The following is a 72089-nucleotide window of genomic DNA, read 5'->3' as shown; positions in this document are numbered from 1 at the left end:
TAGTAACAGTCTCTGGGGACACAAGTGGGTCCTTGTCGACTGGCACGGTTGTCTGTAATAATAAGGGAAGTCTTGGAGGGAGCCTCGGTTGGTCAGTCTCTGAGTAATGACCCCAGTGTTCTTTCCCCTGTTGTTGAGCCTGGGGGAGAGAACTGGTCAAGGTCAGTGTTTTCTAAGACCAGGACCAGCAAAGGTGAGACAGGAAGAGAGAAATGAGCATCCAGGCCATAATTCTACAATATCCTCTCAGTAGCCCTATTCTCAATTAAACCAAATGCAGTGTTTCTTTACTGCAGGATTTCTCCATGTCTTTATTATGCTTTTGTTTATTGTGAATCTCCAGGAAAGGAGTATATTATGCAATATCCTCTAATCTTTTATGACTACTGTGACAGAATATAAAACTGTTACAATGCTCCCAGTTTCCCTCGCTGAAGGAAGAATATACATCTCTACACTGATGAACTCAAGTGTGGCCATATGGCTGGGCTTGGCCAGTGAAATGTGAGTGAAAGTGATATATCACTGCCTGTAGTCACACCGTGGCAGAAGCTTTAGAGCCAGTTCAGGGTTCCTCTGGTGTCTTCCCCCTACCGTGACAGTCATCAATATTCCAGAAGCAGTCTGCTCCTCATCCTGGGTCCTGGAGCAAAGATGGCATAGAACAAATCTTTAACCGTTCCATATGGACATGTAGTATGAGCGAGAAACAATAAGCCCTTGCAGCTTAAGCCCCAAAGTTCTGTAGTCATTTGTTATCACAATGTAACTAGTCTAGCGATTCTCAAAGCGTGGTCCTCACCTCCTGTGGATCCTCAGACTCTTTCAGGGTATCCATGAAGTCAAAACTATTTTCATAATAATACTAAGACATTGTTTGCCTTTTCACCATGCTGACATTTACATTAATGGTGGAAAAGTAACAGCGGGTAAAATTCCTCGTCCTCAACACAATTGAAAACAGTAACACCAAATTGTACTAGCAATCATTGTATTCTTCACCTCACGCACTTGTAGTTCTTAAAAATGCAAGTGTCACTTCATCACTTAATGGAACAGAAAAAAAGGACTAGTTTTACTAAATCTCGCCCTTGAGTACACATCTTCTTACTATTCTTTATGATGAAATGGAAAGTAGGCATAAAGCTCTCTCGCTCATACAAGTTTGTCTTGTGTCTGAAAAGAACTGTGTCTGAGTTGCAAGCTGAATTAGCCACTTTTTCATTTAAAAAAAAAGGTTTAATCTGAAAGGATGACCGACAGACAAACTATGGTTATTCAGACTTAGCTATTTGGAAAACATTTTCTTGCCACTGATACACTTCAGGTTTTTGAGCAAATATTAAAATTTTGTTAAACTAGGATCCACCACTATGAGCTTGACAGCTTCTAATACTTAAAGATTTTTTTCTGATGAGATCACTGGTGATGTTAATGAATGTAGTTCTTTGATATTGTGTAATGAAATATGTCACCATTTGGAAGATCTATATAACTCAAACAGCCAGTATTTTCCAAATGACCAATGCATGACATTACGAATATATTCACGGGTAAAAAGACACTCAAAGTACAAGACAGATCAACAGATTTTAATTTCAGATTTCACATTGTAACCAACCTCTTGAAAACTACCACTTGTTGAGTTTTGGTGTAGCATCAAAGAATATCCACAATTCTCTAAAAAGGCTACTTAAATACTCCTCCCTTCCCATCCACATATTTGTGAGAAGCCAGATTTTCTTCACAAATTTCAAGCTAAGGAGCATATCACAAGAGACTGCAGAAGCAGAGATGAGAATCCAGATGTCTTCATTAAGCCAGACACGAAAGAGATGTGCAGAAATGTAAAACACGACTCTTCTCACTAATACTTTTTGTTTTGAAAAATATATTTTTCAATATGATTTAACAGGTATTGGGTTTCTCATTTTAAGGGAATTAATAAATAATTGTGCTTAAAATTTCTCAGTTTTACTTTCAAATATGGAAAGTATCAATAGATATAACCTTCGGGAATAGACGCTCTTTGGGGCCTTCATAATTTTCAGAGTTTCAAGGGGTCCTGAGAAGAAATGTTTGAAAACTATTGCTATCCTGTCACAGCCAGGATCTAATGAGGAGACGGTAGCCACATGGAAACTTGAACTTCAGGGAAGTTTAATATAAAGAATTACTGGCTATAGAGAATTTTTCAACATAACGGGAGTACCTATACAGATGTGGAGAGAACTCTAAATAATGCCCCAGACCCATAGAAGGACAAAATCTCTGAACAGAGGGTCCCTCCCCAAGTCTGGGATTCAGAGGAAAATCTGGCTGCATTCCCCGTGGTCCACAGTCTCCAGGTTAAGGGGCAGGCACTGAGGTTGTCCAGGCAGTGCAAAGCCTGAGTGAGCTGTGTCTACACCGGGGGACTGTGTGACGTGGTCACCAGGTTGGGCCGGGACTGTGAGCTTCCTGAGGAACTGCGTGCTCTGAGCATGCAGCTGGGGCCGAGTGCTGTTGACAAGAGTGCCTCAGAAACAAGAAACAAACACAGCAGCCTGGAACCAGGAAGAGCATCCTCGTTTTCCTACAATGTCCCTCCAGCGCCCTCTACTGACAAAATTTAATATCATGTTTGCTTTGTTAGGAGCAAGTCGGCTCCAACTCCTGGCTGCCCTGTGAATGAGTGATGTCGACAATGTCTTGTCCTGAACAGCCCTGCTCAGCGCCTGTAGACTTATGTCTATGGTTTCCTTTATGGAGTCAATCCATCTCATGCTTGGTTGTCCTCTTTTCCTGTTCCTTTCTGTCCTTCCCAGCATTATTATCTTTTCCAAAGGATCCTGTCTTCTCATGATGTGCCCAAATTAGGACAGCCTCAGTGTTATCATTTTTTGCCTCCAGTGACAGTTCAGGCTGAATTTGCTCTAGGACCCACTTGTTCATCTTTCTGGCAGTTCAGGGTATCCATAGAGCTCTCCTCCAACACCACACTTCAAACGAATCCATTTCTTTCCTGTTCGCCTTCTCTACTGTCCAGCTTTCTCACCCAGACATAGTCATTGGAAATATGAGGGTGTGGATAATGTTGGTCTTGGTCTCTAATGACATTTCTTTACACTTGACGATCTTTCCTAATTCTTTCATTGCTGCCCTTCTGAGTCTCAGTCTTCTCTTGATTTCTTGGCTGGAGTCTCCGTTTAAATTAATGAGTGATGGAGCCAGCCCTATGGCTAAGTGGTTAAGTTCACGTTTTTGTGGCCCAGGGTTTCACCAGTTCGGATCCTGGGCACGGACATGGCACTGCTCGTTAGGCCACACTGAGGCAGTGTCCCACATCCCACAACTAGAAGGACCCATAACTAAAATAGACAACTATGTACTGGAGGGATTTGGGGAGAAAAAGGAAAAAAAGGCAAGAAGATTGGCAACAGTTGTTAGCTCAGGTGCCAATCTTTAAAAAATAAATTGATGACTGAACCAATGTAAACCAAATCTTTAAGAATTTCAGTGTCTTCATTGCCTATACTAAAGTTGAAGTGTCGTTCTTCTTTAGTCATGATTTTTGTCCTCTTGATGTTCAAATGCAGCCCTGCTTTGCTACAAAGGAGAAATGCTTCTCACTCCGTGATAGAGCTAGCCCTCAGGGTGAATTTGGAACTAACAGGTAATAAACTGATCGCTGGCACACTGACTAAAAGCATGCTAAAGAAACCTTTTTTTATTACATATATTTCTGCTTCCAAAAATAATGTTCTGGCGACCACAGTTAAGAAACACTCCTCTTTGTGCATCATGGAAGATTTGTTCGGAGTCTCCTATCCCCCTTATATGTATTCACTGTTGTTGAAACCCAAAAATTGCATGTCAACAACCACATCTGGGAAACACACTCTGCTTAGGAAGGCTGCCAAGGGCCAAGAACTGGGTGTGCATATGTGTGGGCTAAATTCTGTAGCAAGATTTTTTTAGTGCAGGAAGCAAAAAAGATTTGTTGAATCATTAATAAGGGCAATTTAGCAAAATATATCAACAAGTGCTTGCATTCAGTGACAATGTTATGACTATTTTCCTATTAGCCCAGATCTCTGGTTACATGAGCTCTGAAAATGCCCAAATTATGCAGCTCCTGAACTAGTGTTTCTGCAGCATAGAAATAAAATTTTGAAAAGGTAGAGCTACAGTACTGGCTGTTTTCCACATCTCACAGAAAATCGTCAAAGTCTGTCTTGTCTTTCCAGTACTAGCTCAAACATATAGTGTTCCCAGAAACACCTCAACCCCCCACCCCCTGCCCATCAAGTCAGAATGACTCTCTTCCTCCTGGTTCCTTTGTTTTTGCCTCTACTGAAGCACTTCCCCAGGCTAACTTGTATAGCTAGTTATGTCTGCATCTTTCTCTCCCACTAGACTGTGAGCTTCTCGAGGGGAGGGCGCCTGTCTCATTCATCTCTGTATCCCAGAGCCAGGCACGTGACTTGTTGTACTGGGCCCCCTGTCCGTACATGTTGACTCAAATTTGTTCACTTGGAGTGAAGGCAGAACAGGAGCTTGAAGTCTCCTGATTCTCACTCCCAGCTTGCAAAGGAGCTCAGCCAGAGACAGGCACTCAGTTGCAAGGCATTTTGAAAACATTGGTCTTCAGGAGGATTCTTTGAGATAGGCAAAGAGTACAGAATTTATTTGAGAAGTCTGGGATGCAGAAAGTTTGCAGGCTAATTCAAAACCCAGAAAAAGGAATTGGGCATCATTTTGTACAGTAAACCTGTTGCTGCTCATCTGGATTCATTGCCTCCCTTCCCCTCACCTCCCTCTTCCATAATGTAAGACAGGACTGTTTGTCTGGAAGAATCTTAAGATATTTTGCTGGTAGCAGGGAATACTCCCTACCCCATTTCAAACCTTCCTAAAGAGGCTCCAATGGTCAGGATCCACTAGACTATGAGGCGGTAACAAATAGCCCCTGATTTTCAGTGCCTTAATTCCATAATAGTTTGTTCCTCACTTTTGCAAAGTCCACTGCAGGTCTGGGCAACTCTCCAGGGCAACTGTGACCAATGCAGTAACTCGAGGATGCAGGTGACTCTCACCTGGTGCCTCTGACATCTCAAGACAAGATGAAAAAGAGAGAGTATGGAGAGCTCATGTCTGCACATCCTGTGCTTTGCCTCATAAGTGACACACACTGCATCAGCCACAGCTCTTTGACCCAAAATGGACGTCATCTCCACTAACGCGCAAGGAGTCTGGGAAGTGTAGTCCTCTGTGGACCCAGGAAGGAGAGGAAAACAGATATTGGTGAGCGCTGGTCACATCGACTTTCAAGGCTTTCAAAGGACTGTAAGTTAAAAATGTGCGAGTGCCCTTGCCATCAAGGCCATTCCCCTTGTAAAGCAACCCTGTGAACCTCTATATGAATCCACATGGGGAAGGCAGATTAGAAGAGGCAGCTCGCTTCTCCCACCTCTGCCTTCTGTCCTAAGAAGACTAAGCCGGAAAGGTCTCCTCAGCATCCCCTGAAGCAGAAACCTCACCCGCCCAGGGCAGAAGAGGAAGTGCAGACTCCCTCCCTTTCTCTTCCACAATCTTCTTTACCTGGGGGCATGTTGGTTTAACAGAGGTCTTCTAACTGGTTGGCTGGGGAAGAAATAAGGCAATTAGGCAAATAACTGGCCATTCCAGGACCTCCAGCCTTAAAGGTTTCCCTGACCAGGAAAGGAAGAAAGAGTAGAAAGACTTCAGCCCTCTTTCCAATTTCGATTACTAACTTTAATATTAAACCCCATTTTCATTATTAATATCGTATTTCAACACCTCCAACAAATATTCATTGAATACTCACAATATACTTGCCTAAAGAAAATGAGAACCGAAGTATTTTTTGAACAACTATCATTCCAAGTTTCAAATATATACTCTTTACAATAATAAATTATTTTATACTTGTCATAGCCTTTTGGGGTTGTCATGATTGTTCCCATTTTACAGCCAAATAAACTGAGGTTCAAAGAATTAAGTAGTTTTTCCAAGGTCACAGCTAGTAATCATGGGACAGTGGGGTTCTCAACCCACATCTGTTTGTCTCAAAATAAAAGAATCCCATATATTCACTCCAAATCAGTTAGAACTTAGAAGTTACTGGTTTACAGCCTGTTTTAGACTTTGTATTGAGTATAATCAAGAGATCATCCTTTCGTTGAAATAACTCTAGTTCTGTTTGAGTAAGTTGAAATTCTAAAGAATGCTAATCGTCTCTTTTGTATACTATTCATTACTCCATGAGGATCATTTCAACTGCATCAACTTCCCTCTCTCTCTAATAACTGAAGAGAATGCAGTTCTATAACATGATCCAGAGATGCTCTCCTACCCCAGAATTAAATCACTTAACAAAGTGCCCATCACAAAGGAAGCAGTTCGTAAAGATCAACTATTATTTTGTTTGGTGAAATTGTAGAGCGTTGGATCCTTACTTCATATAATGAGTGAAAATCTGAAAAAATAAAATGCTAACACTCTGATAGAAGTGTAAGGATCATAAACCTAATAGAACCGAGATGGAGACAGAGATCATTATAAATATGTCTAAAGTAACGAATCTTTAGCTTCAAACTGGTGCTCATGGGGCTTAACACAATCAATTGTGTGTTCAGTGATGGAAGAGCAAAAGTGAAACCGAATTTAGAAACATCCTGAAATGTTGGAAATGTATCGGGGAAAATTGCAACTACAAGGCAAGATGTAAACAGAGGTTTTATAATAGTTTTTAGCTCTTTGAGAACAAACCCTTCTTTATACTATATATGCCTAATGTTACATTTCCTTACATTTGATTTTATACACATTTTCAGCAGCTGTTATACAGAAAACTAGGATAATGCCAGTATACATTTTTTTACACAATGAGTCTGCTTTGCTCACTGTGTCCCCAGCATCCAGAGCAGTGGCTGGCACACAGTAGGCTCTCAGGAAGTATTTGCTGAACAGATAAATGACCAGATCTACCCAGGATAATATATGTGGCAATAAGGAAAAAGTATTTCAGAAGCTAAAGCTGAACTCTTCTGAGGGAGACATCTGCCTTTTAGGGGTCGTGCACTCAGGGGACTTTCGTTTCTGGCAGGATGGCAGACCAAGTACTTTGAACTACCCTTCAATGAAGAATTGCTGAAATACTAAATGAAATCTTTAAAAAGTATCTTTTCAAAGCATCGCTAAGTAAGCCGGTACAAATGTGAGGAAAGTGCAGAGGCGAAAACAAACCAAACAAAAGCAGGAGGTAACTGAGCTCTAACACTGGCCTTCACCCTGCAGTTTCCTGCTGGACCCTACAGACCTTGAAAGGTGCTGGGTGGTTGACGGGGCTGAGGGAAGAAGGAATGAGAGACAATACCCAGAGTCTGCTCAAGGCAGCCAATTCTTCTTCTTATTTTTACCCCTTTATAAGGTCGACTTCCAATTCTTACTGTTGGTTTTACGTACACGTGAAGCTGGTCCTCCAAGGGGCTCTAGCGCCCTTATGAAGGAGAACTGGAGATTAATCTGCAGTTTGGAAGGGCGTATCTGAGATGAGGAGGGAACAGAAATAGGAGGGTCTTAGTGAGAACCAGGCTCTCCGGCCCCTCTTTCCATTGGGAACGAAGCTCCTCTGCTTTCAGATGTTTTCTCCAGAACACTTTCAAATTCCCAGTTCACGTAAGGCTTCTTCCCGAGTTAGTCTTTTAGCTCAAGGACTGAACAGTAGAACAGTGCCTTCATTTTAAGGCAACAGCTAAACTTTCTTTACTGTATTAACATTTTCTTTTCTTCACTTAATCATAAATGTGGAAAACGGTTACCTGCTCAGCATTCTCTCTGCTTTACAGAAATTTGCTGCCTTTGATCTGAGTGTGAATAGCACTTTGCTTAGAGAAGCCACTGGAGTAGCAGAGAGTGGTCATGAGGACATCGCACATGGTCTGCCATGTGTTCAGGGCGTGTGTGAAAACTCAGCCCCAAGTTTGGAGATAGTTTGATGGCATTGGAGACGTCACATCTCTTTATAATTGCACTTGGTATTCTATTGGTGCCTCCCGGGGACAAGGGGTGCAATTAAAGTTTCAGCCAAAATAATCAACTTGCTGTGAACAATAGAGGAAGAAATTCGTATGCCAATGGGTTTCTGAGAGGGAAAACAAAGGAGAGGAAAGATATCTTCCAGAAGCACCAGAAAAAACAGCAGAGGACTCAGTTCAATTAGGTTCTACAGACAGCAGCTGAGCATCTCCCAAGGGTAGGGCACAGGACTAGGCTCGGGCATTAAAAAAAAGGACTAACTAACATCTGGATGCACATACTTCATTTTAGTGCTATAATCAGTGCTTCCAGCAATCCATTCCACGTGTTTGTAAATATTCTCAGTGAGATATAGCCTCCATACAGAAACGCTCATGAGTGTACAGATCAGTCAATTTGCATAAGGTGAGCACACCTAAGCAACCGCTACCTGGGTGGAGAAATAGGATATTACCACAATTCATTGCTGCTTTTGTTGTTCTTTTGTGCCTTCAAACAGCTGTTTTTGTAATCCTTCCAACTTGCATATTTTTGTCATTGGCAGGGTTAGTCTATTACCAGCTAGCTACTCCCTCCTCCTTAAGCAGAAGTTCATTACATAGTGCTAAATTCTTACAAAACCTTGTGAGGTGGCATTATCATCCTGATTTTCAATCTTAAGATACTGAGTTTTAGAGATATATACTTTGCTCAAGAACACCTGCTGGTAAGTGGTAGAGCTAAGGTCTAACTCCAGGGTTGACTGCAGAGCTCACGCACTTAACCATGATCCTGCATTGCTTTCCTGATAGACAGAGTCCTGTGTGTGAGGAGCTTGGAGTCTTTAAGAGATACTATAATATTACATGCAAATTTGGCACCAACTCTTTTACATATTATATATACATATGTATTATATATGGATGAATTATATAACGTGTATTATCTCATTTAACCATTACAATATATTATCTCACTTAAGCATTGTAACAATCCTACCAAATAGAAATTAGTCTTCATATATCACGGATGTTAAGTAACTTTCCTAAGCATGTAACCTGACTCCAGAGCATTAGCTCTTCCCGTTTCTCTTTTAGTCCCCTCCCGCACACCACCCAGGTAATCAATAGATGACTTCAGAATAAAAGGACAAATGATGTTAACCCTCACCTATGAGTTAAAGTTGACGGTAAAAGAGGACAGCACTATTGTTCTGAGATCCTTCCCAAACTCGCAGTGATGTTTAACCAGCTGTGTTTAAAGTCAGCCCCGGTGAGAAGACAAAAAATCCCTTGACTGAGTTGTCTCCTCATCCTTTATCACTGTCTAGGACGGGCTTGACCTATTTCTCTTGATGTAACCCTCTTCTTGCTGGTCCAATCGAAGTCAATCTTTAATCCAAGAAGGGAGGCATGAGGAGAAAGGAAACAGGCACGTTACTGAGGGCCAGCTACATGTGTGCAGGGAACTTGGCTAGAGCTTTTAATATAGTTCATCATGTCATCCTCACAATGAACCCGTGAGGGGGTGCTAGTGCCCAAGGGCACAGAGATAGAAATGGAAAGACTTGGGATTTGAACTCTGCTGTCCACACCACAGTCACATTCAATCGTAGGTCTTTCCCGCTCTTCTGGAATCTAAGAAGCTCAAAGGCAGTAACTGTCTTGTATTACCAGGGTACCACCCAGTGCCAGCACACAGGAGGACTCAACCAGGAAACAAGAAATAAATCTCTGAAGTCCAACACTTCACGTCACCTTCCTGACAGCTTTACGTATGTGAAACTCTGCCTTGTGTTTACTTCCCATCCTAAGATGACTCTTGATTAGTTTGTCCTCTTGATAAGTCCGTGTTCTCATAGAACTCAAAGTTCTCTTTCATGTTTTATCCTTCTGCCCCTTGGGAAAGGCCACGCATTTCCCTGCTCAGACAGCCAGTTTAGAGAAGCTGTACACAGGAGAGGAGAATAGCTTGTCCATTGAACTGTCAACCAGGAACACAAGTTATATTTGGAATTCACGGCACAGGGAAATGTCCAGCCTGCTTACAAAGCGTTGGTAGATGCTCAAAAAAACCAGGATATAACACAATCCTTTTCTTGGGCTAAAGGACATCCTCATTTACAACCTCACCATATTAATTCTTTGTTTGAACCTTAACTAAAGTCCAGGAAGGCTTCTTGGGCAGTGTTAGTCACATGTATTAGACAGCCTGAAAACGACAAATGCTCTAATTCCATCTGCTGATAAAGTCAATTTGACACCAACACTGAGCTGTTATTTTTCAAATAACAATGGTAACGTTTAATTAGAATTTAACCCGGCTGCTTGCTTACACTAACAATGTGCAGCTCACTGGTGGTTCCCTGACTAAAGGAAAGATTGACATCAACCGTAAATGCTGTATTTTACAAAGAGCTGTATACTGGTGGTGTCTGATTATGCATAACACTCCACCATTAATTGCTAGTATTTCAATGGCTTGAAGGGTCACTGGTCTTTTGTCCTTCCGATTATGCTGTCTGGTTGTATTAGCTCTTTGTCGGGTTATCACAGTTACTTTGTAAAGATTACTTCTAACGAGAGAGCCTACAAAAGCCCTCCCAAATGACCTATGGTATCTCTTGATCCCATTTTAACTAAAAAGATAATATACGAAAGCATCCAGCATCATGTCTGGCACATAGTAGGTACTTAATGAATGGTAGCAAAAATTAGCATAGCAAATGTTTCATAAATACTTTTCTGTTCCATCGTTACCATAGTCCTGAGCTGCATAGTGATCAGGGAAGTTCTCTTTCCTCTCTTGGAACTCCCGCAGTACATGGGTCTACAATGTTCACTCATTCATTCATTCATTCATTCATGTCACACACACTCAGACTAACTTATCTGTGCCATTTTCTCTAGATGGTGATCCCCAAGTAAATGCTGCACACCACATTCCCTTCTTGGAGATTCCCAGTGCACATGTTAGAGGCTCTGAGAAGTTCTGCAAGGAATAGGTAGACAGATAAATGATAGGTAGATAAACAGATGCCAGATAGATAGATAGATAGATAGATAGGTAGATAGATAGATAGATCATTGTGTGGTAGGTAGATAGATGATAACTAGACAGAGTTTCAATATTTTCCTCACTTCTGGAACCATTCTTCTGTGGACACCTATTATCATCCTGAGACCGTGGCGTTCAGAAGAACACTCCTTGGGAAACAGTGCAGGGCCACATCATAGCATACTCTACCTACAAGCCCAGTTCCCCACACATTACAAGTTTTCAGAGAATGAACACTCATTAAAGTTGATCTTGGAGGATCTAGTTGATGCAACAATGAGTTCCAGGTGAGATCTGAACTCCAGCATCACAACCTCTCTCTCCAAAAAGCAGGCACCAGGCATGTTTGTCCACAACCACAAATTCCAGAACTGGCCTTAGAATCAGGCAGAAATGATTAAAATCCCAGGTGGTCCACTTAAGGTTGCTGCATAACCTCTCTAGGTCCCAGAGGTCCTGGTGAGGACTAACAGAGAGAATGTGGAGGAAGGCCCAAGTCACCCCTGGGTATGTGCCCATGCTTTTCTCTTGGTCACCTCTGCCTGGGCCTTGCTGTCTCTCTGTCCTACCACGTGTTCCAGTCACATCCGTCCCTCAAGACCCGGATGTGGAAATCAGCCTTTCCCTTAACTTGGGGGAGGAGGGGGCAGGGATAAAGATTTTGGCCGGTGGGAGCCAATAGTTTTTTCAAGCACATGTGCACACACATATGCAAAGCATTTTATACTTTCCCAAGCATTAGATGAGACAAAAGAGAAGTTGCATGCAAGAATGAAAACTCCAGATTACACAAGGACATCCTGTTCTTGAAGAGCCCGTCAGCCTCACACCGCCGCCCCGCCCCCCCCAACAAGGCTTTGCATTGCCCTTCCCTCTAAGTCTTCTCACACTTTCACGGGGAACAAGTCAGCTCTTTCCAGCGCCGACTCCCGAGCTTAACTCCGGGTCTCCCCGCTCTCACAAGGGCTCTCCCGGGACCTGCCCTCACTAACAGGCGGTTATGTTCCCAAATAGTGACGTTTTCCTCTACCTAACCCTTCAACTACACAAATCCCTAAGGAAGCTCGTGTCACGTCCACAAATGTCCTCTAAAGTGGCAGCTGGGGTGTAAGACACTATTTCCCAATCTTCCATTGTTCAAATAGGACCTTCCTGATTTTCACCACACATTCACACCATCTCTAATATAGGACAGAATAATGGCCCCCCAAAGATGTTTGTATCCAAATCCCCAGAACCCACAAATATGTTACCTTATTTGGCAAAAGAAGTGTTACAGATGTGATTAAATTAAGGATCTTCAGATGCGGAAATGATCCTCTATTATCCAGGTGGGCCCAAGGCAATTACAAGGCTCCTTCCAGGAAGAAGGCAAGAAGGTCAAAGTCAGGACAAGGAGATGCAACGACAGAAGCAGAGGTTGGAGTGACACAAGGAAGGGACCTCCAGCCAAGGAAGGCACCTCTAGAACCTGGAAAAGGCAAGGAAGCAGATTACACCCTTCACAAAAATTAACTCAAAATGCACCACAGACCTAAACTCAAAATACAAAACTACGAAACCCCTAGAAGATAACAGAGGAGAAACCCTACATGACCTTGGGTTTGGCGATGCCTTTTTAGATACAACACCAAAGACACGATCCATGAAAGAAATTATCCATTACACTTCTAGGGGAGCGGGTTCCCCAGAGCCTGCAGCCTTGCTGACACTCTGGTTTTAGGACTTCTGACCTCCAGAAGTGTCAGATGATAAATTTAGGCTGTTTTACACCACTAAGTTTGTGGTAATTTGTTATAGCAGTGATAGGAAACTAACGCATTATGTAATGTTTTCTTTATGTAATGCATTTTTTAAACGACTTTCTTTTTTAGAGCAGTTTTAGGCACACAATAAAATCAAGAGGCAGGTGCAGAGATTCTCCATATAGTTCCCGCGCCCACACGTGCAGAGCCTCCCCCATTATCAGCATCACTCACCAGAAAAGCACATTACATTTTTTCACCAAGGGTAAACCTACACTGAAACATAATCACCCAGAGTCCAGAGTTTAGGCATAGTTTACCTTAGGGTTCACTCTTACTGTTGTACATTCTATGGATTTGGACAAACGCATAATGACGTATATCCATCATCATAATATCATACAGAGTATTTTCACTGCCCTAAAAACCCTCTGTGTTCTGCCTGTTCATCTCTTCCTCTACCCTCCCACCCGTGGCAAACAACGATGTTTTATCTCCATAGTTTTGCCTTTTCTAGAATGTGATACAGTTGGAATCATGCAATATGCAGCCTTCTCAAATTGGCTTCTCTCACGTAATAATTAATAACCACCAAACTATCTTTGGACAACAGTCCTTTACCAGATGTGTCTTTTGCAAATATTTTCTCCCACTCTGAGGCTTGTCTTCTCATTCTCTTAATATTGTCTTTTGCAGAGCAAAAGTTTTTAATTGTAGTGAAATCTAGCTTATGAATTCTTTCTTTCCTGGTTCGTGTCTTTGGTGGTGTACCTAAAAAGTCATCTCCATACCCAAGGTCATCTAGGTTTTCTTCCATGTTATCTTCTAGGAGTTTTATAGTTTTGTGTTTACGTTTAGGTCAATGATCCATTTTGAGATAATTTTTGTGAAGAATGTATGTAAGCTGTCTAGATTCATTTTTAGCATGTGGATGTCCTGTTGTTCCAGCACCATTTGTTGAAGAGACTGTCTTTGCTCCATTGTATTGCCTTTACTCCTTTGTCAAAGATCAGTTGACTATATTTACAGGTTCCATCTCTGGGCTCTCTACTGTCTTCCATTAATCTGTTTCTTCTTTCTTGAAGTTGGGTAGCATCTGTCCTTTTGTTTTCTCTTTCAATATTTCATTGGCTATTCTCGTGGATTCTTATTTTTTTTTAAGAACTTAACTTGCTTTTTTTAAAGAGAAAGTGCTCTTTTTTTTTTTTTTTTAAAGTTTTGCTTTTTGGTGAGGAAGATTGGCTCTGAGCTAACATCTGTTGTCAATCTTCCTCTTTTTTTTTTTCCCCAAAACCCCAGTAGGTAGTGTATATACTAGTTGTAGGTCATTCTAGTTCTTCTAAGTGGGATGCTTCCACAGCATGGCTTGATGAGCAGTGTGTAGGTCCGTGCCCAGGATCTGAACCAGCGAACCCTAGTCAACCAAAGTGGAGCATGCAAACTTAACCACTCAGCCACATGGCTGGCCCCTCTAGTGTACTCTTTATGTAATGTTTAAATCTATCCACTTTTTACTTAGTATCTAATTTAGCCTCATCCTAACAATAATATCCATGGAGTCAATGGCTTTGAAGTGCTTGTTATATATTTTCCTAATACACGTTAAAATAAATGTGATTATTAACTAGAGAGCACTCACTTGTGTCCACCCCACTCCACATCTCCTTTTACACCTACCCTGATGGATCAGCACACGTGCACTTTGGGAAACTGCCGTGAAGGAAGACTCTAAGCCCCCAAGACAAGAGAGCAGAGTTCCGCTCTTGACCCTTCCACTCACTGCCTTAGACTGGTCATTTCAATACCCCTAGCCCTTAGTCTTCCCCCCCTGTACAAGGGGTTTAGTGGAACGAATATTTGTCAGGCCTCATGCCTGTGCCAGCCACAAGGACTATCCAGGACAGTCCCTGGCTGAGTAAGGCATCATAGGCCACTGCCTTTGTCACTGCCTTTGTCCACTCCCTGCTCCCTTAGGTCTGTTCTTCTTACCTGAGCTCTCCAGCTTCCACTCAGAATCAGAAAGCTGAAGTTCAGAGCAATGACAACCGCTGTCCCCCTTTCCTCCGTTCCCTCCGGAGCATCTATGCCCTGAGCTCAGTGGACATCAAAGAGCAAAGCTGCTTAACATGTCCCTCCTTCCCTCACTCGTCACCCCGAATCATATTGATATAGACAGATGATGATTAAATCAAACACGTCAGTGTGGTTTGATGGTGGGAACACTAGAGTAGAAACCCAAAATCTGGCTTAAACTGGGGCTCTGTGACCTGCCGGTGACATGATCTTCACCTCGCTGAGACTCAATTGCCTTATTTGTAAATAGGGAAAATCCTACTTAGCTCAAAGCATTAGTGTGAAGATTCAGTGAAATAGCATATGCTCCATCTCCCAGCACGAAGCCTGACACACAGTAGGTCTTCAATAATGTCAGCGAGTCCTGAATTGGAGCAGTAACCACCTCCTAGTGTGGAGAGGTGATAGAACCTTTCCAGGGACTCCTGACATAACGACAGGGGACCAGACCTTCCCAGTGGATGGTGTACACTCTAGCGGTCTTGCATGGCAAGCTTGGAGATGTTTAGGAAGCATCTACTATGTTCTTTTAACCTGACTTTCCACTTTGGTGAAGAAAGTAAACAAAAGGAATGCAGGGGAGAAATGGTGAGAGGGAAGGAGAAAGGAAGGCAGGGAGGGAGAAAAGGCAGCAGGAACAGCAGCCATCTCCAATGCTTGACGTTACTTATACATCTTAGATCTGCTCAGAGAGCGGAGCAGAGTTCCCAGGAGGAAGAGAAAATTGAATCAAGTTTCCCACACTGGTTTTCCGGCACCAGTTCTCTCATCTATTGCCAACGCCTGCCCCCTTGTGGACATTCTTCAAACTGTTTGTATTTTCAAAAACGGAAACTTGGAAAGACTGGCAAGGAGAAGACGTTGTAGGCTTTCAGAGGCTCCCCATCGCCTGTGAAATAAAAATCACTAGACAAAGACCCTTTATGATCCAGCCCCTGACAACCAAGACAGCCTCCTCTCCGGCACTCCCCCGCCAGCGCTTTATGCTCCAAGAATAACAAGCTTCCATGGTTCCCAAAAATAGAGTTGATAACAGGCCACCCGGGAAATCAGACCAGAGTTCAAAATCCTGCCTCCTTCTCTCCCTAGCTGTGTGACTCTGGGTAAGTTGCCTAACCTCTCTAACCTTGTTTCTCATCTGTGAAATGGGGATAGTAACAGCGCCTACCTCCTAGAATTGTTGCAGAGCTAAATGAGACAAAGCATCTTACAAGTATCATATGCCTCCAATACCCTCAGCTGCTGTTTGTAAACTCATCACATTCTTTCTACCTCTGAGCCGTTCGTTTAACAAACATTTATTACGAACTACATGAATGGCAAGTAAGGCACAGTCTTTAAAGACCTTGTAGTCAGGTGGAAGAGACAGAAATATAGACAAATGATTATTATATTTTTAATTTGACAAAAGCAGTGGTAGAGTTAAAGACAGTTTGAGTCCTCCCCAAAAAGCAAACCTAAGATAAGGGATTGTAGGCATTAATTTATTTTGGGAAGTGGTCCTAGGGAACAAGGATGGGGGCTGGGGGCTGGGAAGAGTGAACCAGGGCAGGAAGGAAAGGCTTCCTGTGCTTTATCAAGCTGGATCATGTGGGCAGTTGGGGCTCTCTAAGGAGCCACGAGCAACGTGCCTCATATTGACAGCCTGAGGACAGAAGAGGAGACATTTATCCATCAGCTCTTGTGCCCCAACGAGTTGCCCCATAGAGTAGTCACTCCCTCGCCCTGCCAGGTTTGTGCATGTGCAAGTACCTGGCCCATTTCTGCAGACATCCCTTGCCTCAAGGTCAGGCAAGCCCAGGGGCAGAAAGTGGCATAGGCGGCTGAGGAAGAGCAGGCAGTTTGCACCTGCTCAGACTGGGCAGCCTCAGCAAGGGCTGGAATAAAACACGGGCAGACAAGTTGCAAGGCGGGGCACAAGAGGTGTCCAGTGACGACAAAGACAAGCACAGGAGGAAAGGAGGAGCACCCAACCCAGCCCAGCCTTTGGTCAAAGAGATGGGATTTCATTACACAAAGGTCCCTGGAGTGGATGGCTACGCCAGGTCCAGGAAGAATTAGGCAAATCAGGAATGGAGAAGAGGCTGATGTGAGGGATCAGAACTTGCCACCCCAAAATGTGTCTCTTTGGCTTGATTATTTTTAAGAACAAAAGCCCAGAAAGAAACTTTGACCTTCCACCTAACCGCCTAAAAGAATTTAACATAGAAGGCCTGTCCCAGGAAGGAGCTATCACCAGAGATAACTCCGGGTATGGTAGACTGGGAGAATCCTTGCTAGGCCCATTTTTATCAAAGTTCTCTCTGGGGTGCTATTATTTATAGATGGCTCAGCAAACATTTGTTTACCAAACATTTGCTTTTCCATCTCCCTGTGAATTGCCTTCCTCCCCTTTGAAGCCCCCAACCGCTACCCCCAACACCCTCTTCTGTCTTTAGCTGAAGATGGTATTTAAGGTGGTGGCTTCAGCCATTTTGGCGAGTTACTCAGTTTTCCTGGGTTTCTCCCATGTATGTGTGTTATTAAATGTCTGTTTGTTTTTCTCTGTTAATCTGTCTCATGTAAATTTAATTGCTAGAGCAGCCAGAAGGAACTAGAGGATAGAGGAGTATTTCCTCCTTCCCTGCACTGATGAAAGGCTGAGCTGGGGCAATGGCAGGAGGGTGGAGAGCAGAAGCAGAGGAAAGGCACAGTCAATGGATAATTAGGACATAAAATTGGCAGGATTTGGTAAGTGGCTAGATGGAGGAGGGGAGGGAAGGCAAGAGTGGTCCAGGGGGACACATGGTTCCTAACCTGAGTGCCACCATCCAAGACAGAAAAGGAAGGAGGAGGTTTGGGTGCTCCAGGATTCTATGGTTTGAATGTTTGTGTCCCCCCCAAATTCCTATGTTGAAATCCTGATGTTTGATATGATAGTATTGGAAGGTGGGGCCTCTGGGAGGTGACTAGGTCATGAGGGTGGAGCCCCCATGAATGGTGTTAGTGTCCCTATAAAAGAGGCCCCAGAGAGCCCCCCAGCCCTTCCACCAGGTGAGGATGCAACAAGAAGTCTGGGACCCAGATCTCCAGCCTCCAAAACTGTGAGAAATAAATTTCTGTTGTTTATAAACCACCCAGTCTGTGGTACTTTGTTACAGCAGCTCGAATGAACTAAGAGAGGGATGGATACTGAGCTCTGACATGCCATGTTCAAGTTACCTCTGGGATGCCCAAGTGGAGAGGGTCAAAAGGCCCCTAGGAAATGGAGTCTGGTATTTAGGCAACTTTAACATTGGAATGCAAAGAGATGGAACAGGATGCTGAAAGGGATTTGGTGTGTGAGTTTTTCTGTTGATGCTTAAATGCTGAGAAAATGATAGGTATCAAGTCACCACACTGCCAAGCAGAGTGTAGAGCATTTGTGCAGGGCCCATCATGAGACTGGGAAGCCACTGCCAGAGGCTTTGAACCCCTACCTCCAGCCTATGACAGCAGAGAGATTGAAGAGGGAGACAGACAATGTCTTGGGAGAGAACTATTGGAGTGCTGTGGCATTTTCCCTTTTTCTTCATGCTCACAGAGGGAAAGGGAGAGGAGGCAAAAAGGCTCATGTTTTCCCACAGGCTGGATGTAGGCCACGTGGGAAGGAGCCAACCTTGAGCCATCTTGAAAGGGACACTGCCCAGGAGAGTGGCCTGGAAAGACAAAGTGACCCAGCACAGATAGGAACCATGAAAGCTTAGCGGCTAAGGGTTATACCTGCTGGAGGAGGAAATATGTTCAGGGCTGCTGGTCAGAGGTTGTGATCAGAGGTCCCCAGCAGGGATGCACCCAACAAAAGAACCAGCACTTAAAACTCCACCATTCCCAGACAGCATCTGTGGCTAATAAATCTGAGCCAGTCCAGCACATCTTTCCTGTTCTGTACTCTTCCTGGAACCAACTTGCCAGCATCCTCAGGAGTGGATGCTCCAGTCCCAGTCATGCCTTCAGATGAATGCAGCCCCAGCTGACATCTGATGGCAACCTCATGGGAAACCCTGAGCCAGAATCCTCAAATGAGCCATTCCCAAATTCCTGACTTGCAGAAGCCATGAAAGGTCATAAGTACTGTTCTTTTAAGCCATTCAGTTTAGGGGTGATTGGTTACACAGCAATAGACAATGAATACGTGGCTCCACCTCACAACTACTGATTCAGAACTGGGGACGGTTCTAGGAACCCATTTTTAATAAGCTTTCTAGATGATTTTTTGATGGCCAACTCAAGTTAGAGGAAGAAGAGAGCTGAAGCAGAGTTTCTGGGAGCCCTGACATCCAGTGCCTCCATAAAGCTTCCAGTCCTGTGGGGGAACCAGGCAATAATCACACCAAATGTTGGTGTTGGTTTTTGCTCTTATTGAGATATAACTGACACGTAACATTGTATGAGTTTAAGGTGTGCACCATGTTGATTTGACACATCTATATATTGCAATATGATCACCAGTATAGCATTAGCTAACACTTCCATCATGTCACATAGTTATCATTTCATGTTTGAGGTGAGAATATTTAAGATCAAGTCTCGTAGCAACTTAACTATGTAATACAGTATTGTTGACTATAATCACTATGCTGTGCGTTAGATCTCCAGAACTTATCTACCTTCCTATTGTAAGTTGTTTAGTTGTAACTGTTGGATCTGTGTTTGCAAGAGCTAGGAAGTCATCTGGGACATGAGTTTCTTTCTTTTTTTTTTTGAGGAAGATTGGCCCTGAGCTAACATCCATGCCCATCTTCCTCTATTTTATATGTGGGACACCTGCCACAGCATGGCTTGATAAGCGGTACGCAGGTGCGCGCCCAGCATCCAAACTGGTGAACCCAGGGCCGCCAAAGCAGAGTGCACGAACTAAACTGTTGTGCCATGGGGCCGGCCCCTGGGACATCAGTGTCTAAGGGTCACTGAAACAGCGTTGGAATGACTTGTAGCTAAGTAAGCCCAGCACACTTTCATCTGAGCTGACAGCGCCATCAAGTGGACATTTTAAAAACTGCTCACAGCTGAGTTTTTTCCTTTTCTACACTTGCAGTCACTGGCAGCTAAAAGCCCACTATCCCCAAAGGCTAAAATGCTGATTCAGATCATGTCTGCCTCTCTGCTGCTTACCAGCTATTGACTACATCAGCTGTAAGCCCTTTCATGCGTCTCCTGAGAAGTGTGGTTTGGAACATCAGATCGGGAAACTGTGATTACAGAATAAACACTACAGAAAAGTGATGTTGCAAAAGTATTTCCAAAATCTTGAGTCTGCTTCTGCCAGTGGAAATAAATTAGTTTAAAAAAAAAAGAAAGAAAGGCATTCTGCATGAAATTTTTATTAGCCAAAAATCTATTTCTCCACCGCAGATATTTTTCATATCTGTTTGAAGAAGCATCAAATTATAAGCCCTCCTGGGTAGCACCCACATCCCAGTGAGGCTGGCCTGAGCCTCTTCGAGGTAGGAAAGAGCTGCTAGACCATTGTAGGAACAGAGGAGAGTATGTGAGGTTGGAGCATGAGTGAGGGATAAAAAGAATTCAACATCAAGTGTACTGACTCTGATGTCTGTTCTGTTTTCCATGAAGCAAACAGAGGCACAGGGTTCACCCCTAAGTCTTGCTTCACGTGAAATGGGCAAGACCACAACAGAGCTGTGAGCCTGCAATCTAGGCATCCTCACCGGGCCCATGGCCTGTCTTCCTGAACCACACTGGGTGCAGCCTTTTGCGTCACTCAGGCGCAAGACAAAGGAAGAGAGACGGCAAGAGGAGCTTGGCAGGTAAGGATTCAGATGCCAATTGCAATGTGTGAGCGTTTTCCCCTCACCAAGAAATTCTTGGACACCAGCTGGGCGTCCTACAATTCAACTCGATTCTGACACTATCTACCCGGAAACAGATCTGATCCCACAGGATAAGGGCCCAGTCATACAACACTGACACACACACAACTTCAGATGTCACAAGTTCAGGTTGTCACCTGTGCTTCTGACCAACCACCTACAGACTGGAGATTCCAATGAACCCCTCCTTGGGTTCAATTAATTTGCTAGAGCAGCTCATAGAACTTGGGGAAACATTTTACTTACTAGTTTACTAGTTTATTAAAAAAGGATATAACTCAGGAACAGCCAGATGGAAGGGATGCACAGGGCAAGGTATGGGGGAAGAGGCACAGGGCTTCCCTCTCCAAAGGCACCACTCTCCCCCAGCTCCACTTGGCCACCAACCCAGAAGCTCTCTGAAACCCATCCTTTTGGGTTTGGTGGAGGCTTTGTCACTTAGGCATGATTGATTAAATCATTGGCCACCAGCAATCAATTCAACCTCCAGCCCCTCTCCCCTCCCTAGAGGTCAGAGGGGTGGGACTGAAAGTTCCAACCCTTTAATCACACGGTTGGTTCCCCTGACAACCAGCCCCATCCTCAGGTGCAGTGCAAAGGTCAGCTCATTCACACATCAAAAGACGCTTTTGTCTCTCTCATCACTTAGGGAATTCCAAGGGATTTAGGAGCTCTGTGCCAGAGACAGGCACTAAGGCCAAATGTATATTTCTTACTATAAATCACAATATCACAGCCAGAGACTGAAGCCTTAGGCCATTATGGAGGACAAGGCTCAAGGTCAAGCAGACCCTCACAAGGGGTCCCGGCAGCCTAGGGAGGACTGTGATTTCCTCTCCTGCTCTAGGGTACTCTTCCCGTTCAACAAACATTATATGCCCCTCCTAGGTGCCAGGCACTGTGCTAGGTGCTAGAGATAAGAGGGTGAGTTTAAGAAACAAACAAGCAGAGGCCGGCCCCATGGCTGAGTGGTTAAGTTCACGCATTCTACTTCAGCAGCCCTGGGTTCACCGGTTTGGATCCTGGGTGCAGACCTACACACGGCTCATCAAGCCATGCTGTGGTGGCATCCCACATAGAAGAACTGGAAGGACTTACAACTAGGATACACAACTACGTACTGGGGCTTTGGGGAGGAAAAAAAAGAGAAAGAGTGGCAACAGATGTTAGCTCAGGGCCAATCTTCCTCACCAAAAAAAAAGAAACAGACAAACTGCTCTTGTCTCATGGAACAAAGAGAGGCTGATAGGGGACAGACATCCATCACAACCGTACAAACAAGGGCAAATTGCAATTCTGGAAAGGACTATGGAAGCTCTTAATGTGACCGTGGGCCCTCCAGGACTAGTTCAACTGACCTCATCTCTTATCAACAGTGATGAAGAGCTGCCTTTCAGAAAATCTGCAAAGTCACACAGCCAGGGCACGTGCAAAAGAAGAAATTGTGACCTGAAATGACTTTGGAACCAAAGATCCTCCTTCCCACGGAACCCAAGTACAGGGACACAATGGAAACTTGAAAATTGGACTCTTGCTGGAAGTGAGGGGTCCCTCATTCAGGAAGATCCTGACAAATAAAAATGGCAAGCGATAGCATATATTGGAGAATATGAGGAAGCCATTTGGTGTAAACCTAATTCGGCCTGACCTTGTCTTTCCAAAAGGGCCTGACCGTGGCTGTTGAGCATGCATTGTATATCTGCTTTAGAGATTCCCTATGGCAAGAGCAAAGGCCCTTGAGATAAAGGTGCAACTTCCCTCCCCCTCCCAAACTTCGCATTCCCTTATGGATTAAGCATCTTTCCTTAGGCTATGAACTGATTGCCGTGCTCACCTGTGACCACCCAGCTCAAGACAATAGGCTTGCCTCCTGCTACGCCCTCTGAGATAGCAGACCCACTACCTGCTGTGTCCATTAAGTGCTGTGCTGACAGGGCAATCTTGTGACTATTGTGGGAGGGACATTTCAATCATATGTGAAACATCCTGTTTGGGGCTATATAACCACTCTGTGCACCTCACTTCTTTGGTGCCCTTTCTTCCTTCGAGAAGAAAGGCCTCGGGCCATGGTCCTCAGATTTCAGCTCAGAATAAACTCACCCAAATTTTCATTTATAGATTGGTTATGGATTATTTTCGTCGACAATCCAGTGTTCTCCACCTCATCATAAATGTTTAGAACCCTGTCATAAATGTTTAAAACCTTACCATAAATGCTTGAAGCCCACCAATCAAAAACTGTCCCACCAGTGTTTCCAAGTGCCAGCCTATGCTCCCTAACCCTTTAAATTTTGCCCCGAATCCTGAATCAGGGAGACAGATCCGAGGGCACATGCCCCTGACTCCCTGCAGATCAATCTTGCAGAATAAAAGCTGATTTGTCCCCCAAAGGCCGATGCCATAATTAATTGGCTTGTTTATGCACATTGGGCAGAGAACCCCAATTCTGTGCAGTAACAGTAATGTGGGATCCAACCTAGTTAGGCCAGGAAAGGCTTTCCCCTGGAAGTGATGCTTGAGCTGTGGAGGGAGGAAGAGGTACCCGGTGGTGGGCCAAGAAGACGCCCTGCAAAGACCCTTTGGAGCGGAGGGTGGAGGGAACCAGAACAGGCAGCCCTTCTCAGCCACGGTTCCTCTTTAGCTAAGAATTAGAGGTAATTCAATGAAGAACTTAAGAAGATCTTTACCTTTTACATATAGAATTTAACTCTTGTGAAAGATGACGCAGTGGAGCCATATTAAATTAGCCAGAGCAGCCATTTCAGAGGAATTGCCTTGCATATCTTGTTTTCTTTATCTTCCAAACTGGACCAAACTGCCAACACTCCAAGAAGTCAGTAAAGACAGGCATATCCTGTTTGTAAGAGCTGATGAAACTGAACTTTGCTGATGACCAGACTGCTAACCAATCAATGAAGGACAAGTCTAGCCTTTTGCCTGATGACCAAATCTCAGCCAATCTATGAAGAACAAAGCTTACCCCCTCTAGCCCCGGAGAACTCTTCTTTAGTACCACTCACTTCATCTTCCCTTTTTCCCATAAAAGCTCTAAGCCCCTCTCCTCCTGGGGACACTATTGGATCACTCGTTGGGATTCTTCCTCAATCTGTACTCCCCAGGTCACAATTCTTTGATCCCAAACAAATGCTTTGCCCCTTAAACTGGTTTCTGGTTTTGCAGGTTGACACTCTATACCTTTTTGTAGGGTAACTAATGCTGTATAAAATCTTACCATTTTTCAGGAAGTGAGGACAGTAGAGAAAAGGAAAATAGAAGGGGAAAAAGCCAGGTGCACACAGGGGAGGGGAAGGGAGGGTGTCATGCCCCGTCCACTCCCTGCCTTTTCCATCACCAGGCTTTGGGTGAGCTTCCTTGCCCACCTGGATCAGCAACTAGTGGTGTCCTTTGAGGTCAGCTATTTAGCCTCCTGGAGTGACCCCTGATCCCAGTGATACCACCGAGGGCAAACTCCTGAATGACTAGTAGAGCGCTCAGCATGTGGAGTGTCGACAAAAATAATCCATAACCAATCTATAAATGAAAATTTGGGTGAGTTTATTCTGAGCTGAAATCTGAGGACCATGGCCCGAGGCCTTTCTTCTCGAAGGAAGAAAGGGCACCAAAGAAGTGAGGTGCACAGAGTGGTTATATAGCCCCAAACAGGATGTTTCACATATGATTGAAATGTCCCTCCCACAATAGTCACAAGATTGCCCTGTCAGCACAGCACTTAATGGACACAGCAGGTAGTGGGTCTGCTATCTCAGAGGGCGTAGCAGGAGGCAAGCCTATTGTCTTGAGCTGGGTGGTCACAGGTGAGCACGGCAATCAGTTCATAGCCTAAGGAAAGATGCTTAATCCATAAGGGAATGCGAAGTTTGGGAGAGGGAGGGAAGTTGCACCTTTATCTCAAGGGCCTTTGCTCTTGCCATAGGGAATCTCTAAAGCAGATATACAATGCATGCTCAACAGCCACGGTCAGGCCCTTTTGGAAAGACAAGGTCAGGCCGAATTAGGTTTACACCAAATGGCTTCCTCATATTCTACAATATATGCTATCGCTTGCCATTTTTATTTGTCAGGAGCCATCCTCCCAAGTGGGAATCCTGGCTCCACAACTCAGAGCTGTGTGCCAGGCAAGCAGCTGGCCCTCTCTGTGCCTCAGTTCTCGCATCTGTAAAATGGGGAAATAGCAATGCCTAGCACAGTCGTTGTGAGGATGAAATAAATCACGGGAGGAATTAAAATGGTGCTTGGCATATAGAGGGCACCACATTTTATCATCATCCACACACATCCAGGAGTGCAGAAGAGGACGATGAGTCAGTCCAGGAATCCCATTTATGGCTGCTGCTATGTGTCAAGTACTTGGCCTGATCCCACAGCTATCTGAATAGAGTGAGACGTGGTGTTTTACAAAACATACAGGGTCTGCCTTTTGTTAGTTATAGTCCAACAGGCAAAATGGACAACAAACAAATTGAGGACAAATAATTAACTACGTGATGACAAGAGGCAACAAACCAAGGCTCTCTGACAGAAGGTAGAGGCCAGCGGTGACAATTCACCTCATTTGTATAAACTTAAGGAATCGCCCATAGCCCAGAGGCCCCTCCCTGCTGATATTTTGGTGCATTTCCTTCCAGTTTTTCTCACCATCCCGTATATATATTCCACTGAATCTAAGACATGGTTGGTTTTAAATTACTCCATTACTTTATGGGCATTGAAAACACTGCCAATTATACTATGATACACCATCAGTGTAAGACATCGCTGGTTTCAGTGACGGTGACAGTGAAATATACAAAGGTGTGCCTTCACATTGAAAATGACGGTCCAATGTGTTTTAACATAATTGGGGTCACGTCATATTCTACGATATATCGTGCATCTGCCTTTTACTTGGCCTTACACCATGAAGATTTTCTCATATCACTATCATTATTTGAAAATGGGATCTTTAACAATGGTATTATATTTGCTAATAGCACAGCTAGATTGTGCTAATTGTAGGGCTCATTTGCAGGCTGGGATAGGATGGTGGCTGAGAGCACAGACTGTCGGCTGAATGCCTGTTCAAATCCTGGCTCCTGCTACTTCCTAACTGTGTGACCTTGGGCAGGTAACTTCTCTCCATGCTGCTCTCTTTTCAACTGCAAAATGGACATAAAAATAGGAGTTTCCTCAGAGCGTTGTGAGGATTGGTTAATCCTTATGAAGTAGTACTTAGGGCCTAGAAAGTGCTCAAAATTGAGCTGCGCTGATGACATAACAATACTCCGTTGTTGGTCTTTTGAGTTGTTTTGAAGATTTCAGTAATTACTGATGCAGGAATTCATATCTTTGTTGCAAATGTTTGTCCTTGTTTCTGATTATTTCCTAGCATCTATGATATGGGATTACTAGGTCAAGTGGTATAAAATTTTCAGAGTATTGATAGAGACCATCAAATTACTCTCCAGGGGCTGGCCTGGTGGTGCAGCAGTTAAGTTCACACGCTCCACTTCGGCGGCCCAGGGTTCGCCTGTTTGGATCCCAGGTGCAGACATGGCACCACTTGGCAAAAGCCATGCTGTGGTAGGCATCCCACAAATAAAGCGGAGGAAGATGGGCACGGATGTTAGCTCAGGGACTGTCTTCCTCAGCAAAAAGAGGAGGATTGGCAGCAGTTAGCTAAGGGCTAATCTTCCTCAAAAAAAAAAAAAAAATTACTCTCCAAAAAAGATCTATTTGGCCCCCAGAGATGTCACCTGAGGTGGGAGGGGACATGGGGTTTCTCCCCTCCCCCGCTCTCCAGTCTTTACCAGCGCCCCCAGGGTTGAGGAGGGGTCTGCCTTCCATATTTGTCCTTCCTGGAGCCCTCTCCCTCAGCCCAAGGGTACTCTTCACAGTTCTTTAGCCCTTTATACTTAATTCCTTTTATTCAATAATCCTTTATCTTAGACTTGCCCTGTTCACATCATTGTGTGGTTTCTGTCTCCTAGATCCTGAATGACACACTCCCTTAGTGATCTCATCTAGTCTCACAGCTTTCAACGCCAATTGTATGCTCATGACCCCCAAGTTTTTATCTCCACTCCAGATCTCTCTCTCTTGAAATCTAGACTCAAAATACATCTGCCCACTCGATATCCCCACGGAGATATTAGACAGAGCAAACCTGTATGTCCAAATGACACCCCAGATACTCCCAACAACACTTGCTCTATCCACAGCCTTCTCCACCGCACTTATTAACAGCTCCATCTTTCCTCTTGCTCATGTCAAAACTTTGGGAGCCATCATTGACTACTCTCTCTGTCTCACCTTCATATCAAATCAACCAAGACTCCTGTTGACTCAACCTTTAAAATATGTTATTATTTAACTTTCCTCTCATCACCTCCTCCCCTCCCCTCCAACCACTATCATTTCTTACCTAGATTATTGCAATGGCCTCAGTACTATCCTCAACACAACAGTCAAAACAATCTTTTAAAATATATTCATGTCTCTCCTTTGCTCAAAATCCTCACAATGGCTGCCAAAAATCAAAGCCAAAGTCTTCAAAATGGCCACCACAAACTTACATTTGCCATTTTCAAACTGTGAACCAACGTATCCCAGGACAGCACAGTGAATTCTTAGGAGCGCACAGGATAGTTTCCATTTTCTAGGTTAACACAGCAATATCTGACAGACTATTAACTATTCCTAGGACCTAACTACTCATAAAACCACTGTTAGGTATTTTGTTTGATTGTGAAAAATTGCTAACACACTACGGGCACCATGGATCTAGAAAGTTTGGGACCCTCTGCCCTAAAAGATCGTGTCTCTGATCTCATCTACAACTGCCCCTTCACTCACCCCGCTGATCCACTCCAGCCACTGAGGCCTCCTTGAGCTCCTCAGCCATTCCTGGCACACTTTTGTCTGGTTCCTTTGCCTGAGCCACTTTCACTTCACATATCCAAGTGGCACCTCCTTTAAGATTTGCTTGAATGTCATCATCTCACATGAGGACCTCCCTCGCTGTCCGTCTTAGCTCAGGCTACCATAACAAAATACCACAGACGGGGTGGCTTAAACAAGAGAAGCGAATTTCTTGGAGGCCAGAAGTCCAAGATCGAGCTGCTGGCCAGTCTGGTTTCTGGTAAGGACTCTCTCCCTGGCTTGCAGACAACCACCTTCTCACTGTATCGTCACATGGTCTTTCCTCAGTGCATGAGCACAGAGAAAGAGAGCCGCCTGGCGTCTCTTCTTATAAGAACACTGATCCTATCAAATGAGGCCCTACCTTTTGACCTCATTTAACCTTAACTACTTCTCTAGAGGCCCATCTGCAAATACAGCCACATTGGGGGTTAGGGCTTCATGATACGAATTTTGGGGGATGCATTCAGTCCATAACACTGCCCTGTCTGAAATTGCAACCCCCTCTCTCTCCAACATCCTTAACCCCTTACCTTGTTCTTTTTCCCCACACTTCACACCTTTTTCACATACTCTAAAATGTATTCAGGTTACATTACAATAATTTATTGATTAATCTTCAACCCCCTCCCCCTACTAGAATGAAACTCTGTTGAAGGTAGGGGTCTTTGTCTACTTAATTCACTATATGTCCCAGGCACCTAGATTAGTGCCTGTTACGTAGGTGGCACTCAAAAATTACTTGCTGAATGACTGACTGACGCATAAGAGAAAAACACCCCTCTTCCTCACCTGCTTTCCCCTTACATTCTCGCTGCACATCACCGGGTTGTGAAGCCTAAGGAAAGGAAAAGAAACACCCCTGCATAATCAATTATAGCGTCTACTTTCTAAACGGAATGAAAACAACAACCAGCTCTCCTGAAACTAACGGTACCCTCAGCAAGTCACTTGACTTACGAAACCCTCTCTTCAACTGAAAATTAGAAACCATCGATCTTAGCTATTACTGGGAGGACAGGATGGAGGAACAGACATGGAAGGAGCTGTGTAACTTGTGCGGGTGCTGGAAACAGCTACACTTTCGATCCAGTCCCAGCTGCACTGCTCTCTGGCTGGTGTCTGTCCATGCGGGCTGCCATAACAAAACACTGAAGCTAGTTTTTTTTATTTCCCATAGCTTTGAGATCAGGGTGCCAGCATGGTGGGTGGGAGCTCTCCTCTAGGTCGCAAACTTCTTGTGTCCTCACACTGCAGCTGCTTTTACCAGGGTGCTAATCCTATAAAGGGCTCACCTCCCAGAGGCCCCGCCTCGTAAGACCATCACACTGGGCTTCAGGATTTCAACAAACATTCAGACGGTAACACTGGTTGACTTTCAACATATATTTCAAACCTTTCTGAGCCGTCTTCTTTCCTGTAAAATTTGGACATCGCCTTGCAGTATAGTGTCAAGAATCAAAAAAGACTCCTCAGATAGTTAAGAGAATTACCAGATGACCGAGTAACCCCAATCCCAGGTATATATCCAAAATAACTGAAAACATACTCAAATGCTCATACGTGAATGTTCACAGCAGCACTATTCACAACAGCCAAAAGGCAGAAATAGCCAAATGTAAATCAACAATGAATGGATAAACCAACTGCAGGATATGCAAATGATGGAATATTATTCACGCACAAAAAGGAATAAAGCACTAATAGCTGCTCCAGTGTGGATGAACCTCTGAAAGCATGCTAACTGAAATAAGCCAGACACAAAAAGCCACACAGCGCATGACTCTATTTCTATGAAACATCCAGAATAGGTAAATTCAGAGACAGAAAGCCCACTGGTGGCTGCCAGGGGCTGGAGGCAGGGGGGATGAGGAGTGACGGCTTGGTGGGTGTGGGGTGATGAACATGTGTTGGAACTGGACAGAGGTGGTGGGTACAGATCATTGTCAACATACTAAAGCCACTGATGTTTTCATTTCAAAATGATTAATTTTATGTGACTTTTACCTCAAAAAAAAAAAATCAAAAGAAACCCATGGTACAGGCTTTTATGAACAGCAGCCACCTGGTGACCAGAGTTCCGAGCTTAGCTCTGCCACTTAGTGGCACGAGGATGGTAAGTCATCTCTCTGGGGTTAGTTTCCTCATCTGTAAAATGATGGGGAGAAGATCCTAGCTCTCAGTCAGGACAGCCTGTCTCAGTCACGCGGAGGGACGTTCCTAAAAGCACAGGGCCACCCCTCCCTCTCAGAGTCTGATGCGCCCGAAAGGGAACCGTGCCTGTATTACCACGTTGAAAAACTTCATTTCAGGGTTTGAGTCCACCCCTTGAGAGAACATGAGACTAAAGACTGCTAGGAGCCCATGATTCCAGTGTATTCATCTCTGACTGCATAGAATTGTAGCTGATTAAAGAAGACAACACAATAAACGAAGGCCATTTATTAGGAAGACAAACTGCAAATAACTACAAGCAGTTCTCTTGCACACTTGGCAACTGCACAGGAGAAAGATATCTTAACAGAGCCCACGGGGTTTTGCTTACACCACAAAGAGTTTTAAGGCAGTTTAATTCGAGACTACAAAAACTGTGACGTGAACATAACATTCACAATAAGTCAGGCCCCAAAACGTCCCCAACACCAACAAATCTCTAAAGTAGTCGACAGTCACTGTCAGGGACAGGTAAACGGAGTCTCAAAAGCAATTCAAGATGACGCCCATACAGAGGGGGCCGTTCAGGGACCTCCTAAATTTACGTAGTTAACACAGATTCATGGCGCTATCTGCAGGCCTCCACTCTCAGACATTTTTATTTCACATAAACATTTTACAATGTCCTAGGAGAACAAATGCACATTAGGTGAGAGAAAAACAGGACCCACTATCTCGTACCACGAATAGAATTGCAGAAGATACAGGGCCAGACACAGCCACACTGAGACAGATTAATGACTTTTCTGGCAGGTCCCCAGCAGGAACTGAGGATGAAGCTTAAAAGTATGCTGGAATAAGCTCCGTCTTTCCCTCTGTGGTTACCACCTGGATTAGGCTCCCTGACCTTGGTCGGTTTTTCTCTGTGATCCAGTCATGGAAGGTTCTAGAAGAAAGAAGAGAAGCTTTACATTTTACAAGCAAAAATCTGGACACATACTTATATTCACATCAATGGCTTGGGGGGATGTGAAAAAGCCACCAGGCATCATGGACACATACGCAGGTCCCCAGCAACTTCAGTACTGGCTCATTCTAATTCCTGAGTGGCAGGATTTGGTGAGACTTTAACTTGCATTTTTGTATTTTTCTGCATTGTTGGAATCTTTTACAATACAGTGGTATGATTTTAAGTGATTAAAAAAAGATTTTAATTGGGGCCCGCCTGGTGGCATAGTGGTTAAGTTCGTGCACTCTGCTTTGGCGGCCCAGGGTTCATCAGTTTGGATCCTGGGTGCAGACCTACACATCACTTATCAAGCCATGCTGTGGCAGGCGTCCCACATATACAAGAGAGGAAGATGGACAAGGATGTTAGCTCAGGGCCAGTCTTCCACAGCAAAAACAGGAGGATTGGTAGCGGATGTTAGCTCAGGGCTAATCTTCCTCAAAAAAACCCCAAAAAAACTCAAAACAAAACAAAGATTTTAATTAGTTAATTCTAAGAGATAGACATGCACACAATACTTTATGCTATATTACCTTCCCAGAAATTTAAAAGAAAAAGAAGTTCATTTTTTTTTTTTTTTAGCAAACATTTATGGAGCACCCACAGCTGTGCCAAGCAATGGAAAAAAGATACAAAAAACAGACTATTACAATAAAATCTGTTAAATGCAGGAATGGGGGCATTTAATAACTAACCGTTTGGGGGAGTCGAAAAGATCTAACACGATAGGGATGAAAAAAGTACACAACGAATTCACAGGGATAGCACGTAGCTGATAATGTTTAAAACAAAACATTTACATTTGAGCACACCGTCCACTGACAATCCCCCAGCTGGGACTTTGGACCTTCTTTCATTAGAAGGCACTGACGAGTTCCCGGGACATTCATTAGTGCCGATCTATAATCTTCCAGACCAGAGTTGATGTTTAACAGTCAAGTCATTGGCGCTCCCCCTCCAAGTGAAGTTACAGAGGCTTAATTAATAACTCCCTAATTAATGCTAAAACTCCCTAAAGTACTGCACGATGTCATGACCCCATCTCCAGGGGAGGGCTCTGTGGGGGACCAGCCTCATTTGGATGTGTAGGAGCACATGTGGCACTCAGGCAGGCTATAAACTGTCTTCCTTCTCCTTCAGCCTCGTCAACAGTCCGGAGGAGGTGACAGAGATGCCCTTCTAACCATGGATGGCAGAGAAGGTAACGTGCTCACGGACATTTCAAAGCAAACTTTATGCCGACCTGTCACCTGAGTTTTCAAATGCTACAAACAGGTGAACATGACTTCTGGAACGATCGCTGTCCCAGCCCACCCTCTGTGGGTCTGCGGCTCAGCACTGATTCACACACGTGAGCCCAGATGTTCCGCCTAGATCGGCGTCTTGCTCCCACACAGCTGCTTCTCGTTACAGAGATGATGACGTCAACAGCAGAGGTTCACTGAGCACTCGCTGTGGCTCAGACATGGTGCCACGTGCCTGGCTCACACTGCCACATTTAATCTTCCTAACAAGTATTCTGGACCCCATCACACAGACAGGGAAAGGGAGGCCTAGAGCGTTGAACAGCACGCTCAGGTTGGTTCGCTGGTGAGTGGAGGAGCCAGGATTCACGTCAGCACCATGGACCCCTCCACTCTGAGATTCACACGAATGTGTGATATACCCTCGGAGGCTGGTAACCTCACAAAACCACCCGTGTTAATAAACCAAGAGAACACGGACTTGTCCTCTAGCCCATAAAGGGCAGAGAACGGGGGCTGGAAGCCGCTTAATCACTGGCATGATTGCTGCAATACTCACTCGACTAGAAACTCTAAGGGCGTCCAGGAGCGGAAGTCGGCATCTGGCATCGACTTCCTGTTCACCGCGGTATCCAGGGTAACCCTGCGGAGCAGAGATAAGCTCATCACGTATGCTTCCCCTGTATAACAGCTGCCGCTCCTCCCCAGACAGGAAAATGCAGCGTGAGCCTCTGGCAGAGATGACATGCAGATAATCAGAGAGAGGCCAGGGAGCCGTCCACAGTGACGGAGATCACATCCCAGTAATTCGTGAGGCGCGTTGTGACTCACCCTTCAGGCAGACAGGAGCAAAATGAAAGAGCCACCTGCTGCCATTTTAAAATATGGCCTTTACAGTAAATTGCTTTGCTGTTTATGTCTTAATTCACACCCTAAACTGGGGCAGACTCATTTCTAAGGATTTTTGAATAGTAATAATAATATTCCTTTAAATATGAAAAAGTCTCATCCTTTGTTTTGTGGCTGTTTGCTTTGAAACCTTATGATTTTCAGTAAGAACACACAGAATTCAGATATGTGTGACTCTCCCAAGAACACCAGGCCTCGGGAATCGTTGAAAATCGCTGTGGGACCAGGTCAGAGAATCACAGACACTCACAAATGAAGGGGGACTGAAAAGTCTAGGCACCCAGCAGTCCCAACATCCACACTCTCTCGGACTATAGCAAGAGAGCAGCCAGATGGTGCCGGAATCCCTCTGGTGAAAAAGAACCCTACCTCCAGAGCAGCGGCCTCTCCTGGGACAGCTGAATGGGGACCTTCTTCCTGATCACAAATAGGAACATCTCCCATATTGTCCCCTAGGCTCCCCCGACACATACACACAAAGCCTAAACACAGGCTCTCCTCTACACTGACCTTATAATGACGTGAAAGACAGACTACAAATATTAAAATAAAGTGCGTTGGCTACTTGTAATAAGGAGGGAGGGAGGGACGGATAGAGAGGAGGAAAGAAAACAACCAAGAGGCAAGAAAGACCCAGCCCACCAGCCCATCAACCATTCTGGACGGCCCAGGATAATCCAGCACCTGAAGAAGTATCTTCGGGACTTCTGGCGAATTTTAGAAGCCAAGGTGATGGCACACGCAAGTCCCTGGTGGAAAACGACAGTAACTCTCAACAGTAGGGCAGAGGAGGGCAGCAACTGGGAAGCCCCCAGTGACTTACGGGAGCACGGCAACGGCTGTAGACCCGGACGGCATGCCGCTGTTCTTGCTGGCGAGGCTCTGGCAGAGCTGATGAACGGCACTCTTGGCCATGCCGTAGCCGATCATCCCTGGGAAACGGGGAGAAAACAGTTCAGTGACCACCGGCGACCAGTGGTGTGTCCAGAGAACACCACACCAGGGTCCAGAGGAGGTCTGCAAGAACAGAAGGACGGACATCTCTGGAGAGAAAGTGGAAGGGATGTAACATTTCAAGTGCCCCTCCTGCCGGCCTGGCACTTAACATTCGCCACAAATGCCAGAAGGCTGATCTTATTTTTACTACTGAGGAAACTGAGGCTCGGACAGGGTGAGTAACGTGCTCACACTCACATACAGACTTGCACCGAGGCCGAGCGAGAGGTTAAAGGCCATGCAAGAGGTGGGTTCTGAACCCCCGGATCGATAACTCCTTGTGGGCAAAATCGAGCCGTCGTGTGGAGTGCAGGCTACGGCGTCAGGCTGCACAGTTCAAACCCCAGCTCTTCCACTTACCACTACAGAAATCCTGGGTAAGTTCTCAAAACCTTTCTGATCCTCAGTCATCCCATCTGTAAAATGGGAATAAAGGACTTAACCCTGGACTGAGCATAAGGTAGGTGCTCAATAAATGTTTCCCACCAAATTAACAGAAGTAATGCACCCTGGCCTCCAACCGTCTGTTTAAAGTACACCGCTTGAGCAATTCTGACGTAAGTACACCTGCTACCTGTTAGCCCTCCTTTCCTCCCACCAGTCAGCGAATGTTTGCTCACTGAAGCAAGGCATGCCTTTTATTAGGACAGGTTTCTGTCTGCCCTGCAGACACGTGGTAGGACAGGGTCTGTCTCCTCTCTATAGTCCCCACAGCAGCCACCGTAGATGTTCACTAAATGCCGCTATCACAGATGCAAAGAATGGTTAAATGTCTGAACACCCCTCCTACTCCAGAAAACCACTTCTCCCAGAGGTCAGCAGCCTCCTGAAGACCTCAGCAGATGTGCTGTTTAAAGAGCAACAGCTGAGGAGGCGTCAGAGGTCCAGGGGGAAGCAGGTCACAGCCCAGCCGAGGACCCAATCACCAAACCCTCCAACAGCAACCTTGCATTGCAAAAGAGGGTCAAGGTCTCGACAAGGTATTTGGAAGCACGAGAAGAATCTTTCCCCATCTCTGGCCCCTCTGTTTAACCAGGGGCAGGAGGCCAACAGCGATATGAGGATCTAACAACCCCACAGCGATTAACAAAAACCAGCACAGGAATCGCACGCATCCAGCCCCATCCCCAGCACACTCCCGGGGCTCATTCTGAATTTCATCCAAACCACATGAGAGCAGGGAACCTGATGAAGAAAGAAGCGAACAAGCAACCAGCAACCCGCATCCCTGCTGGTTTACCTTTACAGAATTCTGCACCATTTGGGTCAGGGCATCATTTCCAAGATATGAAAAAAATGCATCTCATTAAGAAGATAAATACAGTCTTCCCAACTATAAAATGATCGATGTCGCCCCTAAAGACTGATTTCCAAACACAGTGCAGATCCTTACAGGGTAAACAAGAGTGACCACCACCAATTTGACACAGTTTATCCTCCAGAGGACAATCCACAAATACAACCTTGGAAATAGGAGGGTGGGGGTTTTCTCAGTATCTTTCCAAGTGAAAACCTTTCCCGGGTTTTTCGTTTTTTGTTGGTTTTTTTTTGCTGAGGAAGATTAGCCCTGAGCTAACATCTGTACCCATCTTTCTCTACTTTATATATGTAGGGTGCCTGTCATAGCATGGCTTGATGAGCGGTGCATAGGTCTGTACCCGGGATCCGAACCAGGGAACCCCGGGCCGCCGAAGTGGAGCCTGTGAACTTAACCACTACACCACTGGGCTGGCCCCAAAAACTTTCCATTTTTCAACGACTCTCCTTGGGTTTGAAGGCCTACTAAGCCTGTTCATCATTTGCTTTCACAGATTTCCCCAGATTTTTCTGGGGTCTGAACCAAAGTTAAAAGATCTCATGACTCAAGTGAGTTTAACAACATCTAACTATGAGCTTAAAGATGAACAAACTTACTAACACCTGAAGCAGGAGTAGCTGGACAAAAGAAGCCCGGAGTAACTAATAATAAAAGTTCACATTTACTATTGACTCTCATAATACCTTTCTAAGCCATTTACATGCATTAAGATGATTACAAGTCACAACCACCATATAAAGGAGGTATTACTATTTATTTATCCCTATTTTACAGATGACAAAACTGAGGCTCAGAGAGGTCAAGTAACCTGCCAAATATCACACAGCAAGTAGGTGGCAAAACCACAACAGCAAACCAACCCGTGAAGTTTCAGCGCCAGCGATCTTAACCACTATCCAAAATTGTAAAGAAAGATATTTACAAACCAAAAGAAAGGAAGAGACTGTTTTGTCCTTTAGAAAAATTAGTCTTTCAGGCCTAGGGTTTTCTTTTGTAAATGTCAAGCCATTACTCATTTCTCTAGTTACTCACTAGTGCCTCTGCTCCCTGTCATCTTTAATAAAAGTCAGATCTCACCCAAACTAACATCTAATATTTACACGGATGTAATTATTGCAATAGCCACGGACTTGTAAGATCATATGCTCTGAGAAATGTAGTAAGACAATGAGTAGTAATAAATCATCCATCTGTAAGAGCCTCACAGTTCAGTGACTTACCTTAAAATTGAAAAGGTGCTCAGTCTCTCCCACGTACTAAAGAAGTCCAAAAACAGCTCCTGTGGTTTTTTGAGTTTAACTTCAGTCGCGGAGGTAGACACTTTCTGCCTGTCTGTCTGTCTCCCCACCCCGCCCCCACTTAAATTCCTTTGGCCCAAAGGGAGTGTTATGGGTTGAACTGTGTCCCCCCAAAATTCCTATATGGAAGTCCTAACCCTCAGCACCTTGGAACGTGACTGTCTTTGAAGACGGGTCCTTTAAAGAGGTAACTAAGTTCAAATGAGGTCATTAGGGTGGGTGCTAAAGAAGAGGTTAGGACACAGACACGCACAGAGGGAAGACCCGTGGAAAGACACTGGGAGACGACAGCCACCTGCAAGCCAGGGAGAGAGGCCTCAGAAGGAAGCAGCCCTGCCGACACCGCGAGCTCAGGCTTGCAGCCTCCAGAACTGAGAGAGGATAAGTTTCTGTTATTTAAGCCCCCTGGTCTGTGGTACGTTGTTATGGCAGCTCTAGGAAACCAACACAGGGAGTGAAAAATGCAAAGGAAACTGGCATCTGCACAGTGTCACAGGAAAAGCACACAATTTGAATGATCAGGGTTTTAATTCGAGGTAAGTTTGTAACTTACTTATGGCATAAACCCAGACAAGTTACTTAACCCCTCTAAGTTTTAGTGTCCTTACCTGTATATTGAAAAAGATAATAATGACATCTACTCTCCAGGATTAAATGAGAATATATGTGAAATGAAAAAAGTGACCATAGGGGCCAGCCCCGTTGGCCTAGCAGTTAAGTTCAGTGTGCTCTGCTTCAGCAGCCTGGGTTCAGTTTCCAGGCATGAACCCACACCACTCGTGTGTCAGTGGACATGCTGTGGCAGCAGCTCACATACAAAAAGAAGAAGATTGGCAACATATGTTAGCTCAGGGCTAATCTTCCTCAGCAAAGAAAAAAGAAAGTGACTATAATAAGACTTACCATGTGCTGGGCACTTTATATAGATCAATTTCTCTAATGCTCTACCGCTACTGTTCAAGGCAGATGCTATCATCAGTATATTACAATTAAGGAAACTACAGCAGAAATTTGGTCAAAGAGATCAGATAATGTGTTCAAGGCCACATAGCTAGGGTGAAGAATCCACCCCAGCCTCTCTCACTCTACAGCCCACACTATTTCCAATGGCCAAGCCGCTTCCCTGGGACACATGAACAGAATGTGATGATGATACATGTTTTTTAACTCATTAATATCCACTACAGCATTATTCCCTGGGTGGATCACAGATAAATAAACCAGACGGGAGGGAGGTGCCAGATTACGGCGCTCCTTAACCACCATGAACATGAGGACAATCAAATGAAAGGATCATTCCCCTAAAGATTCAGGCCTAAAAGGAAGCAAAATTCAGCCAAGTGTAAAGGTCCTTAGGGGGTAAAGGGCTTTCACATTCCTCACCTCACGAAGTGCCCAGCAGCCCCAGTGAGCAGGTGTGAGCGTTCCCATTTCACAGATGGGGAAACGAAGGCTTACCAGGAGTCCCCTCCAGGGCAGCCTTGGCCCCAGTCAAGGTCAGGAGGCCTCCTTCCTTGAGGTGCTTGGCGGCCAGGTAGCTGGAGATGGTCGACGTCCACACGCTCTGCTTCCACATCAGGTCACAGTTTTTAAAGAGAGCTGAGTGAAATGGAAATGTGAGTTCAACTCACGGCACCCGACACTCGAGGAAGCACTCACGGCCGTCCCCACTATCCCGGCCCCTGTCTACGACAAAGTCTAGTACAAACGGCACAGGGCTTGTGGTCAGAGAGACACGGGTTCGAATCCAGGTCATGGGATCACCCGCGTCTCAGCTTCGTCACCTGTAAAGTGGTAACATTTTAGCCAATAAACGAGGACGGTTAACAGACAGGCTGGACTGGCTGTAACTCAAAGATTGCTCTCCTTCGTGAAGGGCATTGGATTTGTAATAAGAACCATATGTCTAAGTCAGCTTTTACCCGTGATAGAAATCTGAGGGACTTACCACATGGACATAAAGAGAGCTTTTATAGAGCTACATTTTTTATGGTTGAAAGTTTAATGCCAGCTTTAAAGACTCTTTAAACGAAAGCTGAAATAACAACCGTCTCACACTGGTTTTATCCCTCTGGCCTTGCTAGAGATGTAAGGAGGAACAGGTGGTAACGTACGTCACCTCATGGCTGAGCAACCATCCCTCCCTCCCTTACAGGGCACACAGGACCCAGGGGTCTAGAAAGAAAGCCCTCCTGACATGGGAGTGGGGTCGTCAGTAGGTGATAGGGGTCTTCAGTAGGTGATAACCAAGGTATTGCATTTCCCTGCTAAAAACGACTTGAAAAGAAAATTGATGGATCCACATCAATCACTTCTTGTTCCCCAAACACCCAAAAGGCCATCAGAGTGTTTTGCCAACCTGATCACCCCACAAAATACCAGTTTCACATTTAAGTGTGGTTCACAGAAAATCAATTCCTTCTTAAATGGCTTTAACTAAGAAATGCAGAAGAAATGATAGAATTAGAAAGCTTTCCTTGTCCAACCCCACCTGGGCTAACTGACTCAGGCAGGGACTAGCCATGGACGCTTAAAACCATTAGGTTTTGGGAATTTGGAGGCTCAAAGTGTTCAGGAACAGGATATTCACACACAACGCCAAAGCAGCATCCCGCAGATCACTTACTAATTGCAAACAGAAAAATGCACCTTTACAGGAAGTCTGTTGCTGCCACCTTACCCACCATCCAATGTGGCATCACGATGGATGGGGAGGGCGAACTGACAGGGTGAGAGTCCCAGGGGGATGCAACGTGAGGCACACACCACCACTCAGGAAGAATTCTCCCCTCCAAAATATTCAACCTGAATCTAAGCCAGTCTCTGGACCTAAATCCCAGTTCACAGGAAACACCAGGGCCAGGGGAACAAAGTCAATGGTACCTTAAAGAAACAGACAAATTCAGAATGTGGGACATTCTATATGAAAACTGCCCTGGACTCACCAAAAAAGTCTATCACAAGAAAAAAAAAATTCTAGATTAACGGACTAAAAATCACAACAAAATGCAGTGCATAAACCCTGATTTTAAATTATTTAGGGAAAACAACTATAAATCATATGGAATAAACTGGGGTAATTTGAATATAGGCTAAATATTATTAATATTATAGAATTACTGTTAATTTTCTTAGGTATGGTAATGGTATTATGATAAAGCAGGAGAATGGGTTTAATGTTTGGAGATGCATGGTGAAATGCAGTGAAGTGTCTACTTACTTTCAAAAGGTTAACAAAAAAATACACAGAGTACACACATGCCAGAAAGCAAGAGAGAGCAACTGTAGCAAATGTTAACAACGAGCGAAACTGGATGGAGGGAGAAGCGCGTTCAGTGAACTGTTCTTTCAACTCTTCTGTAGGTTTGAAAATGTTCACAATAAAAAGTTGAAAAACGTACTCAGCTTTAATAAAAGCTCAATGTTGAGTCCTTTTGACCTTCAGATTGATCTCTCCATTTCATACACACACCCCAAACCCAGAAATAAACCCCGTAAGATCAGGGCAGAAACAATGCTGATTTCATTCTGCCTCTATTTTAAACTTCAAATTCAATGTCCCCTCCCCTAGTCCTCTCTACGGGAAGGTTTTCTTCATCTGCAAAATGGGGGTGTTAACCCCTACCTCACAGAGCTCCTGCAAAGATTCTTCAAGACACACAGAAAAACGCCTGGGCTGGCACAGAGTATAGACCCAACCCGTGCCAGCTGGAAAAAGAGCAGAGCGAATGATTAACGGAGAAAAGGACTCACACTTGGACTTGGCACTGCCCCCAGCCCATCCTCCAGCCACACAAACGATCGCGTCCACCTTCTCTTCACCCAAGAGCTTTCCGACCTCAGCAGCCACCTTAAACAAAAGGACGAAAAAGACACATAAACTGTCAGGGAAACCTAAAGAGGTTTTTACAGATACATCAGTTTATTTTTCATTTCTTTTTAAATCAGTTAACAGTACCTGGCAATTATTTTCAAAATTAGATGTAGGACCAATCTAGGATCAAGCATGTTGGATAGTGAAGCCCAATTACATTTCAAAGTGAAGTTTATAAAGCAATCTAGAGTCTTCTTTTAAACATTCTAAAGGGTGGGGACACAAGCATTCCCTGGAATAAAACAATTAATAAAGAAAAGCAGGAAAAGGTCAAAAAAAAAATCACCGAGAGGGGCCGGCCCGGTGGTGCAGCGGTTAAGTTGGCACGTTCCGCTTCAGCGGCCCAGGGTTCGCCGGTTCGGATCCTGGGTGAGGACATGGCACCACTTGGCAAAAGCCATGCTGTGGTAGGCATCCCACATATAAAGTAGAGGAAGATGGGCAGAGATGTTAGCTCAGGGCCGGTCTTCCTCAGCAAAAAGACGAGGATTGGCAGCAGTTAGCTCAGGGCTAATCTTCCTCAAAAAAGAAAAATCACCAAGAGCTTCAATGCCCACGGCTAACCGTCTGGTATTACTTCTTTCTAGACTTTCTTTGCAAATCACAGAATCATAATCTGAGATAATCAATTCTACTCTCCCCCTAATACAAAAATCCCCTTAACTACAACTCTCAAAGAAAATGCCAAAGAGGTTATTTTTTTAAAAAGAGCAATAAAAAAATACAGTCAGTGGCAAAATGTTGGTAAATACTGAGTACACAGGTGTTCATTTTAATTTTCTCTCTACTTCTGTTTGATTGAAATTTTTAAAGTGTCGAAAATATATACATGTCCTTCTGTTACAATTTATTAAAACAAAATCTGACAATAGGCAACCTAGGCCAACAACCACGACCCTTGTCCATATTTCTCTGGAATGGCCGAGACGATGCCTCCCAATTGCTTCATTAAGATCAATCTTAAAACAACACAAGATGCTGTCTCTCCCAGCAGCAACATCTCAGTCCCTGACTGCTTTTCCCTGCAAATTCTGAGGCCTCAAAGTACTCTTTCAAAGAGAATGCTTTGGCAATGAAACCAATCTTTTCTCTCCCAACAGTCCACACCTAAACCTTTCAAGAAGATTCCTGAATTTTCCTTGGCCTCAATTCCTGAGTATTTCAGCTAATCCCGACTTATCTTTTGGTGACCTTTCTCCTGGCTGCCCCCTCCCTTCATCCTTAAGCCGTGTCCTGTTGCCAGAGCCCAGATCCCAGCTGCGGGAAGCTGGGTCACCTGACATCTGTGTGTACACAACCCATGCATGCTCCACTTTTTAGGGAAGCCTGGAGTCCGCAGCTACAGTGCAGCTGTTTGACTTGTTTTTTTACAATATCTATGCATTTTTAAATTCCTTCCCCTTAAATTTTGCTCTCTGCCCAATAGTTTTCTATAGATTTAACGCCTTTCTCAATTCTTCATCTCCTCACTGTTGCTGGTGAATTTCGTGCCCAGAGGGCCAATTTCACATGTTAGGATTCAATTTCTTCTTCTGGAGCTTCCAAAACAAAAAGTGGATGTCAAGCTGTTTGTCCAGAAATTCTTAAATGGGTGAGTGGGGGAGGGGAAGTAGACGGGGTTAAAGACTTTAAAAGCTAAAGCTTGTAATAACTAAGACATTTCTCAACCTTTCTCTTAAAGATGCACTGTACAGTCAAGTCTCAGACAGGACCACATTCAACAAAGCACATGGACATCAGAAGCCTGCAATTAACAGGAGCAGAAGAGACACTGATTACAGAGAACCATACCTGCCAGGGCCACGTGGCTCTAAGCCCAGGTGCTCCCCTTGCACTTGGTTTTAGCATTTACTATCTGATTCACATGAAGCTATTCTATTCTGCAGAGAGGCAGCTCAGCATGCAGACAGGAGCGCAGACATCAAATCCCACTGCCCAGGTTCAAATCCTGGCTATGCCACCTACGACATGTTTGACCTTGAGCAAATTCCAGGGCCTTTCTGTGCCTAAACCCCCCATTTCTAAACAGGAGATAAAACCAGAAACTTTATTTTGGGGGTGTTATGGAGATTAAACGAGCTAACGTGAACAAGGCACTAAGCATGGTGCCTGACACATAACAATGCCATGTCGGGTTTGCTATTAAGCCCATTAAAGCCAATACATATTAAGCGTAGGAAACATTAGGACCATATTAAGAAAAGTAAGAACAACAAAAATCTATATTCTAGAATAAGCCAGCTGGCTTTTTACATACTAATCTATGTCAAACTGATGCTTTAGAAAGGGCAAATGCCCACCGTTTTAGAGGTTTTAATTTTTAGATTTATACATGTAGATGTTTGGAGAAATGGATTAGAAGAAAATATAACAAAACAACTGCACAGTGGGACTAGAAATGATTTCCCCTTTCTTTTTATTTTACTGTATTTTCGATATCACACATGCACCACTTTTAAAATTTTTAAAGTCTGTTATAAAAATTAGCTAAGGATCCTAAAAGGCCCAACAGTGTTCACATAACTAGAGAAAGTATAACCAAACAAAAAGCAGCCCCTGAACTCATTCAAGTGCTTAATAAGTCTCTGGTTAATAAGTGGTTAATAAGTGTCTGGTTAATAAGTGTTTAATAAGTCTCTGGTTAATAAGTTGCCCGTCTCATTAGGAGACCCAGGCTTCCAACTCCATCACTAGCTAGCTTGTTGCCATGTCACTTAGTCTCTGAAAGTCAGTCTCCTCCGCTATCAAATGGGACCACCACTACCTGGCCACCTGCGTCACCGGGTGCTTGTGAAAACTGGCACATCACACAAAGAATATGGAGGTGTCCTGGGGAACGTGGGCTGATGCGCTGGCAAGAGAGCCACACAAAGCAGTCTTCCCGGCAGCAACTTGGAATGGCTCTTCCGAGAGCATCTCAGATATTGATACCAAGACACCCACTGAATTGTCAACAGTGCTTCCTTCTGGGGAGTGACACTATCGCAGGGAGAAAGTTTACTTATATTTTTATAGTTTTGTTTCACTTCTTGTTTCACAATAAGCATATCATTTTATAATTAAAAATAACGTGTTTGGTTAGTATTCGTGCTTTCAACTGGGGAGCTCCACTTTTTACAAATATCCTAAATAATCAGAGATGGAGACAAAGATGTCCACCACGGCATTCTTGATAATGGTAAAAAAGACAAACTGCAAAAAACTTAAACGCACGTAGGTGGAAACTAAGGAAATTGTGACCAATCCATAAAACTAAAAATTACATGTCAACACAGAGCTTTTTTCAAGTGATCTGGAGAAGCATTTAAATTAAATGTTAAGGTAAAAAAAGCTGACCATAAAATATAAAATACAAGATTATCTCAACTTGTAAAACTACTAACATATAGTATGCATAGGAAGGACAAGAAAATGGGCCAAAATGAGAACAGTAAGCTAATCAGAAATAAATTACGGGTAATTTATCTTCCTTGTATTTTTCTTTCACTTCTTCCAAAGTTCCTTCAATGAGCACAAATGGCTCTCATAAATAGAGAAACAATACTTGAAACAAAAGGAGGAACACACTGCTGGTGGAAACTCCTGGCCAGGGTTCCCCTAACGATGCTCAGCGGGGCCTTTTCTGGAATTACCTGGTCAGCCTGCTCAGTAAATGAGTCTGTCATCTTAACGACGACACTAGCACTGGCCTCTTCATTCTCCCCGATGTCGATGCTGGCGACCCACTGGAGCGAAGGAGAAAACAGCTTTGGTCAAGAGATAATAAGTTGTTATTCCTTTAAAGATCCACGCCCAGAAATGGGGGGAGTGGAAAGAGATAAAGGCTTACATGAAAACCCACTAGAAGAAAGGACCCAGCTACTGCCCTCTCCCACTCCTCACAGCGACGCTTGGCGTCAGCCAGGCTACTCCTTACTGAGGCCCATTCAGCCTCCAAACACCTCATTTTTCGTCTACTCTCACCTCTGAAAGCCAAACCCTACACTTCCAGAGACTTCCTAGACCAGCGGTCTGCAAACTTTTTCTGTAAGGAACCAGAGTAAATATTTCAGGCTTTGCTGGCCCTCTGGTCTCTGCTGCAACTACCCAATTCTGCTATGGTAGCGAGAGAGCAGCCATAGACGAGAGGAGAACAAATGCGCGTGGCTATGCGCCAATAAAATTCTGGATACGGAAATATAAATGTCATATAGTTTTCACATCCCAAAATCTTCTTTTGATTTCTTTTCAACCATTTAAAAATGTGAAACCAGTCTCAGCTCTTGGGCTGTATGACAGGTGGCAGGCAGGATTCCGCCCATGAAGAACTAGTTTTCCAACCCCTGTCCCAGACCATAGAGGGATGGCTTCGGGTTTGGGAACCAGACAGATCCAGGTTTAAATCCTGGTTCTGCCAGATCAGCATCCACTCAAGAACACTCACGACTTCTATGTCACAAGCCATGGAGGTCAGAGACAAAGAAATGGCTGCAGCTCATCCTCCCAGAGACCCTATGAATGAAGAAGGGGGGAGGGGAATGGGACACAGACGGAACACAGAGAGCCAAAGGTCAACCAGCTCACCAGATTCTGTCAAGTCAAAGGTAAACCAAATTGAGGGCCCAGCAGGGGGGAAGTGCCCCCATCAAGCGACAGCACAGCCCTGACCTCTGTAACACGTGGATACCAACAGGACTACTGTATTAACGTTAATGGGAAGAGTAAATGCAATTAAGAGTATGGGGAGCGCTGTGCCTGGCCCCTGGCCTGCACTCCTTAAATGCTTCTGCCCATTGTCACCACCACCCATCTCCGCAGACCTGGGAAGACGCTGCAAATCAGTCTTCCCAGGTTCCGAGCTGGTAGATGGCAGGAAGGGGGTGGCGTGTTTAGAATCCCTGAGAAGCATATTCCTATACCAGATTCTGAGCGAGAAGAAAACCCTGGGACTCTCTCTGGTCCCAGGGCACCCTCGCCAGGCTGCTGCTGTTAACTAAACTCCCAGGAAGGCTCCCCAGAGCGCCGCACAACTTCGAGCAGGTGACAGCTGCAGAGAGAAGACCCAGGGCAGTGTCCACGGGAATGCGCTGCGCCCTGCTGGGTGGCCCGGCTAAGGGTCCCTGGCCAGTGACCAGGGGGCTCCTATTTGCAGCCCTCTACGAGCAGATACTTGATTACCCAGAGCAGTTGAAACAGCCTTTGCAAACAAAGAAGCCCCCAGCATTTGGGGGCTGAGCCTTCAAAGTATTAGGCCCAATGGAGGCTTAAACATGAGTATTTACCAATATATCAATAATATATATATTTATATACAAAATAAGTATATCAATAGCAGCTAACATTTAAACAGTTCCTACCACGAGTCACATAACTTAGGAGCAACGAGTCCAATTATCTCATTTAATCTTCACAACTCCCCTAAGGGGTAAACACTATCATTATCCCCATTTTACATATGGGGAAACTGAGGTTCGAGGACATTAAGCAAGCAATTCACGGTCAGAAGACTAGTAGCCCGAGGCAGGCAGTATAATTCCAGATCTTTCCTTCTCATTCTCTCTCCATGTCCCCTCAGTTCCGCTCCTCTTGTCTTCCTCCCTCTACGGAATTTTCTCCCGAGTCATGCCCTACTCCCCAGGCCTGGCGAATGCCGAGGGAGCAGCCCCCCACCACTGTCCTTGCAAAGCAAAGTCCCCGCACCTAGGGCCGGGCGTGGGCACCCACTCGGAGACAGGAACAGACTTCTAGATCACTGCATGCACGTGCGAGCACCCACATCTGGGGTGCCCAGGGCCCCCCGGCCTCCTCCAGGCTGCCCTCCCGGGCTGCCCGGGAGGGCCCCGGCCCCCGTCATCCCCGCGCCCACCCCCGGCGGCGCGGCCCCTGCGCTCGCGGCCCCACCGCAGTACCCAGTTGCAGGCCCGGAACGCGTGCACGCAGCGGGAGCCCAGCGCGCCCCGGCCGCCGTACACCAGCACCCGGCGCGCCTCGCCCGCGGCCGCCGCCATCCTGCTCCTCCCGCGGCCCCGCGCTCGACAGCCGCGCGCCGCACGCCCCGCCCCGCCAAGAGCGACCGCGCGGCCGCCGCGCCCGCCCAGCGCCCGCTGCTGCCGCCTAGCGCGCGGCCCCCAGGTGCCGGGACCCGCGAAGCCCCGCCCGCCGCCCGCCCAGGGCTGGGCCCCCGGGCGTGCTCAGCGGCGGGTGGAGAGCTGGTGTGCGCGAGTGTGGGTGGCCCCTGCTCTCCAGATGCTGAGAGTCCACTGGGGACACAAGACAAACCACATATATTTTTCCTCTATGAGTGAGGTTCTGATGCCCGGCCGCCCGGCCCTCCTGTTTAAGAGCTGTGTGGCCCTAAACAACTTCCTTAACTGCTCTGTGCCTCAATCTCCTCAGCGGTAAAATCGGAATACTAATTGTCTTGCCTCCTGGGGTTTTGAAAAGGATTTTTAAAGGTAATACTAGAGTATTTAGAGCAATGCGTGGCTAGTAGTGGGAGCTCAATTAATGCCAACTGAGCTATTATCATTTTTGCTACTGCTTCTGTTACAGTGCATTGGGCCTCTTAGAGATTGTGAGTTCCAGGCCGCTTCCATTTTGGTGGGGTGGGGTTGGACATTTAAATATCTATTTGGGAGCATATTTAAAAACTAAAATTGCCAAAAGAGTGATACAAAAATTGTAGTAAACTATATTCTAAATGTTTACATTTCACAAATTAATGCTTTTAAACCAAAAAATACCACGGAAAATACAAGATTTCTAAAAACTAGGGGTACATAGAGCACAACAGGTTTTGGTCTGGTAGGGAGACAAGTGTAACGATGTAGAGTCTTATAACGCTGTCCTTGACCTCGTGACTGTATGTAAGCGCTGTTTGGCAAGAATATCAAAGGTCCGCAGGTTCACAGTTGAGCCCCACCCGAGGGCACCTCCCATCCCCAGCAGCAGAGCCTGGCATTTTCTCTCATATTTTAGTTACTTCTGCCCACGGCCGCTGCCTCTAAGACAGAGTTTCTCAACCACAGCCCCATCAGTGTTTGTGCAGGGATGCTGGGAGGGGAGGGGGCTGACCTGTGCATTGTCCGATGTTTACAGCATCTCTGGTCTCTACCTCCTAGATGCCAGTAGCAGCCCCCCACCCCTCTAGTCATCACCATCAAAAGTATCACCAGATATTGCCAAATATCGCCTGGGGAGCAAAATCACTCTTGGCAGAGAACCACTGCCCTAACACTATTGTAACCTTCTTGACGCAGGATCCCATATTATACATCTTTGTGTCACCGTCTCCCCACACACGGTGCCTTGTACACAGTACACACACAGATGTTTGCTCAATAAACTTGTACCAGATAAGGCACACAGAAATACGGCCGTGGAGAACAGGCTGCAGCCCGCAACACATTTTGTTGTCAGAAGCTTCATTACCAGGAATAGAATCGCTAGAAGCCTGGAGGGGAGGGAAAGATCATTTATTTAGCACCTTATGTGTGCCAGGCACTGTGCTGAGTGATCTGCATGTGCTATTTCGTTTTAATTCACACAACAATCCTGTGACAGATTAGGAAACTGAGGCATGAGAGTCTCAGACACTTGCTGAGAAGAGTAGGAATTGGAGCCCAGGTCTTCAGTAGTTGGAGTCCTCCTTAACCACACCTCCATTCAGCACGGCAAGGGTTTGCTGGGAATCGGTTGTTTCCCACAGAATTTTTCTAAAAATAATTAGCCCTTAAAACACCAAAAGTTGACATAGGACCATCATTTGGGGCAGAAATATGACTCAAAAGTATTTTACACATCCTGCCTCTCAAAGCGTGCTTAATGTCAAAATCACTGACATTATTGGTCACTTATTCATGTGCCAAGCACTCTTCTAAGCATTTTATTTGTATTTTGTTATTCGTTAGCAGAAAAGCACGTGCTATTTCAAGGTTATCATGATGAAGATGAGCTGTGGTGTTTCAAAGATGTGAGCTCCAGCGTCAGCCCTGACACCCGTTTTTCCCATGAGAGAAATCGCTGGCACAGTCCATCCTCTGCCTACCACAAAGGTGGCCGCAGCATCAGGGTGAGCAAGCATATGGTAAGGGCCCTTTCTACGTGGTAGAGCTCTGCACAGGCTTTGGGGACACGCTTCTTTATTTTCATTGTGAAGAGACCATGGAAGTGAACCTCAATTATAGGGAAGGAAAATGCCATTTCCACTCCCGTGTTCCTCTGCCCCCTCCGCGCTCTCCAAGAGGGGTTCCTGGAACTCCTGTTGGTTAACAATGCAACCTACTGAACCCCCTTCCAGACTTCTGTGACCACATACGGAATTTTACTGTGCCACTTCTGCCTAATTTTGCTCCCCACAGTTATTGCCAGTGGCTGTTGCCAGTCTCATGACATTCAATTGACGCTCAGCAATAGACTAAAAGTCAAAATTAAAAAGCCACAGTATAAGATAGAAATATTTTATTCCTAGTGCCTACAGATTAAAAGAAAAAGATCTGCAGTGGTTACCAGAGGTGGGGGGTGGCGGGAGGGGAATTGGATGAAGGTGGTCACAGGTACAAACTTCCGGTTATGGGATAAGTCAGTCCTGGGGATGTAATGTACAACATGATGACTACAGTTAACACCGCTCTATGGTATATTTAAAAGTTGCTGAAAGAGTAGATCCTAAAAGCTCTCATCACAAGGAAAAAAACTTTTTTTCTTGTATCTATATGAGATGATGGTTGTTAACTAAACTTATCGTGGTAATCATGTCACAATATATGTAAGTCAAGTCGTTATGCTGAATGCTTTAAACTTATACAGTGCTATATGTCAATTATATCTCAATAAAACTGAAAGAAAAAAATGGAAAAGACAGATCTTCGATGTTAGAAGAGATAAATACCCAAGCTGGGTGGTTGTTATTTGCTAACATGTTAGAAGAGCACTTTTCTGTCCCATTTCAGATGACATGATAGGCAGGGCAATGGAAGAGAGGAATGTTAATTGTTGGGGTCCAGGCCGCCCCAAATTGACTCATGTTGCAATTTTACCCACGGTAGATGCATCCAGTGATAAATCCAGAAGTCGTAAAGCTTTGTTTACACATTTCAATTAAAAGCCTTGAGAACAGTGGTCATTTATGGTATTAATAACAGTTCTGCAGATCCTGACAGCAGTGACATTTTAGAGAAAGAAATGCCCGGGCGCCCATCAAAGAGATCAACATTTGATACTGTGCACTGTTGGTAATATTCAAGTGCTAATCATTCTATCTTCATTTTCCTTCTACACTTTGCTTTTTTTGAGATTGGTTTAGTGTCTCTTTATAGTCAGATCTGCCTGGTTTTGCCTGCTAATAACTTCCTCGTCATTAAAAGGTCCACGCCAGGGATATTTAAATACTTGCAATGAGGGACAATTAACCCCTCTGCTGAAACATTAGTCTAGTGGGAGATATAGGGTTACTTCCTTCAGTAACACGCTCCTGTCCACTGCAGTCGGGTGAAGACTGTCTCTGTAGAGGCTTCCGGATGTGGTTGTAGTAAACACGGGCTGTGGGGGCAGGTGCTGAGGGACGACCAGGGAATGGATTTGAATTCTTCAAATGGTGTATTTGGAAGAGCTGACCTTAGAGCGGGGAATTGCCAGGTGTCCAGATGATGTCAATGACCCCCACTGCTGCTCCGACGACACCTTGGGCATGACCTGCACCCGCTAGAATGCCTGGATGGTTCAGAAATGCGTGGTATGGGCTGGCATCTTTACTCAGCTTCTCCTCCTTCGTCCTGATCATCGTTGCCCTGGCGGTGCCCCACTGGCTGAGTGGGAAAATCCTCTGTCAGACTGGAGTGGACCTGGTCAATGCCACGGATCCAGAGCTGGTCAAGTTCATCGGGGACATTTACTATGGACTCTTCCAAGGGTGCAAGGTGCGGCAGTGCGGGCTCGGGGGCCGCCAGTCCCAGTTCACAAGTGAGTATATTTGGGGCGTGAATTTAGAACACTGGTTTTTCAAAACTTATAAGGGCAATTATGTCTAAATGTAGAATGCAACTGCTGCCTCAATGTCAGGTGTGATGACAAAGTCCTCAGTAAGCCAAGAGTTCTTGTTCAGCACCAAGAAAAGATCTTTTTTTTTTTTTTTCTATAGAGGCTTATAGAAACATTAGGAATAGGGACTTCTATATCTTTGTGGTTTACCTCTATTACTAATAACTTTTGGAACATTGAGTGCATCCATGTGTCAGACATTCTACTAAGTGCTTTACATGTCTGTCTCTTTTAAGCCTTATTATGAATTTATAATGAAGGGATTATTAACATTCCCATTTTGTGGAGAACTACACTGACGCTTGGAGAGGTTACCTGACTTGTCTGAGGTCACCCAGTCAGAAAACAGCAGAGCCAGACTTCAGACCCATGCCTCGTGACTGGGGTATTCTCAGCCAGCCAAGCACGTGGGGGTGTAGATTGCCTGCAGAGATGAAACCTTCAGGAAACATGGTGGCTGCTCCCACTGAGGTTTATATAAAAGCTTTGTAGCTTGGGAGAAAGCAAAGGGGCTCTGTGCCTGGGCTCTGGAATCAGACTGCCCCTGTCAAAGCTCAGCTCGAATGTTTACCGGCGAGGAGCAAGGCACAGGACTGCTCCCAGTGAACGTGAGCTGGCGGGGACGTCGGCTGGCATCCAGTGTCATCAGAGCTGCTCTGGATGTAAACAGAGCAGGAAGCCAAACCCAGCTTATGAAGGGTCTTCTGGGAAGAAAAACAAAACAAAACAAAACAAGGCAATATTCTGTAAGCCTTTAGAATCAAACAATTAGATCGCTGGTGAGAACAGTGTCCTACAAAATTGTAATTAATCAACATAATACTAATGCAAAGGGATAGGAATTATATTCATTATTTGATTTCTGTATTTGAGAATTGTAATTTTTACAATCCTGGCCAGGGTAAGTTATCTTATTAAATATATAAAGACAGAAAGCTGGACCATTGACAAAGATAATAATACAAATTGGCATCATTTATATACATGAAGGAAACATATTTGTTGTGTGTATGCAAGAAAAAAGTCTCTAGGGAAACTTACATTTCCCTAACAATTAAATTGGACCAGGGATCTTGGAAAATAGCTCTATTAAAAACATAACATAAAAAGCTGAAAACATGTACACACATAAACAAAGAAATACAAATAAAGCACATGTTAAAAGGAGATCATGACAACTATATGCAGGCCTCGGTTCTGAACTGGGGCTGTTTGCTATAAAGGACATCCCTGAGACGATTTGTGGGAATTGAATGAGTGTCAGGGTTAAACGTCAATCGTGTTAACCTAATGATTTTGATAGTTGCATGGTGGTTATGTAAGAGAATGTCCTTTTTGAGGAATTAAACTCTAAAGTATTCAAGCATGAAGGGGCAATTTACCCTCAAATGGTTCAGGAGAAGGAAAAAAAAACCTTTATACCATTATTGCAATTTTTCTGAAGTTTGAGACTATTTCAAAACCACAAAACAATTTTTTCAAGGGGGAAATGGCACAATTTTTAAAATAATCATAGGTCATTGAAATTAAGTAATCTCTCATAAGGGAAGTTCCAAAGCTTGAACGTGGGCGTGGCAGATTCAATAGCAGCAATATTCCAAAGACTTTAATAAGCAAGACAGTGCTTAGGGAAAATAATAAAAGTAGCCCATGGAAATTATATAGCATGATGTATCATGTTACCATGATAACCACCTTCTTGTTGTCAGTGCCTTCAAGGCAATTCCGACTCCTAGCAACCCTGTGGACAGCAGCATGGGACCCTGCCTGGTCTTTTTCGCGCCATCCTCTCACCTTCCTGCGCTATATCAGACAATGCTCCGCTGCTATTCATAGGATTTTCATGGCCAATTTTTTCAGAAGTGGGTGGCCAGGTCCTTCCTCCTAGTCTGTCTTAGTCTGGAAGCTCTGCTGAAACCTATCCACCATGGGGGACCCTGCTGATATTTGAAATACTGGTGGCAGAGCTTTCAGCATCACAGCAACATGCAGCGGCCACAGTATGACAATCAACAGACAAGTGGTGTGGTTCCCTGCCCAGGAAATGAACCCTGGCCAAAGTAGTGAGAGTGCCGAATCTTAACCACTAGATCACCAGCGCTGACAACTGCCTTCCTACATACTAGATAAGTTGTCTGTTATGTTTATTATTTATTATCTGTCTCCACCTCTACAGTATGTAGTACCATGAGGGCAAGGATCTTGTTTGTTCGTTGATGATCCCAAGCCCACAGAACAGTGCCTAGCACATACTAGGCACTCAAAAACACTGGCTGAATGAATAATGATAAGAATACTTTTTTTTTGAGGAAGATTAGTCCTGAGCTAACATCCACGGCCAATCCTCCTCTTTTTGCTGAGGAAGACTGGCCCTGAGCTAACATCCTTGCCCATCTTCCTCTACTTTATATGTGGGCTGCCTGTCACAGCATGGCCTGACAAGTGGTACATAGGTCCACACCCGGGATCCTAACTGCTGTGCCACCAGGCAAGCCCCACGAATAGAGTACTTTTAAACTCATTTGTACCGAATGTTCACATACAAGATGCCAGACATGTACCCTCAGCTATACTGCTCCTCCACAACCCTGTCACGTAGGAGGAGGAGACTGAGGCTCAGAGAGGTTAAACAACTCACGGCTGTGTGACCCTGGCTAAACTATGTATTTAACTTTTGGTGTCCTCATTTGTAAGAGTGAGAGAGGGCTGCCATGAGTGGTAAAAGAAAGAATATATAGGGGCCAGCCCAGTGGCGCAGTGGTTAATTGTGCACATTCCGCTTTGGCAGCCTGGGGTTTGCCGGTTCAGATCCCGGGTGCAGACATGGCACCACATGGCAAGCCATGCTGCAGTAGGCGTCCCACATATAAAGTAGAGGAAGATGGGCACAGATGTTAGCTCAGGGCCAGTCTTCCTCAGCAAAAAGAGGAGGATTGGCAGCAGTTGGCTCAGGGCTAATCTTCCTCAGCAAAAAAAAAAAAAAAAAAAAAGAATGTGTATATGTGCCTGGGCATTGTCCGCCCTCAATATATGTAGCTGTTGTCCTTTATCTTCATGGATCATACGCTTTTATGGTTGTAGATTTTAAGCTGGAAACTTAAATTTAATCCTTAAGTCAGAGACATCAAATACTTTTGGAAAATGGGTACAAACACGAAAGGCAAGCAAGCAATAGCTTTCCTCGGGTGGCTCTGCATGACAGGACCATATGTGGACTTGCCCCTTAAAGGATCATTAATAGAAGGAACTGATGCATTAAAACTCCTGAGGAAAGATTTGAATTTCTAAGTAACGACACAGACGAAAAATAGTAAGATCTCGTTTAACTGGGAATCTGGAGGCTTGGGGTATGACCCATGAATGTGGGAGCTAAATGAGATTCAGCTTTTGCCAATAAAGATTTTTTAAGATATAGTCAATACACGTCCTACTGTGGAAGCTAAGGACTGTGCGCTATTTCACCACCCTATTCACATCGTCCTATATGCCCCAGATTCCCCGTCTCCCATCCTCCTAATATAGTCATGTCTCAACTTTTTATTAAGTCAAATCCAGAGAGGGTTCATATCGTTATATGGATATGATTAGTTCTCTTTAAAAGTTGCATTTTGTGGTTGTACCTTAATTTATTAACTCAATCTCCTATCGATTTATCTTTTGGTTTTTTTCCCAATCTCTTGCTACTGTAATGAATATTCGATATATACAGCTCTGAGCATGTGTGGGAGTGCTTTTTCTAAAAGTGAAATTGCTTTGATAGTTGCTGTCAGATTGCCCTCCAAGGACGTTGAGTGAGTGAATATCCTTATGCGGTTTGACAGCACTTCTTTCCCCACACCTTCATCGACATGGTGTGTTAGCACACGTTTTGATCTTTGCCAATCACATAGGTGATAGGTTTCTATTTTAGGTCTTTGATGAGGATTATTATGCTTGTCGCGTGTCCTAAGGATCACATGGGCAAGAAAAGGGACAATGTAACAATTAGGTCATCAGGCATCAGCTACCATGTTTGGAATAAAAAGGGGCTTAGAGTTTGAAAAGAAAAACACATCTAAGGGACACTGACATTGAAGGGAAGGGAAGGAAAGAGAGAAGACTTACAAAGAAAAATCCCTTGGAAAGAAGCTCATTTTCCAGGGTAAAGTTTCCGATGCTGATGAGATAACTATATGGAGGTAAATATAAATGGAAATACAGAACCGGAAAGAAAGTTAGATCAGAGCTAAGGACATAACCGTGGAGTATCTGGAAACTTCCAAGTGGAAAGGGCACCTGAAAGGGAAATGGACAAAAATTCTCATTCTTCAGGCTTGGGAGACAACCAACGTCCGTGAATAAAGGGAGGCAGGTGAGCCAGCAACAGAGCCAGAGGAGAGGGGAAAGGAGTTAATAAAATCTACCTCATGTCCTTGTCACCAGGATTGAAGGCGATAACAGATGTAAAGGGCTTGGCCCATGACTCTGCTCAGTAAATGTTGATTACCCGCAATTCATACGCAGCTATTACTATCCCCATTGCACTGCTGAGGAAACTGTGGCTTTGAGAATTCACAGGACTTTTCCCAAGTCAGAGAGTAAAACTAATGACAGCAACAACGACAACTGCCATTTTTGAGAACTGACTCTTTCCCAGCAATACTTGAAGTACTCTACTATGTTACATCATGTAATTTTCACAGCTAGTATGTGGTGGCAAATATCAAGAAAACAAATACAAATTAATATTTCACTAAATTATTCTGCTACATTGATATGGCAAATTAATACTCTAATAAAGTATTATGCAACATGGGGGATAAGTGTCCATCTTACATGGGAAAATAATGCCTACCTTGCTGAGTCATTATGAGGGCTCCAATATGATGCTCCTAGCTTCACATTGGTGCCCATTCAGTGGGTGCTATTATTATTTTCATACATTTCACTTGATCCACTCAACGATCTTGTAAGATGGGTAGGGGAGGCAAGGTTTAGAGGATCCTGTTTTATAGGTGTGGCAAATGAATGAAACCAGGATTTAAACCCAGAACTTTGGGTACCAGATCCAGGCTTCACTTTGCTCCACCCTTCCACGCTCTTCAGTTATGCCCGAGACCTCTTCTACCTCTCTCGTTCACTGAAGGTGACTCTCTGACCCAGATTGAAGCTTTGCAATCAGCCCTCTGGCTGATTCTCTTGCTAGCCTCCTTTGCTAAAGAGACACCATCTGTGGCTTGTGTACATCAGCTCACCCCAGATCCCAGCGCTTTGAGGTTAATGCAACTTAAATTGCCAGCTGGGGTACATTTCCATTTTGCATCCACCCCAAGGAAGAGAGAATTGTTGGTCAACTTGTCAGTTGACCAGGCCATGAATTCATCTCGGGAAGTCTCCTGCTCTTTGAAAACCCAGCACTTGCTGCCTTGCCCTTACTCCCCTCTGTTAAAGCCTTTATGATCAGCGAGCTTGGGCTGTTGGAACTTGAGCCGAGCTCTGACGTTGAAATATTGGCTGTGTCTTCTCTCCTCAGTCTTCCCGCACCTGGTGAAGGAGCTCAATGCCGGCCTTCACGTGATCATTCTGCTGCTCCTCGTCTTGGCCTTGGCCCTGGCTCTGGTCAGCATGGGCTTTGCCATCCTCAACATGATCCAGGTTCCGTACAGGGCAGTCAACGGCCCCGGGGGCATCTGCCTGTGGAATGTCCTTGCAGGTAAGGAAGGCCCCTAGAGAGAGAAGTGCCTGTTCCCACCATCACCAGGCTGAGTTCCAAGTAACTGGGCGGAAGGTGTGAAGGAATTAAAATAAAATGCCCCACCTCAGCCTTCACTCCACTGGTCTATAACCTCCCTGATGGGCGTGAATGTCCTCTTTACTCAACGTTGCAGAATCTCTCTGTCACCATAAAGAACCGAATTGTTAACGCGCATGAGTGGCTGAGGACTTAGAGGAGTAAAGAGAGGTCAGGCTGAGAGGAGAAGAGAGAAGACACAGAGCTGGGGGTGGAAGAGGCAGGGACGTGGGCAGACTGAGGAGGTAGAGCTGCTGCGAGCCTGGGAAGAACCCTCACAAATGACAAAAGAGAAGGGACCTGCTTTTTTTCCCCACAACCTCCCCATGAGGCAGTATTATTAGACCCATAGTTACAGATAAAGAGCCTGAAGCTCAGAGAAGTTAAAAAGTGCACCCAAGGTCACACAGCAGTGAGTAGCAGAGGTGGGCTTCCAACCCAGGTACAACTGATTCTTAGCCCTTTGTCTTTTCATTAATCCATGGTCTCGTTTATGACTGTGATGTATTTTCCAAGACAAAAGTGGGGGGGGGGGTGTGTTTGATTTTGGAGTATATTGATACACAGAAAGTAATACACATTTAGTTATGCGCTTAAAAAATCATCTATAATGAAAATAACAAAATCCCAAGAAATGAGGGCTGTTTCAAAAAACCCAGGTCAAGTGATCAAGGCATCATAATGGCAGTAACCGTATGCCATACAGGGTGACCATACAGTATAAAAACAGATAATGTGGTTTTATCCTGTGTTAGAATGGAATGTCAGTATATATTTGCCTGTGTTTACAGACTGGGGCCATCCTGTAGAATTATTTATGTACACGGTGTCAACTGAGGGAAAAGCACTACAGTTTAAACATCAGATATTTATTTGGGCAATTAGAATTGCAATTCGGGAGACACACATTCAGGTAGAGACCCAAAACGTGCCCTGCTAGGGAGTAAAAGTCAGGGGCTTTTAAAGGCAAAGAAGGGAGTTTGTATCACAAAGAATTTTAATTGGAGTTGGAGGCAGAGAGCTAGTCTTGGCTAAACATTGATGACTATTGATTCTGTCTTCGGAAAGTGCACAATCCTCAGTCTTTGTGATCAGGATGTCCATTCTCCTGCTGACTTCTCAAACAATTGCTTAGAAAAAATTGCCGTTTGGGCCCAGTCCAAAGGTTTAGCTCAGTTCAAGGTTCAAAACAGCAAAGCAGTTTCTCTGAAAAGGCAGCTCCAGTTCCATTTTAAAATGGCTCCAGTGTAGTCAATTTTGACAATGGCTTGCCCCCATCTAGACCACAGGTGTCTTGTTATCTCTGCTTGAATCCTCATAGCGGCTGGCGTGTAAAATGTACTCAATTCTGCTTATCTCTGTCAATACACCTCCCTGGAGAGACAGTACTCTCAAGCCCTGTGGACAAGAGTATTTTAAAAAAGTAATTTGGTGGCCAGCCCCGTGGCCAAGTGGTCAAGTTCGCATGCTCTGCTTCGGCAGCCCAGGGTTTCGCCGGTTCGGATCCTGGATGCAGACATGGCACTACTTGTCAGGCCATGCTGAGGCAGCGTCCCACATAACACAACCAGAGGAGCTCACAGCTAGAATATACAACTAGGTACTGGGGGGCTTTGGGGAGAAGAAGAAGATTGGCAACAGATGTTAGCTCAGGTGCCAATCCTTAAAAAAAATTAAAATTAAAAAAATTTGAAAAGCAGTTGGGCAAAACTTTAGTGTCAAAAGGCATAAAAATATGAATATCCTTTGATTAAACAATTCCAATAGAGATGTCTGCTAAGGAAATAACTGGAAAAGATCCCAAAGATGTGCATAAAAAGATATTCACCAAAGCACTGTATAATACCAAAAAATTAGAAGCAATCTAGATTTCCAGAAATAAGGTCATGCATAATTAAACTTAAGTAGGTGCATCACTAGGATAAAACGTCACACACCAGTTTAAAGTGGTACTGTAACAGAATGTTTAACAACGTGGAAAAACATTCAAGTAAGGGAAGGATCCCATGTAGAATGGTCAAGGCACCATAATACTAATTGTTCAAGAGAAACCAATGTAAAGAAATACACTAAAATGTTCAGTGTTTATACCTGGCTTTTAGGGTAAAAGTAAATTTGTGTTTTCATCTTTATGGTTTTCTCTGGTGTCCAGATTTTATTCAATGAGGATGTAATAGTCTAAACAAAAAGCATAATATACGTGTTTTTAAAAGTAGTAATTAAAATCAAAGCAGTAGAAAAGGAGAGAGAGACAGAGAGACCTACAATGGCGAAGTCTGCTGCCACCGGCAGAGAAGCTGGCGAAGGTGGAATCTTTCCAGTCTTGCCTGCTCTGCTTTCTTTTCCTCCTCCCCTTAAATCGTCGTCTTATCCTTAGGGTGGAAAAGGATAATTTTTTTTTTTAAAGATTTTATTTTTTCCTTTTTTCTCCCCAAAGCCCCCCCCCCGTACATAGTTGTATATTCTTCGTTGTGGGTCCTTCTAGTTGTGGCATGTGGGACGCCGCCTCAGCGTGGTTTGATGAGCAGTGTCATGTCCGCGCCCAGGATTCGAACCAACAAAACACTGGGCCACCTGCAGCGGAGCGCGTGAACTTGACCACTCGGCCACAGTGCCAGCCCCTTGGAAAGGATAATTAAGGAGAAGAGAGCAGTCTAGTCCTCTTGAAACCCCAGTCTGCAAAGTAAGGTCTTCTTACATCTTCCCACGTAGCCCTCAGGGTCTACATCCACTGCTAAAATATTTAGAGATTGAACTTATCCAAATGTGGAGACCCTGTAACTGGGTAAAGGAAAAAAATCAGAAGGGTCGGGATTCAAAATTGATCTGATATGCTTCATATTTTCTTTCTCCCATACCTCTCGCCTCTCACACTGTGGGGTCATCTACTGCTTTTCAAAGCAAATTACTATTTATGTCATCCTAAGAAGTTTTTAAACCCAAAGCGAGTTTGTTTCCTGGGCCACAGAAATGGTGCCTCACCTATAGTCGTTACCCCTGCAGAAAGGAGCTGTGAATGAGGGGACCTTTCTGGGTTTCAGGCGGAGTTGTGGCTTTGGCCATCACCAGCTTCGTGGCGGCGGTGAAATTTCACGACCTGACCGAACGGATCGCCAACTTCCAGGAGAAGCTCTTTCAGTTCGTCGTGGTGGAAGAGCGGTACGAGGAGTCGTTTTGGATCTGTGTGGCCAGTGCCTCGGCCCATGCTGCAAACTTGGTTGTGGTGGCCATCAGTCAAATTCCTCTCCCGGAGATCAAGACCAAAATAGAAGAGGCCACAGTCACGGCTGAGGATATCTTGTATTAATAGCCATCTGCTCACACCCTTTCCTACATCAGTTCTGCAGTGTGAATGGAGACCTCGTTTGTTCAGCAGGCTTCACAGTCCAGAAGATCCATGTTCTTGGTGGTAAGAAGAAGAAGGAAGTTGAAGGAGGGAGGGTGGTGCCTGGGCCAGAAAAGAAAAACTTTCCCGAATTCCTGGAATCTCTGCCCTTTTTTCTCACTGACCTTGGAGTTAGAGTTGGAGACTTTGCCACTTGCTGGCTGTGTGCTGGACAATTCACTTACTGTCTGCATCTCAGTTTCCTCTTCTGTAAAATGGGGATATTAACGACCTCACAAGGTTGTAATGAGGTTTACATGGGCAATAATGTTCCCAGCCTTTGCATATGGTAGAGCATGCTACCAATATAAGGTACTGTCCACTCTGAGACATGTCTCTAGACCCCCGATCTATTTCATACAATATTAGGGGGATACAGAGAGGCATATGATAACGTCCCTGCCCTCCACAAACACCTAATCTTTCCATACGACACAGGAATTGGATAGCAACAGTGACACTAAGAATGAAAATAACTACCTTTTTTGGAGTGGTTACTACATGCAGTTATAGGATTTTTACATATATTCACTCATTGGGTCCTCACTACAAACTCAGATTGTCAGTACTATTTTATTACCATTTTATAGCAGAAGAAATTGAAGCGAGAGGTTGGGTAACTTGCGGAGGGCAGGAATTAAATCAAGGAAGTCTGGAGCCAGAGTTTATACTTGTAACCACTTTGCTCCTCTATTGTGTGACGTCAAGCCATGGCAATGCACCCTGATCAATGCTCTGTTAGTTCAAGCATAAAGGACCGAGGAAGGGATTAATTCTTCAGGATGGAATGTGGTATTAAAGAAAGTGTCACAGAGTTGACATTTGATCTGTACTTTGAAAGATGAGTCGATCTTTTCCAGTGGTGAGGGAAGCAGGGCTGGAGAAGGGCATTCCAGGATAAGTCAGTAATGAGGGAAGGCACAAGGTATGAAATTACAAGGAGGGCTGGGAAGCACGTGAATACCCAGTGAGTTTAGACTGTTGGTCTAATTCACCTGTTGGAGAAACCCAGGTGTCTTGTGTTGGGTTTTCCTGAGTGGTACTGTGATGGTTAATTTTATGTGTCAACTTAGGTAGGCCATGGTACCCAGATAATTGGTTAAACACTATTCTAGGTGTTTTTGTGAAAGTATTTTTTGGATGGGATTAATGCTTAAATCAGTGGACTTTGAGTAAAGCAAATTGCTCTCCACAATGTGGATGGGCCTCGTCCAATCAGTTGAAGGCCTTCTCTGGAGAACCCTCACACATACATGTACACAACTTAATTCATTTTCCCATGATGCCAACTGGGGTGAATCCTTGCCCCAGTCTTCTGTCTTCATGCCAAGTAAAGGTTGTCTATCCTCCAAATTAGCTCCATCTAGAATGACACCTGATTTGGACTCACTCTACCTTTGTTTAACTCTCCACTTCAGGAAGTTTCCATGGCATCTCTTCTGTTCTAATTGCTTATGATTTCCTGCTGTGCTCACCTGTCTCTTCCAGCCCTCTTTCGCCATCCCAGACATAGCTTCAGTACTATTTAATGGACTGAGGTCACTCATCAAATATGCAGATGACACATGGCTGGAAGGGATAGTTAACATGATAGGAGATGGATCCAAAAGATAGCAACAGACTGCAGTGCTGTCTTGAAAACAGTGGAAATGTCAATGTCCTATCAAGTTTAACAGAAAGTCCTGCTAACAGTTAAAGAAAATAACATAAATACAGAAGACTCTGGCAACAGTTTCTATCATAAACATCTGAGGATCTTGGTAAATTTATTCATTCAACAAGTATTGAAACTGATCTAGCTGCTGGGAGCAGAGCAGTGAACACACAGACAAAAATCCCTCCCCTCTGGGGGCTGGCCCTGTGGCCGAGTGGTTAAGTTTGCGCGCTACGCTGCAGGCGGCCCAGTGTTTCGTTGGTTCGAATCCTGGGCGAGGACATGGCACAGCTCATCAAACTATGCTGAGGCAGTGTCCCACAACTAGAAGGACCCACAATGAAGAATATACAACTATGTACTGGAGGGGCTTTGGGGAGAAAAAGGAAAAAAAAAATCCCTGCCCTCTGGAGATTTCATTCTCCCGGTGGCTGAGGGTGATTCATACTGAGACAGCTTGTGCTGGAGCTACTGAAGAACAGTGGCCCAGCCATAGCCTTCAGACTCACTGTGGCCTTCAGGTATCTGCAGACCGTCAGGTAGGGACAGAGTGAGTTCAGTTTTTCTTCTAATGGTCGAATTGCCTTATCGAGATGGTAACCTTGATTAAGATGGCTGTGTACCAAGGAGGCAAAGTAAAGGCTTTTGTACGTGTGTGCATTTTTCTGGTGACAAGTTCATAGCTTTCAAAAGATTTCCACAGCGTCTACACCACCTTTAAAGTGTCAAACCGGGATCCATCAGGTAGCAGCCATAATGTTACTGGAGATAATCAGGTTCGATCTGAAAGTCATCTCTTAAGGATACTGCAGAAGGGATTCCTGTTGGGGATTTGGCATGTTTTGTTGGGGGTGAGGGGCGGAGAGGGAAGAAGGGAAATTAAATATCTGGGTCACAAAATTCACTCATATGATCAGTCAAATGTATAGAGAAAATGTAGCTTCTTTATTTTGACTACAGTTAATCTGGCCATTTTGTAAGAAAAAATACTAATAAATGCCCAGTCCAGTTTAAATTTAACCCAGCCTGATCATTTATACCATCCCTCCAGGTAACGTTAAGCCTTTCTGGGATAAGATGGCTGGCTCCCCAGATAACCCCTCTGTCTCTGCCTGTCTCCTGAAGATGGTTCTAGGGTTACGGGAGAGGGAGGCACACACACACACATACTCCTGATGTCCAGGAAGCATCCCCTCGCTTCCTGCTGGTTCTGGGGCTACACGGCTGGGCTCTTTGGGCTCCTGTCTCCCTGGCTGCTGCTTACCCAGCCAGCCTTCCCAGGGCTGTCTGAGGCTGGAGTAATTTCTGAAATGTTCTCTCAACTGAGCCGAGCCCGCTCACTGCCTAGAAGACTTGTCCTCAGCTTGGATCCCACTGCCGACTCCTGAGTGACCACCAGCTCCTCCCTCCAGCGCACCCGTCCACTGGTCCACACCCGGGCTCTGCTGCAGAGTTACCCACCTGCAGCCTAAGAGCCCCACCTGGTGTCAACACAGCATCCTGTCTGTTCGGTCCCAGCGGTGCCTCTCCATTCTCTCTTACCAAGTAACTAAGGTGACTCACAGGCTACTATCGTCTTCTCAAACTGCAGACTTGAAAGAGTCCCTGCCACTATATATGATGTAGTCTAAATACAAAATAAATTCCATTTTGAAAAGGAAGTGTCTGATTTTCAAAGTCACCCATGAGGGCTATAAGCATATAATTGATATGAAAGTAAAACCTCAGACACAGAGCCCATTGAGATGGTCATATTTTCCCCACACCTAGAAAAAAATTCACCAAACTCACTTACGGTCTAATGCTTCAAGGCAGGCTTAACAATAACTGAAGTCAAACAGGGGACACAGGTTGACATGCCTTAGGTGGGGCCCAGCCGTTTTGAAGTCTCCATTTCCTCATTTATAAAATGAGAAAGTCACACTACATGATAACGACCACCAACCAGTGTGGGCCAGGCACTCAACATACTCTCTCCCTAATTCTAACAACAATTAATCAAGATAAATACTATTGTCTTTATTTTACAGATGGGCAATTTTAGGTTCAGAGAATTTAAGTCACTTGCTCAGGTCACATTATTAACAAATAATGGAGAAAGGAGTCAACCCTGATCTCTACAATGTCAAAGCCGCCATTTTCCCACTACGCCATGATTGTCTAGTCCTTGAAAGACTTTGAAGGCTCCTTCCCAGGGCTCCTGCAGATGGGGGCCGTGCAGGTTGCACCCCATCCAAGGGGTAGCTGCTCACATCTAGCCCACGCTCCCCTGGCTCGTCGTGGTCTGTGCCCTCAGGGGTGCTTCCACTCAGAGAGGGTGTCTTTTCCTGATGCTCATCAAGATGTCTGATGGGCTCATAGTGCCCTATCCCAGTCCGTGTAAAGTCAAAATGTTAATCATGATATTATTTTATGACGTTGATTAGAGTGTGATAATGATTCATTTTCATATGTCCTTCAAAGGTAACTATCATATGCATACATTGATATATTATTACTAATACTAACTGCAGGCATCAAAGCCAATGAAACTTAGCTGAATTCAGAGAATTAATTGGTCATCCATGAAATGAAGTCTTACTCTATATTCACTGTGTGAAATCTGAGCAATAGATGATGTTTCCATCCATTGAGGCTGCTATAACAAATTACCATAGGCTGGGTGGCTTAAACAGCAGAAGTTTATTTCTCACCGTTCTGGAGGCTAGAAGTCTATGATCAAGGTGCTGGCAGATCTGGTGTCTGGTAGGAACCTGCCTCCTGGCTTGCAGGCCATCTTCTCATCATATCCTCACATGGCAGAGAGCAAAGAGCTAGGACAATGTCTCATGACTCTTCTTGTAAGGGCACTAATCCCATTCAGGAGGGCTCCACCCTCATGACCTAAACCTCGTGAAGACCAACTCCCTCCTAAGTACATCACCTTGGGGGTTAGGATTTCACCATATAAATTTGGGAGGAACACAAATATTCACTCCATAATACACGATTTTCATTAATGAAAATATACCAATAAAATATACAGTTAATCAAAGACTTTTGAGTTGTAAGAACCTTTCCATGTCAAATCAGAGCAAAGTTATGTTACAAATATACTTACCTCTCTTTTTCAAGAAAAATATGAAACTCTAAGAAAATTGAATTAAGCAATTCTTCATATTTCCAAAAGCATGTAATAAAAATATGCTAGCACTTCCGTTTTTTAAAAGTGCCATTTTCCGGGGCTGGCCCTGTGGTAAAGTTTGCGTGCTCTGCTTCAACAGCCCAAGGTTTTGTCAGTTCGGATCCTGGGTGCGGACGTAGCACCGCTCATCAAGCCACGCAGAGGCAGCGTCCCATGTGGCACAACTTGAAGGACCTACAACTAGAATATACAACTATGTATTGGGGGGCTTTGGGGAGAATAAGAAGAAAAAAAAAGAAATAAGAAAAAGAGAAGACGGGCAACACATGTTAGCTCAGGTGCCAATCTACAGGGAAAAAAAGTTCCCTTTTCTAAATCATAAGGGCACTTTGCAGTAGTTGATGGTTAATAAAGAGAACTAATGCATGCTCTAGCCAAAGTTTGCAACATAATCCAAAATGACAATTGTGTTAGTTTCCTATTGCTGCTGGAGCAAATTACCACAAACTGGGTGGTTGAAAACAATGCAAATTTATTATCTTAAGCGTTTTGGAGGCCAGAAGTCCCAAATGGGTCTTACTGGGGTAAATCCAGGTGTCGGCAGGCCTGCATTCCTTCTGAAGGCTCCTGGGGAAAATTTGTTCCCTTGCCTCTTCCAGCTTCTAGAGGCCTCCTGCATTCTTTGGCATCGATCTCATCACTCCAACCTCTGCTTCCACCATAATAGGTGATGATTGCGACCCTCCTGCCTCCCTCTTATAAGGATCCTTGTGATTCCGTTGGGCCCACCCAGATCATTCAGGACATCGGTGGGGGGCATTTTTCCACCTACCACAAGGATGCTATTCAAATCCAGTATTTCTCGTGCTAACAGTATTCTGGAAAAGAAAATAATGTTTACATATAAAATAAATTAACAGAATATTTTATTATAATTAATAATTACTAACAGATGGGGATCACGATTTAGAAAATCTTGCTGGGCGTGGGTGCTCACCTACATTGTCTACATGAAGTACAAATACTTATACATTATGCTGAGCACATCTTTGGAAATCATCGAGGGGCAGAAGGAGAGTAGGTAAGGCACAGGGAATCTCAGAGTTGAACCATGCTCTCAGGATATGGTGCTGGAGAGGGACGCAGCCACTCAGAGAGGTCCCTGTGCCCATTTTAGATGAATTTCTGTATGTGAAAGATCTCTTCTTCTTCCTCCTCCTCTTCACCGTCATCTTCCTCCTCTTGTTAACCTAAGAGTAGAGCTTCAGAAGAATCCTATGTAGTTATGTCGCACATGAAATTCTTGCCAAATAAACTAGGTTTTGCGCTCTCCTTTGCTCATATAAACTCATTTTCTTTTCTACTACGATGTCAAAAATTAGTCAGCAAGTAGGATCACAACTTGACATGAATAAGGCCTGATCCCCCGTAAAGGTTTGCCACATGCCAGGCTTCATGCTAAGTACTCCACATGCATTTTCTCATTTCCTCCTCACAGAAACCCCAAGAAGTGTCACTGTAATTACCAGTTTTTGAGTTAAAGAATTAAGAAATTAAGAATTAAGAAACCTAATTTTCTCATCTGTAAAATACCCAACTTGCATGAGATGATCTTTAATTTTCCTTCCCACTCTAAAATGTTATGATTTTTAAGCCTACATAATATATTCAGATTTACGTAAATGGAGCACCAGCTATATGCACAAGCTCAGCGTTTTCATGTGTGCTATTTGGGAATATGTGACAGAGATTCCACATGTATACCCTGAAAATCCAATGTTTTGAGGATTCCAACCACCAGTGCAACTATCTTTCAAATATATATGCATTTCTGTGATACTCATGAGTTGAGTTCTTGGCTAAATAAAATAAATTTAAACACAGCATGTAATTATTTGTCATATGGCTCTTTGTTTTGGGAAAAAATAATAAGCAGAAATGACAAATGACTTTGCAACCACAGCAATATTTCTTTTGCCATCAACCTCTTGGGGAAGAATAAATAGGATGTAATTTTTTCTTTCATAATAATTCTCTCAAACTTAAAGATTTCAAAGGGATGGGAGGCAGGAGGGAGTGAATAGAATAAAAAGTGTTCATTTTTTGAAAAGATATTTATGTGAGACACGTGGACCTTCTCAGCACTGCTCACGAGCCTGGTGAGCCAATCCTCAAGGAAAGCCTGTTGTCCCTGGACACCCCAGCCAGAGCAGCCCACAAGAGGGACAGCTCGTTATAGACCTGCTATTTGTGAACTATGTCATTGGGGTGATTTCTGTCTCCAGAACAAACTACTGAAAGTTTTACTTTGGTTTTGTGAATGGATGCTCCTTTTGATGAGTGGTCCTCAGAGCCATTTTAAAAGCCCACCTTGCAGGGTTCCACTGTAGTAGAGTCTCCCTTATAGTGGAAAAAAAAATCCTAGAAAATTAACAAATCATGAATTTTTTCATTTTGTTTTGTAAGTGTGCCTTTTGTTTCTTTAAGGCTCTCATTTGGAAGGCCTCGTCTCTTTATCAGTCATCCCTATGCCAAATATTAGCAAATTCCTTAGAATTTATAAAACTGTGGCAAAAATACTCTTTTATAGCTGAGAGAGGAAAGAGTGTGAAGACATTACTTTTTTCAAGTTCCCTTGACATATCAAGATTTACACCTGTCAGCATAAATGAAAATATCACATTAAGTAGGTAATATTCAATTTACTCAAGTTAGATATTCACAGAATTAGTTCTTCCTTAAATTAAGCTTCCGATTACAAATCTTATTTGCAATCTATTATCTATTCATAAGGTTATATCTATTTATAAGGTTAGCAAAGTTTAATGATCACTTTTAAAGGCTTTTGATTACTATTTGATCCCACTAACAAATTTAGTTAAACATCTTGAAATAGCCTCTATAAATTTATTCAATTTCTTTTCTAAGCACGCCAATTAACTGACAAAATTTTAAAATCCTTCTAAATCTAATGAATTAAAGAGAATCCCGTGAACCTTAAGTTCTCATAAATGTTCCAACACCATTTATATACAGAGTATGATTCCAAATCCATCGGAATTGCAAGGCCGACCTGTTCCTCTTGCATACCAACTTCTCTTGATCATCACCAATACCTAAAATTATAAATATGCACAGACTTTAAACCCAAAAATATCACTATCTCAATTTTGCTTCTTTTGAATATTTCTGTACTTAATTCTAAACCTTGACAGAGCAAAAAAAAAAAATGCTTACTCACCATAAATATTTATACCATCTTTCACAATTTTAGGAATTGCCTTCCCATATATTTTGGGAATTGATTTCCCAGAAGGCTTGAGGTGACATTATGACTTAAGTCTCACCTCCAATGTCATCTTCTAAATGACCACCCAGTTTAATACTGAAACCTGTCACATCTTCCCAGCACGGCTGACCCTCCATGTTTGGCTCCACTTTTTCTTTTTACTTTCTTTTTCTTTCTTTCTTTCTTTTTTTTTTTTTTGAGGAAGATTAGCCCTGAGCTAACATCTACTGCCAATCCTCCTCTTTGTACTGAGGAAGACTGGCCCCGAGCTAACATCTGTGCCCATCTTCCTTTACTTTATATGTGGGACGCCTGCCACAGCATGGCTTGCCAAGCAGTGCCATGTCGGCACCCGGGATCCAAACTGGTGAACGCTGGGCCGCCGAATCGGAACGTGTGAACTTAACCGCTATGCCACCAGGCGGGCCCCTACTTTCTTTTAACACGCTACGTAATTGACATGTGTATCAGGTCCATGCTTATTACTTATGGCCTGTCTTTCCCCATGAGAATGTCATCCCTGGGAAGACAGTACCTTTCTAGGTTTTTCACTCATTGGTATATCTCAAGCACCCAGAACTGTTCCTAAATTATTTAGAAAATAAACATTTTTTTTGACTCGCAAAAATACATTTATTAAAAGAAGCCAGGTATTAAACTACATACTACATGATTCCATTCGTATGGAGTTTAAGAATAGGCAAATCTAATCTATGGTGATGGAAGTCACACAATGTTTTTTTAATTAAAAATACACAAATAAAGTGTTTGAAAGTTTCCTTTTCCTTCCTCAATCCCACTCCAAAACGGTAACCATTTCTAAAATTTCTTTGTACCTTTTCCTATACTCTTTTCTAAATATCCAAATGCTTCTTTTTCCCTTACACAATGGATTATTTGTGTATATATATAGTTCTGTACTTTACAATGCATATTTCTAATCAAGCAACTCTCCTCTGGAAATAAATGTTGGACAGCTTAACTTTTTCCTTTTTACAAAGAGAAAAATCATGTGTGACAGAAAATGAGCTGGCGCTTACTTTTTAGATCAATAAATTGGTCTATAGGAATTCAGGAAAGGGAGAGGTGGGTATAGAGAGTAGTCAGTAAAGTTTCTTGGGAAATGACAGGGGCTCGGATGAATGTGTTTCACGCAGGGCGGGAAGATGGACTGGACGTGCACTGTGGACAGTGGGCGGATGGACTGGGGAGAGTGGAAGGCTGTATGTTGGGAGATAAATTTATAATACTAACTCATCTTACAAAAAGTGTTCCCTGTGAGCCAGGTACTATGCTAAGCACTTTATCTGCTTTACCAGTATTATCACATTTAATTCCTGTGGCAACTTTCAACTTTTAATTTTGACATAATTTAAGAAAGTTGTGAAAGTAGTACAAAAAATTCCTATATATCCTTTACCTAGATCCCACAAATGTTAACATTTCACCACATTTGCTTTATCGTGGTCTCTCTCTCCTGTCTCTGCCTCTCTTCCTCTCTCTATGTGTGTGTGCACATGTGTGTGCGCATACATTTGGGCTGAACCATTTGAGAGTAAGTTGCAGACATCTTACCACTTTACCTCTAAATACTTAAGTGTGTATTTCCTTAAAAATAATATTTTAAGGCATCTCTTTATATAATCACCATACAATGATCAAAATCAAGAAATTAACACTGACAGTTGTGTTATCTAATCTACAGATGTTATTCCAATTTTGCCCATGGTCCCCTTGTGTCCTTTATAGATTTTGTTTGTTTGTTTAAGCATGATACACAGTTCAGGTTGCGTTTAGTCATCATGTCTCTTTAGTCTCCTTTAAAGATTTTATTTTTTCCTTTTTCTCCTCAAAGCCCCCCTGTACATAGTTGTGTATTCTTCGTTGTGGGTTCTTCTAGTTGTGGCATGTGGGATGCTGCCTCAGCGTGGTTTGATGAGCAGTGCCATGTCCGCACCCAGGATTCGAACTAACGAAACACTGGGCCGCCTGCAGCGGAGCGCGCGAACTTAACCACTCAGCCACGGGGCCAGCCCCATCTTTAGTCTCCTTTAAACAAGAACAGTCTTTCAGTCCTTTTTGTCTTTTACGACCTTGACATTTTTCGAAGAACACAAGATATTTTACAGAATGTTCCTCAATTTGGGTTTCTCTGACATTTCCTCACGATCAGATTTAGCTGTGCGTTCTGGCAGGAACTCCTCCGAAGCGATGCTGGGACCATCTCAGTGCATCCTGTAGGAGACACTTGTATCTCTTTGTCCTCTTACTGGTAGGGTTAACTTTGTTCACTTGGAAACTAGTGTTGCCAGGTTTCTCCACTGTAGTTGCTACCTTTCCTGTTCTAATTAGTCACTATCTTGTTGAGAGATACTTTGAAACTATGTAAATATCTTATTTCCCATTTAATTCTCACCCACTCGTTTAGCATCCATTGATGATTCTTGCCTGAAACAATTGTTACTATAATGATTACCAAATGGTTCTTTGTCTAATTCCATTATTCTTTCCACACTAATTAGCTGGCATTCTACTGTAAGGAAGAATTAATTTACATATGTTTATTCACATCTTTACATCAGTATAGACTCACCGATTCCTATTTTCCTCTATGGCGTATTATCTATTACTATTTCTTTCTTTTCTTTTTTTTTTTTTTGAGGAAGATTAACCCTGAGCTAACTTCTGCCAATCCTCCTCTTCTTGCCGAGGAAGACTGGCCCTGAGCTAACATCCATGCCCGTCTTCCTTTACTCTACATGTGGGATGCCTGCCGCAGCATAGCTTGATAAGCGGTGCATATGTCCACACCTGGGATCCAAACCGGTTAACTTTGGGCCACTGAAGAGGAACATGTGAACTTAACCACTGCACCACCGCCTGGGCCCCTATTTCATTATTTATTTTGATGCTCAACTTGTCCCAAATGTGGCCAGTGAGAGCACCTTCTGACTAGCTCCCGTTCCTTTTGACATGCCCACACTATTCTTTGAGCACTGCTTTAACTATGGCACAGCAAGATTCTAGGCTCACCTTGTACTTTCCCTGGCCCAGCCCTAGAATCAGTGTAGCTGTGTTTGAGGCAGCCACTACCATTGTACCTATTTTATAGGTGAGAAACGGAAGCTCATGAAGTTGGGTATGTGGTTGCAGTTATCAGAAGAATGAAGGCAATTCAATAACACTTTGCTACCAGACAAAATCACAAGTGAACAGCCATTAAAATAATGAGTAGGCTCTCATGGTGATTTAAAGACCACTGTAACTTCCATCTGAGGTTAGGGACCACTGCTCATCCACCCTGGAGGACCGACTAGCCCAAGAACTCTAGTTGCCAACCTCATCTTTGAGCAAGCAACAGGGGAAAGAGAGAAGATGGCATCAGCAGACCGGGTGGCATTTGCTAGAAAACCAAACACACTCCACATCATTAGGCACTTAATTGCGAAGCACTTAGTGAAAAACTTATTGAACAGAATTTTGACCTTCAATTTTGGAGTTTATCAGAAACATGTTCTCTGGGGTTTTCTTTTAATAAGGAGTCATTATCATTGGTGAGTGTGATGTACCCTTGCTGGATTTTTATGATGAGTGACAATAAATTGTGTATTGTTTATGGAAAAGATAATGTAGTGAATTACATCATGATGTAACAACACAATTTAAAAAAAAAAGAATCCTTTTATGCCAAAATCCCCAAGATTTTTTAACAGCTTCATTGAGAATTAATTGACACACAGTAAACTTCAGTCATTTAAAGTATATGACTCAATGGTTTTTAGTGTATTTAGAGAATTGTGCAAATATCAACACAATTTTAGAACATTTGTGTTAGCCCAAAAGGAAACCATGTACCCATTAGCCCATCGCTCTCCACTGTCCTCCCCACCCAGCCCTAGGCAACCACTAATCTACTTTCTGTCTCTGTGGAACTGCCTATCCTGGACATTTCATATAAATGGAATTATACAACGTGTAGTCTTCTGTGGCTGGTTTCTTTCACTTAGCCTAATGTTTTCAAGGTTCATTCACATTGTAGCATAATGTCCCAACCTTGTAACTTTTGTATGCCATCATTGTGTCCTTCATTCCGAATAGTGTACCTCGGTACTGATTTTCATTCTCCTTCCTTCACATACAAATATTAAACCTATTTTTTTATTTATATGTAGTTTTCTTCTTGATAATTTTTTCTTTAATGATTGGCACCTGAGCCAACATCTGTTTCCAATCTTTTTTCCTTCTTCTTCTTCTTCTTCTTCTCCCCAAAGCCCCCCATTACATAGTTGTATATTTTAGTTGTGGATCCTTCTAGTTGTGGCATGTGGGACGCCGCCTCAGCATGGCCTGATGAGCAGTGCCATGTCCATGCCCAGGATCTGAA

General features: G+C 44.0%; 2 protein-coding genes across 2 annotated transcripts; one reads left to right on the top strand and one right to left on the bottom strand.

The window, feature by feature from the left end:
- Window positions 1-30091: 30091 nt before the first annotated feature.
- Window positions 30092-46528, bottom strand: QDPR (quinoid dihydropteridine reductase). The gene is made up of 7 exons (XM_014838788.3): window positions 46355-46528; window positions 44099-44191; window positions 40346-40442; window positions 38051-38191; window positions 33804-33912; window positions 32631-32714; window positions 30092-30764 (listed from the first exon to the last, which is right to left on the bottom strand). Exons 1-7 carry the CDS (start codon window positions 46451-46453, stop codon window positions 30659-30661), a joined length of 729 nt encoding a protein of 242 aa, XP_014694274.1. The 5' UTR covers window positions 46454-46528; the 3' UTR covers window positions 30092-30658.
- A 3319-nt stretch (window positions 46529-49847) lies between these two features.
- On the top strand, window positions 49848-62851 carry CLRN2 (clarin 2). The gene is made up of 3 exons (XM_014838790.3): window positions 49848-50405; window positions 55996-56175; window positions 59295-62851. The coding sequence occupies exons 1-3, from the start codon at window positions 50153-50155 to the stop codon at window positions 59558-59560; spliced, it is 699 nt and encodes a 232-aa protein (XP_014694276.2). The 5' UTR covers window positions 49848-50152; the 3' UTR covers window positions 59561-62851.
- Window positions 62852-72089: the final 9238 nt, after the last annotated feature.

Source organism: Equus asinus, chromosome 3, assembly GCF_041296235.1.
Source record: "Equus asinus isolate D_3611 breed Donkey chromosome 3, EquAss-T2T_v2, whole genome shotgun sequence".
Classification (NCBI taxonomy): Eukaryota; Metazoa; Chordata; class Mammalia; order Perissodactyla; family Equidae; genus Equus; species Equus asinus.
This window is presented reverse-complemented; position numbering and strand designations above follow the sequence as displayed.

What these genes read in the sequence shown, in the direction of transcription:
- QDPR (XM_014838788.3), bottom strand. Translation starts at nt 46,453, where the DNA reads ATGGCGGCGGCCGCGGGCGAGGCGCGCCGGGTGCTGGTGTACGGCGGC. An exon ending in TTACTGAGCAGGCTGACCAG is followed by an intron (nt 40,443 to 44,098) that starts GTAATTCCAGAA and finishes CTTTTGTTTAAG; the next exon opens with GTGGCTGCTGAGGTCGGAAA. An exon ending in ACAGCCGTTGCCGTGCTCCC is followed by an intron (nt 32,715 to 33,803) that starts GTAAGTCACTGG and finishes TCTGCTCCGCAG; the next exon opens with GGTTACCCTGGATACCGCGG.
- CLRN2 (XM_014838790.3), top strand. Translation starts at nt 50,153, where the DNA reads ATGCCTGGATGGTTCAGAAATGCGTGGTATGGGCTGGCATCTTTACTC. An exon ending in CCGCCAGTCCCAGTTCACAA is followed by an intron (nt 50,406 to 55,995) that starts GTGAGTATATTT and finishes TTCTCTCCTCAG; the next exon opens with TCTTCCCGCACCTGGTGAAG. An exon ending in CCTGTGGAATGTCCTTGCAG is followed by an intron (nt 56,176 to 59,294) that starts GTAAGGAAGGCC and finishes TCTGGGTTTCAG; the next exon opens with GCGGAGTTGTGGCTTTGGCC.